This window comes from Physcomitrium patens, chromosome 4 (genome assembly GCF_059467195.1).
Source record: "Physcomitrium patens ecotype Gransden chromosome 4, ASM5946719v1, whole genome shotgun sequence".
Classification (NCBI taxonomy): domain Eukaryota; kingdom Viridiplantae; phylum Streptophyta; class Bryopsida; order Funariales; family Funariaceae; genus Physcomitrium; species Physcomitrium patens.
In genome coordinates this window covers 21,553,216-21,625,304 of record NC_143413.1, presented here as the reverse complement: position 1 = coordinate 21,625,304, position 72,089 = coordinate 21,553,216, and the positions used below count along the sequence as shown (strand labels likewise).

Here is a 72,089-nt window from a genome sequence, read left to right as displayed (position 1 = left end):
AAGGATTTTGGTAGCAAAGGGAGGAATTAGGGCACCAATATAGATGAATGGAGATGAAAAATAAAAAACTCCATTCCTATTGGTCAAAAATCATGACCAATGGGCTTTGAGGAGGCTGCCCGAGGCCATATTAGGGATTAGGGTTAGTTTCTCGAGGCCATTCGAACTTTGAAGGCTAGGGTCAGAAGGTTTAGGTTTTTGGTTAAGGTTTTGGTACAAGTTTTATGTCATTTGGGGTTTTTATGAAGAAGTTATAGGCGCTCAAAGTTAAGGTGTTAGTTTTGGACCTACTGTCACTCTTTTGGGCATAACGCACGCGTACAGACAGCAATTGAGAATCGGCGACCGGGACTGAAGAGAGCACTTTTTCGGCTATATTTTTCACATACTGTTTACTGGATTTCAAGTTGGGATGAAGGAGTTATTGGATTCTGAAGTCAGCACATGCAATCTAAGGGTAGTAAGTAAACCGATTTACTAGTGTTTGTCTCTTGAGCTATATCTTGAGCAATTTTGTGAGGTTTTGGCTCAAAATTTCAAGGAACGTGTAATTTTATGTTAGTAAACTTTGTGCATAAGTTTTATGACATTTGGAGTTCGGATTTTTGAGATATAAGGAAAATAGTTTTCGGGTGCTTGTAAATTAGGGTTTGGAGTGCCTGCTAGGGTTTCTTAGATGCCAGAAGATCGGAAGTGAATTTCTGGTTGGTTTTTTTTTTTGATACAAGTTAAGGGTAAATTATACCTATCTTGTAAATTTGAAACAAACTGAACGGTTAGATCAATAGTTATGATTTTCTAAAGTTCCAGGCAAGAAAACCCTTCGCGAGAAAAATATGTTTTGAAGGGATTTTGTTATATTTGGAGTTTTATACAAAAATAGAGGAGTTTTGGAAGCCAAGAAAAGAATCATATTAAGGTTTAAGGTACACTCTCTACAGCTAGATACCTAGTGTATTCCCAGATAGCAAATCATGCCATACAACAACGTATTACAACTCCACTTGGAAATGAGGCCTTTTGTTGTTTGCCTTTAATACCACCTTTACAAGCAAGTGTCATAGCATTGTGGCTTATATGAAAAAGATCTAAGCCATTTACCATGGATTGAAGCTCCTTCATGCTCTTGGCATTCAAATAACTAATGCGCCAATACCAAATACCAAACTTATCTTGATCTTGAAGAAATTCATCAAATGTTGCGACTTCAACTCCATTCACCTTCTTATACTTGATGAAGTAGAGGTTACCATCTCTAAAGCCCCTTGTAATATGATTTCCTTTCAATGTCTTCACAAAACATCCATTCTTATCAAATTACACTTTACAACCATGTAAAACAAGTTTATTCACGGAGAGGAGGTTTTTCTTCATCTTTGGTATATATAAGACGTCTTTCAATCTGATCCTCTTGGTTTGGCCTTTCACAACAATTTCTATAACAATGGAGCCCTTTCTAATAGCTTGTACTATGCCATTGTCTCCCATGAGGATATTTGCTGTTGAAATCTCTTCATAAGTGTCAAATGAACACTTGTATGGAGTCATGTGCTTGGTGGCACCAGAATCAATGATCTACTTGGACATGGCACCCTTGGAAGTGCATTTACTTACCATGAATGCATAATCATCACCTCCATATTCATCACGAGCATTGTTTACACTTTCTCTATCTCTTTTTTTAGCCTTGTAGAAATTTCGAGCAAAGTAACTTGGTTTTCCACAAATGAAGTAAGTTCTCACATTGCCACGTTGGTTGGGATGACTCTCCTTGCCTTGCCTTGAAAAGACAGCCAAATCCTCACTTTGGGGCTCTTTTTCTTTTCTCTTGGTCACTTCATGGACAAGTCTTGCCGTTACATAATCCATTGTGAGTTCTTTTACTTTGATGGATTTTGATGCCACAATGAGGTAGTTGTAGGACTCGAGAAGGCTCATAAGCAAGGTCATGATAATATCACTCTCTTCTAAAAGTTTGTCAACAATAGCAAGTTAATTAGCAAGGGCCTTTACCTTGTTGACATGAGCCATGAGGTCTTCACCTTCTTCTATCTTGTAAGTGAAGAATTTCCTCCTTATAAAGATGATATTGGACAAGTTCTTGCTCTCATATATATTGCAAAGAGTCTTCCATACTTTTGTTGGTCCTTTGCAAGAGATGATGTGAGAAAATTTGGCTTCATCTAAATTAGTGGCAATCATGCCAAAAACCACAAAATCAAAGACACTATCAAGGTCTTTATATAATGTCTTAATCACTCAATTCTAGAAGTTAAGAACCTTCAAATTGATGTAAGAGATCTATAAGGCCCAAATCAGAACCTCCACAAGTCAAAACACTAGATTAGAACATAGAATCGCTAACATCAGTAAACACTATAAGATCTATTCCACACAAGAACAACAACCAGCAAATGACTTCAACTTATTTGAATAGCACAACAAAGTGTATGTGGACCCATAACCTATTGAAAAAATACAATGAATAAGACACATGTAAGTAAAAATTAGCAAGGTTAGACACAAGAGAAGTGTAGAATGAGATACCTCTCACTTCCAACATCCTTTACTTATAGGTAGAGGTTACATCCATTTTGACTAGTATTCAGTTTACTTTCATCCAATTAAATCCTAGATTCCTCTTAACCTAGCTGCCACTTTAAACCCTAGCTACCACCTAAAATCCTAACCACTACCTATAATCCTAATCGCCACCTATAACCTTAGCCGCCACCTTGGTAACTTTTCTTAATCCTTTTGCTGCCCTTTGACCATTAGCAACTTATCTAAGATAATATCTTTTACCTTCTAACTTATCCTCTATTTATTTTAACAATAATGATACCAAATAATCCATGGTAACAAAAGATAATATTGAAGAAGATCCATGCAAGTATTGAGGCATTAATATTCAAGTGTATCACAGCCATGTAAAGTTGCTTCGAGAATTGATTTACAAAGATGGCAACCATGGTGTGATTATGAGGCATTTGCAATAAATACATAATAAGATCTATAGTCATGTACTCTCAATATGCCATAGATAACAATATTGATTACAATTATCTAAGAGATATTACATTTCATATTTTATTACATTAACATGGCTTACAAGAATACCTAAAAGATCAAACATCATGATCCAAACCTGTCCAAATTCATATCCTTGAAATCCATTCTGGAGTCTTGTCTCACCTTAGATGTCCAAATATTGGGATATCATGTTCCTCTTGAAGTATGCTCATCTAAAGTATAACATTGTCAGGTACATAAATCCGCTTTTTGAAATAGAACAAGCTATTACTAAAACTATAATTTTGATTTTATATATTATTTACTTTCAATCAATTGCTAATCATCTTGAAATAAGCATCCCAATGTGTAGCTTCTTTTTATTTTGCTTCTTTGATTAGATTTGAAATGATACTACTAATAGTAGTGACTTCTACCTTATCTCTTGATTTGGCCTTCAAGTTTGATCTTTGTAATAAGTTGTCTAATACAACATATTATTACCCTTGCTTATACTCAAGCTAGATATTAAAAAATTATAATTGTTCTTCTCAACAATGATATTGTGATTTCATATTTTTCACATACAAATTATGTAGCAATAATCAATGGTCAATCTAAAAAAATTACTAGCTTTTCTAACAAATAGTGTTGCTACACTTTTATGGTGTGTACAATTGTTAATTGTTCTCAATCATGTGTAGAATAATTGTGCTCTATCCTTCTGAGCTTACGTGATTCATATGCCATAGGTTAAAGGCCCCTATCAAAGTCTTATTGAAGGATAGCTCCTATACAAAAGTTAAAAGCATCAATGTTAAGTATACAATGAAGGTTAAGATCATATAGTTGCAATATTTGGGTAGTAATAAGTGCCTCTTTCAACCTATCAAAGGTTCTTTGCTGCTCCAATTTCCATTCAAGTAGAGCATCCTTTTCTAACACATTTGTTAATGAGATAGCAATGTGTACAAATCACCAAACAAAACAGCAATAATATCCATTAAAGCCTAAAAATAAGAAAACTTGAAAAGTATCTTTAGAGGTTGGCCAATCTCCTATTACTTTCATCTTATCCTTCTCTATGCACATGTCTTTAGATGGCACCACATGCTCCAAAAAAGTGACTTTTGACTTCCAAAGTTTACATTCCAATTGCTTGTAATAGAAACAACTATCTTGTAGTCCACATAGTACTTCTTGTAGGTGTTACTCATCCTTCTCAAGGATTTTAATATATACAAGGATATCATCAATGAAGACAATTACATACTTATCTAAAAGGTCCCAAAACAATCTATTTATGTGACTTATAAAAGAAGTTGGTGCATTGGTGAGCCCAAAAGGTAAAACAAGCTATTCAAAATATCCATAGCACATACAAAATGCCATCTTTTTGTATCCTCTCTTGCAATAGATATCAACCAATAGCCACTCCAAAGATCCAATTTGCTAAAGTTGGTTGCACCTTGAAGTTGATCAAAAAGATCATTTATTTGTAGAAGTGGATATGCATTCTTAACACTCTATTTATTGAAGCCTCAATAGTTAATGCAGAGTTGAAGTCTACCATCCTTCTTGGATGTAAAGAATACAAGTAGTCTCTATTATAATATACTTTCTCAAATAAGATCCTTTTTCAATAGTTAATCTAATGTCTTCTACAGCTTTTTAAGTTTATTTGGTGCTAAGCAATAAATTGGCCAACTTAATAGTTTGGTTCTAGACAATAGTTCTATTTGAAAGGAGGCACCTCAATTAAGAAGCACGCCACTACGTACGTCAGTTGGAAAGACATTCCAATATTTCTATATGAGTTGCCCTGCTTGTTTTATTCTTTTGGTTGTCTTTTCTACCATTGATGCAAGATTTGGAACCACCATATATATTAGTTGCTTATGGTGTATTTGCTTCTTCATAAAGGTCATCTCTACGAGTAAGTCTTTAGTTACAGATTATATTTTTTTTTCTTTTAATGTGAAAGTACAAAGAATTACCTTATCTCCACCTTCTTTGAAGGTGATTGTCTTTGCTATCCAATCAACTTGCTTATTTTTCACCTTTAGCCATAGCATAACAAAGATAATATCATAACTTAGCTTTGTTACTTTGAACCTCTCTCTTAAGACATAGATGTTTGTCAATTTCAAGGTTTCTTCTTTATATGTCTTATTCAATACATTCTCTTGGTTATTTATAAGGTATATACTTCCTCCCTTGATTATCTTAATTTTAATTCCAAATCGATTGGCAATTTCAATCGAGATGCAATTTTTTGTAGAGCTACAATCTACAAGCACTTGACATAGTTGTTTTCTTAGAAGTCTCATTAGATGCATAAATTGACTCATTTTATAGTTATTTGAGGCTATATCATTTTTCTCTAAGATATAGTAGTTATTCCCAATACAGGTCCTTGGTGCCTTTATTGGAGAGCTTTTTTTCCCTACTGTGTCTCATTATCGACTTGATGAGTCTCAAGATTGTGAACTTGCCTTGTTTTGTTGGCACTTAAATTTTGAATTTTTAGACAACCTCTGATCTGATAGCGTGGCTCTTGACAATAGAAATACAATCTCTTTTATACCAATATTTTTCATCTTTACAATGTCAATGATCCTTATAAGGCATTAATTTCTAATAGCATTGATTATTGTGACATAGCATTAGAAAGCAGCATAGGACTTTGTGCTATAGGTTGTGCTCTATAATTTTTGAAATCCATAGTATTAATTATCTCTAAAATCCTAATTGCTTCTTCAAATATTTATAGATCCCTTTGTTCTACCTCTTGCTACATCCCAAGTTTCAAATCTCATAGAAACCAAATCATCATCTCTATCTTTGAAACATTGCCAATTTGGAGAGTTAGTGACTTGAATTGAAAGATATAATCTTACATCAACTTAGATTGTGTAAGATTTGTCAATTGATCGCATATTATCTTCTCCACATTGATGAATTAAAATTGATTTTTAAACTTGGTCTAAAATTCCTCCCAATTACAAAATCCACCTTGAGCTTTATAGCTTTGAACTTGATATTGCTACCAAATGGTTGCCGTATCTCTCAAATAGCTAGCTACATATATAATTCCTTGAGTAGTATTTTTCTTAAATAGTTGGAGGTATTGTCACATATTGAAGAGCCATTGACAAACATCATCTTACTTTGAAGTCCTAGAATATGTACTAGGCTTACTCAATTTCACTCTAGCAAATGTCGACTTTCTTATTCTAAAAGCTGCTATTTACTCTTGCAAAGTAGCTATTTGGCTTAAGATGTGTTGTATATGAGCATCCATCTAGGATTGCTCCACCATATCTTCTATACTATAATTTCTTGTTGGACTCCACTATTATAATATCTTTTCACCTTCTAGTTGACTTTTTAAAAGTAGCTAATGGTAGCTTCAATATAATATCCAATGTAACCACAACAACTGATCTCAAACTAAATGATGACTATCAACATACTACCAAAGAATAGTCTAATACATACTTTGATAGCAATAAAATAGAACCGATCTATCTCAAAAGTCTAAGATCTTTCTAATCCACAACAACATAAAACCTCATCTCAAAGTACGACAAAATAGAACAGAACTAAAGTAAACAAAACTAAACAAAATTAGACACGAAAGACAAAATTGTGCAAATGGAAATAGAATAGAACATTTATTATTGCTTTAGTACTAAGCTTCAAAAATGTCTTCGCTTATTAAGTACTAAAACAAAGTATATAATCATTTCTAAAACTAGAAAAGAAATGATTTGGTTGAAGAATGTTTTGAAAGAATTGAGCAAAGGCTAGCTTATAATGTTGTTTTTAGAAGCATTTAAAGTACAATTTATCTCAAAAATCTAATATTGTATTCAAAGACGGCATATTCAATTGATATATCATTTTATACATGAACTTATAGGTGATAGATGTTGTCTTTAAAGAAGATCTTATGATTGAAAAATCTAGTAGATATGATTACTAAAGTTGTCATTATTAAGAATTTAATGTTATGCAAAATCTCAATTGGCTTCTACAATTATTGATGAAATAGCATAGAACTAAGATTATTTTTTAGGCTATAAAAAGATAAGATTACAAGAGAGTTGTTTTTTATAATAATTTCCAAGTGAGAAATTTTTATCGTATGGAGCTTAATTGATATATGCAATAAATATAGGAGAACTAAATGGGAGTAACAATCTTTCCTACTACAATCCTATTAATTGGTCAATAGGCAAGATTAAGAAACAACATTCTTTACAAGGATTTTCAGGGACAAAGCTATAAGAAAAAATTCATTTAAACTTTGTATGTACCACAGTTTTATTTATATTTACAATATTTTATGTAAAATCCTAATCTTTCAAATTATGAGTCTTTTTCTCTAATTTGTTTAATTAATTTTCTCCTTAATATCCTTCTTATTCTACTAGGTAGGTCAATTCTTAAAACTATTTTATAAAAGCAAGATCAATAGAACTATCTTCTACAAGCATGAACTAAAGAAACTTTTTAATTAATTTTGAATGTGTTTTGGACATACATGTTACTTTTAAAATGGTTATTATTTTACAAACAGAATGATTAAGGTAACATAATATTCCATTTTGAAATGTAAAACTACAATTTAAAACACACTATTTAACAACCAAATTCTACCAATTTAATCTTATGTTCTTTGGTGATTCTTCCTGGAGGCAATATCCAACTAAATATAAACTTGATATTAGTTTATAACTTAAATAAAACATGTTAATAATTTTTTTAAATCCTCCAATCAAGTATTCTATGACTTGGCCTTAGTCGGTTTTGGAAGCAAATAATGAATTGTTTATCAACAGAACGATCTGGGACATGGTATATGAACACATGCAGAAAGTACTAGCGCACACGTCGCAGACCTATGCTTAAGGGTTCAAGACCCACAGAGGTACTAGCTCATCCTTCAATATATTCCCTTCACAATTTTTATTGTTGCTTCATTTCAGCATGTGGAAAGCCTTTCTTTACAATTGCAAAAGAAGCTTAAAGGAAAAAACCATTACGATTGTCTAGGTCTATCAAGCGGTCAGTTCTGACGTTCGTCTAATATGACCGGGACAAGCACAGGGATTTCGCACAGTCAGCTGAGCATTGCAATTTTCACAAGCAGGAATGAGAAAACATAGCTAACCTTTTAAACAACTTGAGGATGTTTACGAACTACACTCTTTCAGAAGCTTGGATGCTAGCTGCTGAATGACTTTCCATGCGGCATCAACGTGTCGCAACTCCGTGCGAGATGCACCGACGGTGAACCTGATAGTGTAGCGACCTCCAAGAACCTGTACTATCGTCCCATCATCAGTTTCTTCATCAAACTGGCACGTTCTGAATAGTTTCGAGTATCTAACATCAGATGCATAATAAAGGATGATCAAAGTAAGTAAAATGAAGTATACCGTGTTGGTGATCAAAATATTTCCATCACTGTTTAAGGCATCTACCAACTTTGCACTCAAAGAACAGCTGTTGTCTGCATCATTAGCCGGAGATTTGAGCCGGAAGCAAACTAGTGAAAATACTCTTGGCGCAACGACCTGAAATTTTATGAACAATCTCGAAATAAGCAAGGGGAGAGGAGATATAAACAGTAGAAAAAAATGACGGCAATGTAATGCACATCTTCACAATAGGCGTTGTAGTTCGAAGAGGCAGCCTTCAGGTGAAACGCTCCCCATCTTGAAACCTAGGCTGGGTATGTCTAAGTCAGAAACGCCTGGAGAAAAACAAACACGGCTGTGCAGTGCCCTTTCCAATGTTTCCACTCACATACCCACCATCCTAATCCCAAAGTAGGTCACATAAAGATCCAAAATCTATGTTGATTAAGAATTGAGGAGAACCTCGAATCTGGAATCGGTACGAAGAAGTTCTTCAAAGTGCTTTGCTAGATTGCAATGGTTGGTGATATAGGATCGCAACCCATTGCTTCCGTACATGCGCAGTACCATCCACAGCTTCAGTGATCTGCATCCACAATGAACAATTGCAATTCACATCGATTATTCTTTACAAGAGAATGCAGGTCACAATCAGCGACAACCCACTGCAGAGAGCTTATAATAATGCAGTACCGTATGAATTGGATTTAGAGTGACAGACTACATAATTTTCTTTGTTAGTCAAGGAAAGTGTAAACAATAAGTGATACAGAAAAGGACTTTGAAAGAAGGACCTGAATCTTCGCCCCAAAGGAATCTGCCAGTCCTTGTAATCGACTACCAAGTTATTATCAGACTGTTTGTTACGCAGAAACACTGGGTTTGTCGAAAGAGCATCTACCAGCAATGATGGATTCTGCACATCCGTGTTTCAGGAGAATAAATTAATTAAATCAAAATAAGAAAAGAAACAAATCCAAGGCTGAAAAGATCGTACAAAAAGAGTATGAGAGACGAAAGCGCAACACAATGTAATTAAGATTTGAGTCGCACCTTCACCCATAATGTAGAACAATCGAAGTTGGTTAGCAGCCACTTGTGCGGATTCATGTCAAATGAGTCAGCTTTCTCTACACCATTCAGATATGGTCGAAATTCTGGACAGATGCATGCATTTCCTGCATATGCTCCATCCACATGAAACCACATCCCGTACTCCTGCAGAATAAAGATCGATTAAGCATTCCACTCGATCATACTACTCACACTCAGAGAGGTCAAGCTGCTTGATTGCTGGCACAAATAAACCGATTTCCTCACCTGAGCAAGATCTCCAAGTTCTGACAGAGGGTCTACAGCTGCTGACGAAGTGCTTCCGATCTACATGTAAAAATTCGGTCAGAAATGTTAGAGTTGAACAGAGTTCAAAAATTATCATACATCTGACAACCTTATATGAATATATATTTCCTAATCATACACTCAACAGACTGCATGCTCGTACCCAAGTGATTTTTGAGACTAAATAAGTGCACAAGATGGAGGGTGGGGGGTAAAGTATGCGTAATAGGGCGGAAAATTTTCAGTAAAGAAGACAACAAAATATTGCCTGAGATAGGCAAACAATCTACTCAACCATATCTGTGTTAAAAATAAACCGGACTCCCAGCAACCAAAATGTTGAACAAATGTATAATTGGGGAGGAATTTATCAGGTTTTACCACTCCACAGAGAAAGAAAGGCACAAGTCCAGCTTTAACATCGTTTGCAAGAGTATTTGCAAGCACTTTTGAAGACATGGCATAGTTCGTTGAAACGTCTGTTGGAATTAGCCGGAGATTTTCTATACTGATACCTGCGATCTGAATGTCAAAAGAGAACCGTCAGGAAGAAGAAGAGGAAGAAGAAGAAGAAGGTTAAAAACAGAGGCGTAGCGTTTAAGGTTTATAGGTTTTTCTCACCTGGCTAGCCTTATTAACGCATGAGTGTGCTTGGTCCGACGTGTAAGCTACTAATTTTGCTAAAGCTTCAAATTCTGAGATCCCTTGCTCTTTGGTTAGTTTCTCCACTGCACGCTTCCTAGCTGCTAACATGACCACTAACACAGCTTCGCTTGCTGTGCCTTGTATCACACCCCCACCTTTACCTGCATTCCTGAAAACCATACTAAGCAGACTCCTCGACCAAAACCTTGATGATTAGAAAGTAAATACATAAGGACTTAAATTTGTGAAGAGATGAAGTTACCAGAAGAGAGAAACTCATTTGGGAGCTTCAAGAGCTTCCCAAGCCAGTCCATAACTATTATCTCCAGCTCTGTTGCAGCTGGGGATGTAATCCAGCTGAAGCCAATAATGTTGAAGCCCCCACTAAGCATCTCGCCCAGAAAACCTGCGGTGCTTCCATTCGAGGGATAATAGCCATAGAAGTTCGGACTCTGCCAATGTGTGACCCCAGGAACAATTTTGCTCTGCACATCTGCAGCCGACGAAGGAAGACGATCTTGAGCTTGGTAAACCAATTGGTCAGCATCACAAACGCACCAGTTCCGTTTGGTCCGTGCACTCATAATTCACGTTGTGCGAAAATCGAATTGTGCTTAGATCCACAGGTTTCCTACCAATCACTTACCGGCTAAAATATCATCAAGTGATTCTGGCTCATCTGGAGCGTTTTCCGGAAGCAATTTCTGCAAATAACCTGGCTGAAAGTGTGACATCACAACCAAGTGGGGGCAATGCTCAGCACGACCTGTGTCGGAATACACGAAGAATCGATAGCAAGTGTCGACAGAATGTAGACCAAAGAGACATAGCTGAATTTGTCATAGCCAGTGATGTGCAGACCTCGACTTGACTCTGAACAGGAAAGTTTTCGATATCACGGTGGTAATCAGCGATGAAATCCACCATCCGGTGGGCATGCTTCCGGAATTCCTCTGGGTCGAAGGGCTTGGTAAGAGACGATCGGGATCCAGCTTCACTTCCCCTACAAGACACAGAAGATCTCGTAAAATAAATACAAGGAAACAATGAAACTGAGCGACTTCATTGAATGGGACTGGGAGTAGCGATTACAGCGAGGTGGATAGCGATGCAAATAAAGAATGGATGCCGTCCAGCAAACACGCTACGATGTTCACTTTTCTAATTTCGCAACATTATTCGAATTGCCCCATCCAATCTTTACCCGCCATTTTTGAAATTTCTAACAAGCAGTCCACGAATTCATAGACACATTTTTTTTAAACAGCCCCAAAATTCTACGGAAGATAATCAAACGAGGTTGCGTCTGTCCACCAAACCCATACCCATCGTCGCCAAATGTAACGACCATTTTAAACAGAACCAACGGCCGCATTACAAGACCCATTATCCCCCTTAGTGAATTTGTGTACGATATCCAGAGCGGAAAACCCACACGCCGAGATCAAAGAAGCTGGGGAGGATTGCAAATAAATTGATGCTTACATTTTGTGCAGAGGAAGCTATCGCGCACTCTCCCACTCCGATCGCGCTTCTCCTCACACCACTAATGAGAGGGCCACAGCACTGACCATACAACAACGAAGCCAAAAATTCTAACGATAGGACTTGCGCCTTACATCCTTGTTGTCAGCATGGCCCAGCTAAAAGCGGTGGCGGCAGTAGAAGCAGCATTAGAGGCAGGAATCAAGCTACTGAATGCATGTTTGTTGAAAGCAAGTTGATCAAGAAAAATTCCCCAGCAGCAGCAAGAGCAGGAGCGTTGTGGAGCTCGCTTCCTTTTCGTGGGGCCTTTACGAACTGTCATAGAACCAATTTTTCACTAGCATTGGATAAGGTTTCTTTCCAATTCGTTTTCTTTTTCTTTTTCATACTTTTTAGGTTTAGATATTGTCTGAATTTCTAGGGGACAGTACCCAGCAGCTAATTCTTATTGTGAGGTGAGCTGAATCAGGGTCTTTTTGCTTTTCAGGTTTGCTTTTCCCCACCACTATAGATTCTCTTATTGTATCGTTTCATTTTGTGCTTTTGGGTTTGATTGTTTAGTTGGGATTTTAGTATTCAAAACACATTTGGCATTTCTTTAGGTTAATGATACAAAGACTGTTTTGTATCAAATGAAGGTAATATGTATTATCTTTTTATCAATAACTTTAAAAAAAAAATGCATCTTATTAATGTATAAATAATTTAGGTGCTACATATCAAATGAAGATTGCATGTTTTTAATATATAATCTAAAAAACTAAAAATAAAAGAGAAATAAAATAAATAAATAAATAAATAACCAAAAACAAAAATATAGTTGTAATGATAGGAAAAGAGCATATCCAAAAAAAAATTCTAAGAATGGAATGTTTGTTAACCTTAGAATTATATTTATTACATATCTAATAAAACAAAAGTTTCTATATTCTTCAGGAGGTGTAATTTTAGTAAAATCTTGTATATAAATTATTATAAAAAGAAAGAAAAAGATAGTAAAAAAAAGAGTTAAAACAAGAAGAAAAGAAAAAGAAGAAAGATTTTATTTTTAATATTTTAAATAGATTTCTATATTATTATTTCTTTAATATTTTTTAAAAGTTATATATATATATATATATATATATATATACACATATACATATATTCAAGATTGATTTTTAATTTTTTTATTTATTTTTCTTTTTTTCTTTTTTTGTAATTTCTATAAGATTTTTTTTGAATTTGATTAAAATTTGATTAACATTGTTAAGATTTAATTGAAGTTTGTTTTAGGTTCTATTAGAATTATTAAGACCTCATTGTTGCTATTTTATCTTCTATAGTCAAGTGCTTGGTGCATACTTGAGCAAACTTTACATAATATAACAATGCCTATAAAAGAAGTAAATAATAGAAATTCTTGAAATTTAAGATTGCATCATTTTCAATACCATGATAGATTTAGTCAAGTTGGATTCATAGATGCATTCTTATTTGAAAGTGCTTTCTTTTGGTTTGCACTTTTAATGGGAAAAAATTAACTCTTTTATGATTTGAATTTATTCTTGGAAGTGTTTAGAATTTCATTTGGAAAAAGTGATCTAAAAAGAGTAGTATAGGTAAAACTCCTATCTCTACAACAAAGATCATATTCAACTACTATATATATTGTTGAATTTCAAAACCTTGCATGCAATAAAGATTAGAATGATAAAGATCTCATCAATCAATTTTGATATAGGTTGCAAGATAATGTCAAAGATTTATTGTTAACAATGTCAAAAGCAAATTCATTAAAATAATTTAAACCATTGCATGTAATAGTTAATTTTTTGAAAGATACTAAGAATAAAGATTTAATTAAAAAGTACAAGTCAACTTATAATGACAATTCCTAATTTTTCAAAAAATTATTTATCAAAGCACAAAATATATGAAAATTAATGCAATATGTTTTAAATCTTTTAATATAGAAGAAAAAACTAGTCATTGTTGAGTAGGATTATACTTATATTGTGGAGAATCTAAATACACTACTCAATATTATCTAAAAAAATAATACAATGACAAAATTAGAAGCATGGTTGCAAAAATAAATGATATATTATAATATAAATTTTTCCAACTAGAATAAGGATTTTTGTTGTGATGTAATATAACTATATAGTAAAATTATAATCAAAATTGAACTTCTAATTAATAATTAATTATCTTGGTTCAATAATAATTTGAGGTATCTAAACATGGCTTTTATTAAAGCCTTTTAGGCTATTTTCTTATCTTAATAGTTATTAGATTGAAGGTTAGTTAGTAATTTTACCTTCTAGGCTGTAGAGACTCTTTTATTACCTTAGAAAGACCATAAATTGATAAAATCAAGTTAGAAGAAGTAAATAATTAGTATAGTTGATACTAGGATTAAGTTGAGGATACATTTGGACTAAAAAATCCTTAGGATAGGTTAGATTGTTACTCAAAGGTTGACCATTTGTGAGATAGGATCAAAATCTGACCTCTAGCCACTAAAACAATTTTTTAGGGAAAAATACGGTTTCATTCAAAGATCGAAGATTAGGATTTGAGAGCTAGGTTGGAGCTTGTTCCAAAGACGTAAGGTTGGTATTGGTAGGATTTGTTGGGACTTAGAAATTATTGTTGAAAATCAGGGTTTGTATTAGCAACTTGGGATTTATGAAATAAAATTAAGGCTAGCACCCTTGGCTAATTTGAAAATTGGTGTCACATCTTTAATTCAAATTTTGACTGTACTTGGTTAATTAGGTTTTTCAAGTGTATGTAAAATTTTGTGATAATCCAACGGTGTAATTGAGAGATATTTGGATTTTGGTACAAGAATATACCATAAGTTGGGAGTTTTGGATTAGGTAGGGTTTTTGTGATATCTACAGATCTACTAGTTGGATTAAAATAAATTTTTGCATGGTATTGGAAGACTTGAAGATCAAGCTATACACCAATTTTGAATTGAAGTTAACAATTGGAGAAGGAAAAATCACTACTGAAACTTCTGCATCACCTTTCAAGTTGGCTACTAAGTAACATTAGTGTAGTTTTTTGAGGTTTTCTCACAATCTGTAAATAGGATTTGGCTGAAACTTCTTGAGCGTATAGATGACTTACATTGCCAATTGCATGCAAAATTTCACATCATATGGATTGTCAAATTAGAAGTTACAGCTTGTGAAAGCTCACTGATAAGAATTAGGGCTTATAAAAAAAATCTAAATTGCTTAAATATGAAAGTAAAAAGGTAATTGAGATGTATGTATGATTGATGCTATTAAGAAGAATATTTTTTAGTACTTTTGAATTAAAATTTGGATTATATTTTTCTTGTATAAATGAAACTTATTAGAATTTGTTGAATACTTATGAAACATAACTTCACCTTCTATGGCTAGATGCCTAATACATTCCCTAACAAGACAACAAGTAATACAACAATATGTAGTAGGAATTTTATACAACATACAATAAAAGTAGTATTTCTTTTTCAAATTCCACACCTTATTTTAAAATAGATGCTTATTTAAGATCTATAAATCATAAAACCTTTGTTTTATTAGATTCAAGAACTTCAACTTGTTTTATAGACAAAGAATTTGTTAAATAATAAGAAATATCATTAGTCCAAAAAATTAAGTTCAAATATGTAAAAATCATAGATGGTTGTTTGTTATCTTTTGAAGATGTTATCTGTCAAGGACATGAATCTTGAGGAAGGAAAATCCTTAATATAGTCATGTATCACTAAAAGAAATTAAAAAGTCACTCAAAGATGATATAATATTGTACTAGAATGGCTATTGCCAAAAACAAGAAGACTAAAAAAGTCTTGGAATAAGACCAAATACTAAAAAAGCATTAAAAAGAGTGAAGAAGATTTCACTCTTACCTCCATATATACTCTTAATTAAGAGCTATGTGGCAATGTCTTATAAGTCCTCGAAAACTTGTTGACTTTAGAAGACATGTATCTCAACTTGCAAGACAAGTTTTCTATATGTGCACTACATAGTTAACTTGTTCGACAAGCTATCAACATAAGATTAACTTGTTAATCAAGTTTCTAACCTATCAATCAACTACAAACATATATAAAGTTAAAGCAACATCTACGAAGCTTCTAAGAAGCTTTTTTAAAAGGTCTTATGAAATTAACCTACTTTTATCTACTCCTATCTAATTATATAGGTATTTACTAGAATATTTATGTATGTCTATGATATTATCTATAAAACTATTATTTTAGATGTAATAATTAATAGACGTAATAACTTAGTAATATTTATTATTATTATAATTTTTTTAATCAAGTTATTTTAGATTTATTGTTGTTAAAAAAATATAATCTTCAAATAGATTAAATCTCTTGTAATCTTGATTTTTTAATAGCATAATATAGGCCTTTTTTATCTAAATAAATAATCAAAAGTCCAAATTTATATTTGTATGTACAAAAGCTTTCATGCATGCTACCAAAAAAAGGTCACTTTTTGTCACTTATACCACATTCATTTTTAATAGAAGAAAGTCTTTAAGTTGCATTCAAAGTCAATATCAAGATTATTAAGAAGTGTTTAAGAAACTACGTATAGATTTTTTTTCAAGGGTATTATCTTTATGATTGCCTAGTCTTGACAAGACACCTCTAGTCTCTAGCTCATCTTTCTAATATTGTTCTTGTACTCACTTGATTAATCTAGTTCTTATCGATTCTTCTTGAGCTTCTTGTTTAGATTTTCAATCAGTATTCTAAATTCGTGATAGTTTGTCGAGACTACACTCATCTTTCATATCAGAGCTAGTTCTTTTTTATTAGAGTGTGGATTATCCCATTACTTGAAGGTACTGGAATTTTAGAGATTATGGATTACCTTCTTCTAAACTGATATTTCTTCTATTATAATATTGGAGTCTTATCTTTCTTGGAGAGAGTGGATTATCTCTCTTCTTGAAGGTTTTAAGGCGTTTTAGAAGTTACAGAGTATCCTCCTCTAAACCAATACTGCCTTCTTTAAGAGTCATTTCTTTCCTTCTCTTAGAATGGCCGGAGGTCAAGATATTAGTATGGCTGAAAGTTCGGAGTCCAAGTTGGACGCCATTATGAAGTCTTACTATGTTATCACAGAGAACTGTAGAGATTGAAGGAATCATTGCAAGACTTCATAATGATGGAGCATTCGGGATGGCACAATCAAGGATTCACCAACCTCAAACTTCAATACCAAAAGAAGTAGCTTTGCCTCTAGTTCAACAAAGACTATTGGTCTTACAACAGAAGGAGCCCCAAATTAGCCTTTCAGACAAGTTTGATGGTATGTGTTCTAAGTTTCGAGGTTTTGTCAATCAAATTAGATTGATAACATCTTTACAGCCTGAATGCTATCTGACGGAGGAGTCACGTATTGGACTAGTTGGAACTTTGCTCATGGGACAAGCTCTATCATGGTTTGCTCCTTTGTTTGAGAAAAGATCGTCAATTTTGAACAACTTCGAAACTTTTTTGGAGGAGTTTGCAAAAGTATTTGGAGAACATGACAAAGTGCAATGGGCTACAACAAAGATCTAATCGCTATGACAACAGGCATGCTCTGTATCAATCTACGCATCAAATTTTAAACAATTAGCATACGACATCAACTGGGACGAGGAAGCATTGATGAGTCAATTTTATTAGAGCTTCAGGGATAACGTGAAGGATTTGTTATTATCTCTTTTCAATCCGCGAATGCTCAACAAAGCTATTAGCCAAGCTGTGAAGTGCAATAACCGCCTATTCCAACATCACCCAGACCAACATTCAAGACAACATACAGCTCACCATACTCCAACTATGTCAACAAATAGCTTGAATTCACATTCAAAGGTAGAAGACATGCAAATTGATGCAATACGTATCAAATCTCTAATTCTAGAAAAAAAAAAAAAAAAAAAAAAAATTGTGTATGGAAGAAAGACTATTCTTGTATTGCGGTGAAGAAGGCCACAGAGTTGGAAACTGCCTCAAGAAGCAAAATTTACACATTATCAGGACCAGAGGTACGTTTACTCAAGAAAACAAAGATGCCCAACCATAATAGGGACTGTGCGGCTGGACAATTCAATACCACAATAATAATCAGGTTATCCTCTTTTTACACAGCCTGCCCATTGTTTTACCATTTCTCTATCTTTTGGCCCTCAGAAAATAAAAACCTTAGTGTTATTAGATTTAAGAGCATTTGCTCACTTTTTAGATAAAGAATTTGCTAATCATCATAAGATTCTTCTAGTACAAAAATCTAAACCCGTTCATATAGAAGTAATAGATGGACGACTTTTATTATCTAGTAGTATCACCCATGAATCAGAACCTATAGATGTGACATTTAAAGACCATAGTAGTTATATTATTTTTAATATTACTAAAATTCCATCTAATCTTATTATTCTTAGTCTTTCTTGGTTAAAAATGCATAATCCATCTATAGATTGGAGGTTATGAAGGATGATATTTCCTATAGAACATTCCAAGAGTAAGCCTGTTAAAAGATCCCAAATCAAGAAATCCTTATTTATTGGAGCAAGAACATTTGTAACATCGTCCAAGGAAGGCACACCATTTTTCATTTATGCGACTCCAATTACCAGAGAGATGATTTTGACAACAAATATACCAAAGCAATATAAAGATTTTAAAGAGGTGTTTCAAAAGAAGAATGCCGACATGCTATTGGAGCATCGACCATACGATTGTACCATGGACTTTCAAGAAGAAGGACAACCATTTTTTGGCCCAATCTATAATTTGTCGCAAACGGAGTTAGAGGAGTTGCAGAAGAACATTGACAAGAATCTAATCAAAAACTTCATTCATCATTCAAAGTCGCCAATTGCAACACCAATCTTATTTGTGAAGAAGAAAGGTGGCTCGTTGCAGATATGCGTGGATTATTGAGGTGTCAACAAAGAGACAAAGAAGAATCATTATCCATTACCCTTGATATCAAGTCTTCTAGAGCAACTTCGGCAAGCAAGAATCTTTACAAAGATTGATCTAAGGGAAGCTTACAACCTCGTGCAAATCAAGGAAGGAGACGAATGGAAGATAGCTTTCCGTACAAGGTATGATCATTTTGAATATAATGTCATGCCTTTCGGTCTTATCAATGCTCCAACGGTCTTTCAATACAAGATGAATGACATCTTTTAGAAAGACCTTGAAGATTTTATTGTCATCTATCTAGATGATATTTTGATATTTTCTAAGAATGTAGAAGAGTATGAGAAACACGTTTGTCTGGTCCTTGAAAAACTTTGCGAGTGAGGACTTTACACCAAGTTCGAGAAGTGCTTGTTTAACCAAATTGAGATGGAATTTTTGGGATTCATTGCAACTACGGAAGGCTTGAAGATAGGCCCTAAGAAGGTGGAAGCAATTGTATAATGGGAAGTTCCAAAGATGATGAGAGATGTACAATGTTTTCTTGGCTTTGTTAACTTCTATCGAATCTTCATCAAGAATTATTCTCAAGTTGCTGCTCCACTTACTCAGTTGACATGTAAAGACAAGTTCAAATGGAGACCTCTAGTGGAAAAAGTATTTCAAGAACTTAAGATAGCATTTACTATGGCTCCAATCTTGGTACATCTAGACTTTACAAAGGTCTTCTATTTAGAGACCGATGCTTTAGATTTTGCTATGAAAGTTGTACTTTTGTAAATAAGCACAAATAAGAAGCTTCATCCAGTTGCATTCTACTCTCGAAATTTTTCTACTGGCGAGATCAACTATAAGATCTATGATAAAGAATTTCTTCTGATAGTGGATTCTTTCCAAGAGTGGTATCACTTTCTTGAAAGAGCTACGCATCTAGTGAACATATACATGGATCACAAGGATTTGAAGTACTTCATATCGGCTCGGGTTATGAATCGTTATCAAGCTCAATGGAATATGTTGCTATCCAAGTTTGACTTTATTATTATTTATTGACCTGGGAAGCAACAAGGACTATCCGATGCATTATCAAGGAGATCGTATCTAATGCCAAAGGTTGGAGAAGCAACATTTGATCAACAGTATACAATATTGTTGAAGTCGAAATAATTCAAGCTTTGCTCTGCTATAGTACCAATTGATATTAACTTCTTCAACCAGATACATACTATGACTATTAGAAATTCTATAGCCTTCGATATCATGCAATATGTCAATAATGATAAGTTTAAGGTGGAAGGAGATCTTTTATACTTTGAGGAGTGGTTGTATATTCCAAAGGGACTAGCATGACTCCGAGTTCTCCAATCTCAACACGACTTTCCAGCTGCAAGATATTTTGGATTCAATAAGACCTTGGAACTTATTTCTTGAGATTTTTGGTGGCGTCAAATGTGGAAGAATGTCAAGGATTTTGTCCTCTCTTGCGATATTTGTTTAAGATCCAAGAATCCTCGACATTGTCCTTATGGTCTTTTTCAACCATTGTCTATTCCACATTGGCCATGGTCTTCAATTTTTATAGACTTCATTACGGATCTGCCACCATCGAATTCATTTGACATCATCTTTGTTGTAGTAGATCGGCTTATAAAGATGGCACACTTTGTCCCTTGCAAGAAAACATCATCAAGCAAAGACACAATAAGGCTCTTCCTTGATAATGTATATTGATATCATGGTTTACAAGACGATATTATGTTGGATCGAGGAATCTAATTCGTATCAAAGTTTTGGAGATCTCTCTTTGAAATATTGAAGGTAGAGATCAAGCTTTCTTCGGCTTTCCATCCTTAAACTGACGGCCAAACGAAACGAGTGAATCAAACTTTAGAGTAGTATTTATGATGCAGCATCAGCTATCAACAAAATGATTGGATTGTATATCTATTGTTAGCCGAGTTTATATATAACAAAACACTTCATGTGTCGATTCAACAAACACCATTCTTTTCTAACTATGGGTATCATCTGAAGCTTGATTTATTGAGTTCGTCAATCAATAACAACCCGACAGCTAAATGATTTGTGAAACAACTATCAGAGCTTCAAACTATGTTAAAGCTTCAATTGCAAACAGCCTAAGAAGCTTACAAGGCGTCTATAGACAAATTTCGGAATCAGGTACCTACTTTCAAAATTGGAGATAAAGTATGGCTACTTTGATGCAATATCAAAACTAAGCAGCCATGTGATAAGTTGGACTATCGGAGATTGGAACCATTTATCATCCAAAAGCAAATCAATCCAATGGCGTACCATTTGGGATTATCGGCTGCTATAAAGATACACCTAGTCTTTCATGTTTCTTTGTTGGAGCCTTATCGAGAGTCATCTTTTCTTGGAAGAATGCAATGAGCACCACCTAATATTGAAATTGAAAACCACGAGGAATATAACGTGAAAAAGGTACTAGATTTGTGGCATAAGTAGCAGAAATTAGAGTACCTAGTGCATTAGAGCAACTATGATATCAATGAGCACATATGAGAACCAACGGAAAATCTTATCAATGCGTCACAAAAGATACATGAGTTTCATTGACGCTATCTTCAAAAACCTAAGTCCTTTCGATGAAAGTTTTTCAGTGAAGTCCATTCTCTTAGAAGCCTCTTAATCATTGGCCTTACAAAGAAGAGGGAGAAGGAATCTCTAAAAGACATAGTTGGAGACTATAAATCTATAACTTGAGTCTATTCTTCCATGTTTAGTGCTTGTTTTTTTAGTCTAATATGGATAGCCAAAAGATAGATACCATATCAGTCATGTCTTCTCAAGTGAGGTGAACAAGAGCTCTCAAGGGGATCCTCAATCTCGACAACACACCTCTTGGAGCTCTAGCTCACTTCTCTAGTGTTGTTCTTGTACTCATCTGATTAATCTAGTTCTTGTTGATTCTTCTTGAGCTTCTTGTTTGGATTTCGAATCAGTATTCTAAATTCATGAAAATAATAATAGATCTACAAGAAATATATAATTTGATACACATCAAAAAAGAAAATGATTTGAAGATTATATTTTTGAATCATGTATAGATATTTTAAATATAATATCATATCTTTTCAACTCTTAAATACATTTGCTACTTTCCAACATTTAATAAATGATATTTTTTTAAAAAAATATAGATGTTTTTTAAAAAAATGTAGATATTTTTATTCTCTATTATCTAAAAAAAATTCAATCTATTCAAAGTATACAAAAAAAACATGAAATTCATATCCATTATGTATTATAAAAATTTAGAGATATAAAACTATAAGCTAAGATGGAAATGTGTATATTTTATACAAATAAAGTTGACTTCTTAAGATATATTATTTCAAATGATGGCCTTATGATGGATCCTAAAAATAATTTAAATTTTCATGGATTAAAAGATTTTAAGAACAATATGATATATGTAATATTTTTGGAATTTATTAATTATTATCAAATATTTATGAATATTTTTTAAAAAAATTATCTCTATCTATATATTTGATTTAGAAAAAAATAAATAAATAAATTAAAATTAAAATTAAAATTAAGTAGAATAAAGAAGCTAAAGAATTATTTGAAGTTTTGAAGAAAACTTATATTTTTGGACCAAGCTTTTATTTCATTGACTTTTTTAAGACATTTTTTATGAAAAAATATATATCAAACTTTGTCTAAGGTGTGATATTGTCACAAATAGCAGTAGATGACAAATTTCAAGAAAATTTTTAGTAATTAAAGTTAATTATAAGATCTATGACAAAGAAATTCTTACAATTGTGGATTTATTTTAAAAATAGTGCCATTATCTAGAAATCATTTTGATTCTAGTAATTATTTATATAAAACACAAGAATATCAAATATTTCACGTCAACTCATATTTTAAATTTTTGCTAAATCCATTAGAGCATGTCTTTATTAAGATATGAATTCAAAATTATTTTTTAACCAAAAAAATTACAAGATTTGTTAGACTTTCTTTCTATATATTTTTATTTTTTACCAAAAGAAAGAAATGAGGCTTTTGATTAACAATAAATAATTCTTATAAAGAAAAAGTAATTTTATCTTTAAGAAATAAAATCACTATTAATTATGAATTTAACTTATCTAAAGCAAGTTCAATAAAGTATGTCATTAAATATTCATGTTTATGATATTAAAGATAATCTATCTAAATCTCATGATACTTCTAATTTTAAATTCAAGAATATACTCTATTTTTGGAAACATTTATTGCTAATCTTATTAACAGATCTTAATTGGTGGAAGTATTAAAAATATAGTTTTAATTATTTAAATACTAAAATATTAGGATTAAAGAATATTTTTTATTATTTGAGTATTTTTCAGAATTTTTAAATTTTTATAGAATAAAAAAAACTTATTAGAAAACAAATTATAAAAATAAAATATTCATAAGACTTGAAGGCAATTAGCTTAATAGATTCAATAGTTTTTTTACTATTAAATATCAATATTTAGTTATTGAGACTAATATCTATATTAGCCTTTTATTTACATATATTACTTATAAAAACTCTATAAAATTAGTTATTAATTAGAAGAAGCAAGAAAAAAAATCTTATATATTTTTTTAATTATTTATGTTAAAAATTAAAAAATTAATTGATTTTATTACTATCAAAAATATTTAAGATAAGAATAGCTTCAAATTGATACCAATATTATAAAAAAAATTATAGAAATTTTAAGAATTTATTTAGAATTTATGTAGAATTTATTTAGAATTTTTTAGGAATTTTTTGAAAATATTTCAAGACTTTGGTAAATTAAGTTTTATCACCTTAAGAGCTATTATGAAGAAATAGAGTAATATTTGAATACCTCATGAAATTTCTAAGCTAATAAGGTGATTTTAAATACTATGATAAATTCAAAAATGAAAAAAAAAAAAAAAAAAAAAAAAAAAAAATCTATTAGTGGAAAATAAGACAACCAGTAGCTAGTATAGTTCTTATATCATAGATACATATATTTACTTCTATAGTTAGCTAGATAATATAAATAAGTAAAATTAAGTAAAAATAGATTAAATTGATAATATCTGATAAGAAATATTTTTAGAAGTTTTTTAGATGTGGTTAAAACTTTATATGCATCCAAAAGTGATTGATAGATTGAACATTTGGCTAATAAGTTAACCATATTTCATACATAGTAGTATGTAGTATAAGCTAACTATGTGGCCCTTATACAAAAAATTTGCCTTGTAAGTAAAGATATGTGTTTTACAAATTAGACATGTATTAAAAGTCCTATAGAATATTGCTATGTAGTTTTTAATTAGATAGTATATATAGGGAGAAGAATAAAGCTTTCATCACTCTTGGCAACTCCTTTCTTGCTTTTAGTCTAATTTCAAGGGTCTCTAGTTTTTTCATTCTTTTAGCAATAGCCATTCCAAATTTTTTTTAAATATGCATATTTCTTTATTTCTATTTTGTAATATTTTTTTAAAAAAAGTCTCACTTGTTTACTTGCATTCATCAAATTCTTATCCTTAACTTCTTGTTGGAAAAGAATGCATAAATTCCATATGAATTGTAGCATCTTCATTTTAGGTAGGAAGATAAGTTTAAAGCCTTGAGACTTCTCTAAGACATCCATATATACTATATGTGAGCCCTAATAAGGTTCAAATCCTTAATATATAATAAATTATCATTGAAATAAAATATTATCACTTAATTTTTTAATTATTTACTACTTTTTTTTGAACCTTTATAATTTACTCAATATTAAATTAAATTTATATATTTTTTATGTCATTAAAAAGATAATAAAATCAAATAATTAAAAATAAAATTTTTAATTTATTTTTTCATTTTTTATTAGATATAAATCTAATAAATAAATTATGACTAAATTTTTAAAATTTTAATTATTTGATTATATTTTTATTTTATTTTATAATTATTATTATTATTATTATTATTTTATGTCTTATCTTATTATATCAATTATAAAAAATTATGAATTAAGGCCATCTTATAATTTGAGTTGAAAGGTGAATTTTATCCTCATATTTACATGTTCCAAAAGATAAAACACAACTATATGCTCTTCAAGCTTATCCTAATTTTTCAAGTGCAAGATATTTAAGATTTAAGAAGACCTTGGAGTTAATATCTAAAGAATTTAAATAGATCCAAATATAAAAGATAATTTAAAACTTTATACAATCATGTAATATTATTTTGAGATTAAAAATTCTCTATCATCAACATTCTTCAACTTTTACATATACCAAAATATGTATGATCTTTTGCTTCTATATATTTCATTATAGATTTTTGAACTTGAAGTTTTTATAATTCTAAATTTATAATAGTGAATTATTTCACTAAAAAGGCATATTTTTTTACCATGCATAAAAACAAACACAAGTAAAAAAATACAACTAATTTTTTTTAGCAATATAAATTACTATCATGGATTGCTAAGAGATATTGTATTCAATAGAAAGATTCAATTTGGATCTAGGTTTTAGAGAATCTTTTTTAAGATATTGAAGGATATTTAAAAAAATTAGCTTTTTGTCTTAAAAACTAATTTATAAATAAAACAAGTGAATTAAGTTTTGAAGCAATATTTGAAATATACCATCAATTACCATCAAGATGTTAAATAATTCTTTTTTCATAGGCAAAGTTTGCCTATAATAACATACTATGTTTTTCTACTTATTAGAAGTCTTTTATAATAATTATGATTATCAACCATAATTAAATAATTTGAATTCAAAGATAAAAAAATTATTATAAAGAAAATAAGATTTAGTAAAGATTGCATTCTATCTTTTCACCTTGATTGTGGTTTTTTTATATTTGTGGAATTAAGAAGATAAAAAATCAACAACCATTAGATTAAACTTACTAACTATTATTTGTTGAATTATCAAACAATGCATTGAGATTGTTATAGCCTTTAAGACAATATAATAGAGATGAAAACTCTTAAAAATAACATGATTTTTTAAATAGATAGTGAAATACAATGTATTTAGTATCTCAACTTCAAAAACAACTTTGGATGTTAGATGATATTATTGGAGGTGGAAACCACCTTTGATGGTATTATAAATATTTTATTTAAAAAAAGTTAAAAATACCTCAACAATGATCAAATATTAGGGTGGTCTTCATGTCTTAATATGAAGCACTATCAATGATTAACAAGACCCATCAACTATCTTCAAAGAGAACAAAGATTAGAGTATGTGACAAATATAATTAATTATATTTTAGACTTATTTAATAAATAATCACTAATCCTTATAGAATTTGTCTTTAGAAAGAGTTAGAAAAGAAAAGAAGTAATGTTATGGGTATTATTAATTACTTAAATAATTAGTATTAGGTAAAATAAATAAATATAATTAGATTAAATTATATTTTATGAATAAGCTTTATAGATGTAAATTTGACTTTATATGTGTTTATAAGTGATTAGTAGGTTGAAAACTTGACAAACATTTATTCATATGATACATATGTTCTAATATTATATTATATTTGAAAAAATATTTTTTCTTTTGTAATGATACAAGAGTATATTAAAGATTTTATTTTTTATAATTCATATCATTGACATTAAAATAATCTTCTTATATGCTCTTTTCATATGTGATGTGTTTATCACTATTTCTACAAAATTTTACATACTATGTTTTTTATAAGATTTGATTTAGCTAGTATATATATAAGTTGTAACACTTTGATTGTTTATATATAAAAAGTAGTCCTAGATACAATTAAGTAATTATAATAAAATATTTTGATATCTTTTTCAATCACTTTGAGTTGGTTTGTAATCATAGCAAATGTTATAGAATGGCATGTGGTTGATGACAGGTTGTAGTGATAATAGCAAAATTGTGATACTATTAATAATATTTTTTTAATAAATTTTAAAAAATAATTAAAATATTTTTATTTCATAATAATATTTTATAGAGTAGATAGAATAAATATTACTTAATAGTTATTATTTAAAAAATAAAGTTGATTTAAAATTTAAAAAAATTATTTGAAGATTTAAAGAATATTTACTTATATATTTAAAAACTTTATTGATTATATATATATATATATATATATATATACAATTTAATAGAATAAATTTTTAAAATTTTAAAGATTTTGTATTGAAGGAATTAAAATTATGACTTTTTGAGATAAATTTAATGATTTTAGAGGATTTCAATAGTTATTGAAGTAAATGATGTTAATTGATTGTATTAATAAAATATTGAAGTCTTATAAGATTTTTTGAGAATTTTAAAGATAAATTAAATTTATTGCCAGTAAAACCATTTGATGTATTGAAATAAATATATATATATATATATATATATATATATATATATAAAAAGATATTACAGTTCTATTAGAATTTAATATTAAAAAAATCATTTTTCTAAAATACCAAAATATTCACAAGCTACAAAAAAAAAGTTCAAAAAAATTGAAGAGAAATATAATAATAATATTTAAAGAATTTCTTGTATTTTTTATTGATACTATAAATTTCATCTTATATAGACTATATTTTTATTTTTTTATTGGAAAGAATATTTATAACCTTAATTAAATTATTTTAAATTACAAAGAACATATTAATAAAATTATGAATTATCATTCTAATATTACTAAAATTTGGTACGTTCTTTATTTTGCTAACTTTTATATTAATAATTTAAAATAGAATACATGTTTTAACTAAAAATAATATAGAAATAATTTTTTAAAAGTTATTTATAAAAAAAATGTTGTACTAAAATTAAGATGTTTTAAGAATAATTCTTTTTTGGATTAAAAAGCACATTGACTTGTAGTATTATTAGAATTTAAGATCTTTCTTTGATTCTAATATTCTCATGTATTTTATCCATGACCAATCTCATTATAATATTTTAAAAACCTATTAAAATATTTATATATAATGTAAATAAGATAAATTTTATTTAAATTATTTAATCTAATTAATTATATTATTAATATTATAACATAATAATTAAATTAAATATATTTTTTTACATAAAAAAATATATGATTAAAAAATATTAAATAAATATATCTATATATATATATATATATATCATTATGCATATATAATATAATTAATTAAATTATTTTTATATTTTAAATTGAGAATTCATAAAATTATATCATTGATATATAAATACTTACTGCTTTAACACCAAAAGATAATTACTACCAACTATATATATTCAATTTTTACTATTGCATAGAATATAAAATCTTAGAAAATTAAAAATTAAATTTTCAAACATAAAATTTTCTTAAAATGCATTAAATTGTAAACATTAACTATCTTTTAATATTTTTTATAGTAGTTTGCATAATATTTGCATAGTATTTGTATATTTAGTTGCTCATTTATTAGTACTTAATATTAAAAAAATTATATTGTATGGAATTTGTATATATAATGATACAAAAATAAGTATAACAAATTCAATAATATAATACAATCAATGAAATTTGAGATTGTTAGGTTATTTATTAGACTTATCAAATATAAATAAAAATATTTATAAAAAAAATATCAAAAATATCTCATTTTTTTAAAGAAGAAAAATTTTAAATGATAATTAAATATAATATATCTTATTTAATAATATTTTTTATTTTATTTTTATTTTTAAAAATATAATATAATTTTTTTATAATCTTTTTAAAATTATTGTAAGTAGTAAAAAATACAATAATTATTTTAAAACTATATAATATTATAAAAACTATGTATTTATTTTAAAATAAGAACAAATATCCTTATGAAAGTATTTGAATTATTAGAATTATCTCCAAATTAAATATTTGGAATTATCTTTAATAATTACATAAATAATATGTAATTAATTTGTAAAATTATAATTATTTTATATCATTACTAAAAATTTTAGCACTTATTTTTTATGAATAAAAATTTAATAACCATTTTTTAATAAAAAAAAGATAATTATTATTATAAATTTGATATCTTTGCTATGTAATTTAATTTTTTTCTATTAACTTGAAATTTAACAAGTCTTTATAATCAAAAGCCATCAATTGATATTTATAAACTATCTCATGGGACTAAAAGTGAAAAATAAAATAAAATAAAATAAAACAAAAAAAAAAAAAAACAAATTTAGAGTATTCTAATGTTTATGATTTCTATAAAGGATCATACATCTCTCTTATAAGATAGCTCAAGGAGATAAACAACCAAGACAAAACAGCGATCTCATTGGCTGCATACATCCCTGTTTGTTTTTATCAAAGAAGTTAACATTGTCTGAAGTTCATAGGGCCTTTTATTGTTGATTATATCAAAAGATTGCGTTTTTCTAGATTGTTGGTAATAGCATTGGAGCGGCAAGAAAGGAATTATTAAGCACGGCAAAAGGGCGATAATGCTCATAATATTGTGACTTATTTTCAAGCTCAAGCGTAAAAGTTACTTGATTCATAATTTTGATTTGTTGCATACTGAGAATTTCACCTATGATTGCCTATGATGCGTGCAGAAGAGAGTGGTACCTCGATTAGAAGAGAGTAATACTTGCAATTTATATTTTTGATCTATTAAACTAATGTGCTTCAATTGCGGTATGACAGATTTTTTGCATTGTTTTGCATTGCTTTGCATTATTCATTGCGTTGTGCTTTTTCACTAAGTTTATAGCTTGAAACTGTTGTTTGAGAGGATTGGATGTATGTGCAGATTGAGCTGTTGAATTTCAGGGGACAGCAATATTTATCCGCATATTGATTTTTGCTGGATTTAGTAGTGCGAGAACGTCACAAAGACCACTGCATTCTTAAGCAAAACTACTCAAACTCCTACTGTTCACATTCCCTAGCTAAACGCGTATGAGATTAGCTTATTAAGAATCCACAGCTTTTCATATACAAAGCTGAAGTATTGCTACAACGTCACAAGGAATTGTTGCTGCAAATTGTGCCCTTGCTTGCTTCATGATTGTTGTTGGCATGTATATTTTTACTGTGGAAAATCGCAATTACATCGTACGCTACAACTATTTGAAAGGTAAATTGGCGAATAGTGTAGGCTATGCGTTTGCTTTGAATTGATGTTGTTTGTTCATCACTTCTGCAGGTAGAATTCCTCTACCTATATCATAATTCCAAACAATTCGTTTTCACCTGTACATAATCGTAGGGATGATACTGCTGCCTTTGACAATGGCTTGACTGCAGCACAGATGAATTATGAAATTGAAAACATTTAGAAGTATGTATTACTTGAAAAGGAGACCACAGCTACAATTTCTACTCCGCACAATTAACTTCACAATTTTTCATTGTTGTTCTTTGCTCAGGGATTTATTGTTGTCATTATTGTTGCTTTGCACATTTTATTATTAAGTGATTGCACTGGAATAGTTGGAAGTAGTTAAATTTGATTCAAAGTGCTCAATTGTTGTTTACTTGAAAGGATGTGGGAAGAATAAGTGCATACAAGGAAAAAAAACAGTATATGCACATGTATATTAATGCATGACAAGATTGTGCTATGATGACAATTTGGATGTCACTCTTGCGCCTTTGGAGAGTTGATGAAAATTTAATTGCTATTTACAGAGGACAGTAGGTTGTAACACCATGATTTAGTCAATTAAAATTTAATTGAGTATATATTGTCATTAAAAGTCTGATTAAGATGTCACAGAAAGAATACTAGGCAGTAGCACTAGGATTCAATTGATTTATAAAGGTCGGCAAGATGTAGTAACCATAATGTTTTCACTTTTTCAATTTGTAAATTTTTGTTCTAAGTTGATATTGTTCATACTTAAATTGATTTTGTATAGGTTGCCTCATGTCTCTGTCCTGCTCATCAGTTTAGGTGTTGTGCTTTCGATTTCATGTGTACCACAAGTAACAAAGGAACAACTTGCAGCTCTCTTCATCAATAGATAAAGCAGTGAAGTGAAGGATAAAAGTATTTGATAAGGCTGAGAAGTTGATACAAATACAAAATAGATTGAAAAATATCCTTGTTAAAAATTTGATTTTTAAATGTGTTATTTGAACATGGAATGAATCCAAACTTATATTTATGAAATATCTTTATTAAATAATAAAGATAGTACATTTATCAAATATCAAGTATCAAATATCAAGTATATATAAAATTTTAATGTATCAAATATTTTAAGTATTAAATATCAAATATCAAAAATCAAGTATAAAAAATTAAGTATCAAATATCAATTATAATATAATCAAATATCATATCAATTATATATCAAATATTAAGTATAAAATATCAATTATAATACTATCAAGTATCAATATCAATTATCAACATCAATTATCAATATTAATATCAAGTATCAAATATCAAATATCAAAATCAATTATCAATATCAAGTATCAAATATAAATTTTAATTTTAATTTTTAATATTAAATATTAATATCAAATATCAATATTAAAAATAATTCTATATTCAAGATTTTTGAAACTAGAATATTTAAAAATCTTTAAATTTCTTGTCTTTTGACAATATCCATCCTAGTTTCTTTTGAATATACATACTTTCTTATTTCTATTTTTTTTTATCTTCTTTTGAAAAAAGTCTCACTTATTTATTTACCTTTATTAAGTTTTTTTCCTTGACAAATTGATGAATATGCACTTATAATATCAAAGCTTTATCTATTCTTAATTAAGAGTGAATTACAACTTTTTTTTTATAAGACATAAGTATATTAGAAGTTAAAAATAATCCACTTCTAAATTGATATTTTTCTTGGAATTTCTTTTGTTCTCTAAGCCTCTCTTCTATTTCAGTTAAGAGATATTAGACATCTTCTTTTCTATTGTGTATTAATAATAAAGTTGGTTAAAATAAAGAATACAATCATACAAATGTAAGAGTAATTGAAATAATTAATTCTTGCTATACATCAACTCAATTTACTATTACATGGAGCAACAAGATTGGCAAGAAATAAAGATATATAGATAATTGGAGCTGCTTCAATATCTACACCAAATCAAGCTATTCTTCCTATAGTGGAACATCATTCAACTATTAGAGAACCAAGAATTACCTTGTTCAAGAAGTTTGATGGCACAAGATCAAAGTTTCAAGGATTTATAAATCAAGTACAATTAGTGATTGAACTTCAATTCCAAAGCTATTCAATTCTAATATCAAGTTAGGTTTATAGATATATTTTTTTTATATTCAATGTTATTATGGTTTTTATCTTTTTTTTTGAATAATATGATCTAATATTGGATAATTTGAAGGCTTTTTTAGTAAAGTTTTGATCCATATATAGGAAACATGATGTAATTTGTATTACAACTAACAAGATCTATATTTTATAATAAGGCAATTAATCTATAACATTATATGCTTTATAATTTTGATAACTTGCAACTAATATTAAGTGAAATCATGTTGCATTTATTAGTCAATTTTTTTATGGATTATAATAAAAAAAAATAAAGAAATTGATGCTTAACTTATCTAGTCTTCAAACATTAAGTCAAGTAATTGGCTTTGTTATAAAGTATGAAAATCAGCTTTTTAAATATTGATCTGAGAGTTGTATAAGTAAGCCTCAATAATATTGTAATTTAATGGTAATATCAATGTTTTCTTAACATATACATTTGAAAATGAAAGATGTATAAATTGATGTAATATGTATCAAATCTCTCATTGAGCAAGAAAAGATTTGTCATTGTTAGAAAGAATTATATTTATATTAAAGAGAACCTAAGTACACTGCTCAACATTATCTAAAGAAGAAATATAACCATACAATAAAAAGTATGGCTATCAAAAAAGACAATATGTCAAAACACAAGTTTGTCCAACTACAATAGAAACAATGTAGCTAGAACTTTGTATAATATCTAGCAAAGGTCTTATTCTTTCTTTGGAAATCTTTTTTTTTAGAATAGGTATTAATTTAGGACCTAAACATCACAAAGTCTCTACCTTGTTAGATTCAATAATCTTATCTTGTTTCTTAGATGAAGATTTTATTTAAAGATATAACATATCCTTACAAGAAAAAAATAAAGATGTTCATGTAGAAGTAATAGATGGTCGTTTGTTGTCTTCTAGAGATATTATTCATAAAATCTTTTTTTATAGAAGTAGCATCTAATGGTGATAGTAATTTGATAATATTTAATATTATTAGATCTTTATATAATCTAGTCATTTTAAGTTTATTATAGCTATAAAAGTATAATCTTTGAATAGATTGGATTTTTTGTAGTCTTAATTTTTTTAAGAGTAGAACTAGGAGTGTTATTAATCAAGTACAAAGTCATAAGTTTAGTGCCACCAAACTCATATTTATAGGTATAAGAGCTTTTTTGTATGCTGCAAAAGAAGAATTACCTTTTGTTATCTATGTCACATTTGTTTTTAATAGTAGAAAGACTTCAAGTCGTATTCTAAGCCAATATCAAGAATATCAAGTTTTTTTTGAGAAAAAAAAATATAAATATTCTTCTAAAATATTATTCCTATGACTACTTAATTGACCTTTAAGAGAGAGCTTAGTTACCATTTGAATCAATCTACAATTTATCACAAAATAAATTAACTGAATTCAAAGAATATATTAAAGAAAATTTAGTTAAAAATTTTATATGCTATTCTAAATTTCTAGAAAAAGATTTAATCTTATTTGTAATAAAAAAATAAAAAAAAAATAAAAAAAAAATCAAATCATTACAAATGTGTATTAATTATGAAAGACTCAATAAGATTACCATTAAGAATAGATACCTTCTACCTTAAATATCTAAACTTTTTGATCAATTGAATTAAGCCAAGATAAATACAAAAATAAATCTAGAAAGAATATAAAATTTAAGATACATCAAAGAAAGAGATGAATAGAAGCTTATATTTTGAACCAAATATGGACATTTTAAATACAATATCATGCCTTTTGAACTCACAAATATACTAATAGCTTTTTAACATTTAATGAATATTTGTTTTAGAGAATTTTTTTAAAAAAATATTATTTATTATTTAAATGGCATCTTAATCTATTCCAAGAATACATAAGAATATGAACTTCATTTTAATCATGTCTTAAAAAAATTAAGAAATGCAAGATCTATGCCAAGTTAAAAATATATATATATTTTATACTACTCAAGTTGAGTTCTTACAATATATCATTTCAAATGATGGAATCATGATAAATCCTAAAAAAAACTCAAATTATTATAGATTGGAAGATTTCAAAAATAATAAAAGATATTCAATTTTTTTTATAATTTTTTAATTATTATTGAATCTTCATCAAGACTTTCTCTCAAGCTGTAGCTTTATTAATATGTTTGACTTGTAAAGACAAATTTGAGTGGGATCAAGAAGCAAAATTAATATTTAAAGCTTTGAAGATAATTTTTTTTTTATACTAATCTTATATTGCATCAACTTCTCCAAGCCATTTTTTATGGAAGCAAATACATTGGACTTTATTTTGAATGTTATATTGTCACAAATGTGAGTAGTTGATAAATTTCATCTAATAGATTTTCATTCAAAAATAATTTCATCAATGAAGATCAACTATATGATCCATAAGAAAGAAATTTTTATAATTATAGATTTATTTGAAGAATGGTATCATTATCTAAAAGTTGCTTTTAGTTTAATTAATGTATATATGGATTATAAGAACCTTGAGTATTTTATGTCAGTATATGTTTTGAATTATTGCCTAACCTGTTGGAACATATCTTTTTCAAGATTTAAATTCAAGATGACTTATTGGCCAAAAATGTAATAAGATTTGTTAGATTTTATTTTTAGATAATCTTATCTTGTATCAAAAGAAAGAAATGTAGCTTTTTATCAATAATAGATAATTCTTTTGAAGCTAAAGTAATTTCATCTTTGAGAAAGAAAAATCAATACTAACTATTGAATTAATTTTTTTTAAGAATATTCAATTAAGTGTGTCCTTTGATCTTCTCATCAATGATATTAAGAAAAATTCTTCAAAATCTCATGATACTTCTAAGTTTAAATTCAAAAATAATCTACTCTATATCAAAGATTGATTATATATTCTAAAAGGTGAAGCACATTGACATGTTCTTCAAGCTTATTATGACTTTTCAACAATATGACATTTTGGATATAACAAGATTTTAGACCTAATATCTTGAGATTTTTAGTGGCTTCTAGTAAAAAGTAGTTAAAGATTTTATACAACCATAAGATCAAAGACTTCTTAACATCAATTTTATAGACTTTTTTAGCCATTATCTATTCTAAAATAATCATTGTTCTTTATTTTTAAAGATTTTATCATAGATCTTTTAATTTTAGGTTCTTACGAGTCTATATTTGTAATAGTAGATCATTTCATTAAGATGGTATATTTTGTATCATATTTAAAATCTATCATAAGTAAAAAAACAATTAAGTTTTTTCTTGACAACATCTATCGCTAATAGAAATTATTCAAAGATATTATATCAAATGAAAAGCCTTAATTTGAATCATGATTTTAAAACTTCTTTTTAAGATTCTAAAAGTCGACATAAAACTATCTTTAACTTTTCATCCTCAAAACAATAGATAAAAAAAGTGTGTAAATAAAGTTTTGAAGTAGTATTTGTAATCTAATATCAATTATAATCAAAATGATTAGACAATTTTTTTATCATTGATAAAGTTTTTTTATAATAATATGATATATTTTTTTATTTAATAAAATAAAATATTAATTATATTTATCATCCATGTCTTAATACTTTTGACTTTTTAAAAGTTGATATTTCTATAGTAGAAGATTTTGCAAATCGTTTATTTAAGCTACATACAATAATAAAGGCATAATTAAAAGAGAATCAAAGTCGAAAAATGATCAATGCAGATACTTATGACAAGAAAAAATCTCAATTCTATGTTGGCGATAAAGTATGATTATTATATTATACTATCAAAATTAGTTGCTTTAGTCACAAGTTGAATTATCAAAGACTTGGACCATTTCTTATTTGTAAAAAAATTAATCCAGTTGCACATTGATTATACCTATAAGAACCTATAAAGATCCATCATTTGATCCAAATATCTCTCCTTGAGCCATATAAGATAGTGAATATCTCAGAAAGAAGACAAATTCCATCTTTTTTTATAGAAGTAGATAATAATTAAGAATTTGATATCAAAGAAGTCATAAAATGAAGGCGATGCCAAAATAGGTTCAAATATTTTGTTCTTTGGTGTAGATATAATATTAGTGAATGAACAAGGGAGTTAACAAAAAATCTTACAAATGTAGCATAGAAGGTTAAATCTTTTTCATCAATAATATCTATCAAAATCAAAATAAAGAATAAAAAATATATATATATATATATATATATATATATATCCTAATAATTATATATGTAATTAAATAAAAATAGGTAAAAGTAAATATATTTTATAATATTTTCTAAAAAAACTTCTTAAAAGCTTCATAGATGTTGTTTTTACTTTACATATATTTGTAATTGATTGATAGATTAGAAACTTAATCAATAAGTTAATCACATATAATAGCTTATAAAATAAGCTAACTATGTGTCATACATATAAAAAACTTGCCTTACAAGTTAAGATACATGTCTTACAAAGTCAACATGTTTTGGAGGTCCTATAGGATATCACTATATAGTTCTTAGTTAAGACCATATATGGAGGCAAGAGTGAAGTCTTCTTCACTCTTGTTAATACTTTTTTAGTCTTTAGTCTTATTTCAAGTCTTTTTAGACTTCTTATTTTTAGTAATAGCCATTCTAGTTTGATACTATATCATCTTTGAGTGTTTTTTTAATCTTTTTAAGTGACATAAGAATATATTGATATTTTAATTCTTTGAGATTCATATCCTTAATAATTTGATAAGAATGCTAATTCATTATTCTTATCTTATTTTAGAAATGAGTAAATTATTCTACTTCTATTATTGTATTTTGAAGGTTGTAAATTATCCACCTTTAAATAAATTGTTTAGATTTTTAACATGAATTTTTTATCTTTAAAAATAGTAGATTATTTTACTTTATAGATATTTTTATTCAATATTAGAAGTTTCAAATTACCTTCATCTAATTTGACTTGTGAATTTATTAAGTAGTCTAAAATGAAAGGAAAAATCATGGATGCTATACTTGGTAGAAGTAAGAATAGATTTTCAACTATTGTAGATCTTCATAAACTTATCAATATTTTTAGAGTAGAAATTTTATATATCACCATCACCAACCATGGAAATACTAATCCTACACTTATAGAAGAAGTTGAGATTTTACATTAAAAAGTTGTGTAGTTGAAGGAAATAAATAGATTGACTATATAATCAAATCCAAAAAGTTTTGTTTTTATAACTATAAGAGAGACAAGGATTAATATACCCTAGAAGTTTGATAGAATAAGATCAAAATTTTAAGGATTTTACAATAAGTCAAGTTCTACTTGAGATTGCATTCCTTCCAATACTTTGATGGATTTATTCAAGTTAGATTCATAATCACACTTGTATCTAAAAATACTCTCTCTTCGTTTATATTTTTGATGGAAAAAGTTTCACGAATCCTTTATTATTTGAATTCATTCTTAAAAAAGTTTATAGCTATATTTGAAGAAAGTGATTGAAAAAGAGTATTAGAAAATAAACTCTTATCTTCATGACAAGAATCACAATCAGCTATCATATATATTGCTAAATATCAAAATCTCACTTGTAATGTGGATTGAAATAAAAAAGTCTTTATAAATCAATTTCAATATAGATTGAAGGATAATGTCAAAGATTTGTTATTAGCAATGTTAAAAATAAAATATTCAAATAATTTTTTACTTAAGCCATTACATGTGACAATCCATTATTTAAAGGGTATCAAGAACAAAGACTTCATTAGAGATGAATAAGGCAAGTAATGACAACATTTCTTAAGTTTTCAAAATTTTATTTGTAAAGGTTGGAATTAATGTAAATTGATATGGTACATTTTAAATCCCTCACTAAGCAAGAAGAGACTTCATATTGTCAAGAAGATTTGTACTTATATTATAGAGAAGCTAAGCACATTGATTAATATTTTCTAAAAAAATTATACAATCATAAAATGATGAGCATGATTGCTAAAAAAGATAATGTGATGAAAAACAAGTTTTCTGATTACAATAAGGACCATGTAGTTGGAATCATATGTAACACTTAGTAAGGGTCATATTTTTTCCTCAAAACCCTCATCTTCTTTTATAATAAATATATGTTTACGACCTAAAAATCTCAAAGTCTTTGTATTATTAGATTCAAGATCCTCAGCCTATTTTATAGACAAAGATTTTGTCAAGAAATAAGAAATATTTTTAGTCAAGAAAACTAAATTTATACATATAGAAATTATAGATGGTCATTTGTTGTCTTCTAAAGACATTATTCATGAAATTTTTCTTTTAGATATTGTAATTAAAGCTCATAATAGTTTAGTGATATTTAACATAATAAGATCTCTTTCCAATTTAGTTATTTTAGCATTATAGTAGTTAAAAAATATAACTCTCAGAAAGATTGGATTTCTTATAATTTTAATTTTTTTCATAATTTTATCTAAAATCTTAATAATAAAATAAAAATAGATAAGTCTAGTACATCCAAATTTTTACTAATATATGCAAGAACTTTCATATATATGGCAAAAGAAAGGCCATCTTTTGCTATATATGCTACATCCATTTTTAATAGTAGAAAATCATGAAGTACTATTCTTGATTAGTATTAAGATTTCTAAGACGTTTTTGAAAAAAAATACAAATATTTTTCTAGAGCATCAATCCTACAATCATACAATTGATCTATAAGAAAGAATTCAATCACTATTTAGACCAATCTATAGCTTATCACAAAATAAGTTAGTTGTACTAAAATAATATATTGACAAGAACTTAACTAAGAACTTCATATGTTATTTGAAATTTCTAGCAAAAGCTTCTATCTTATTTGAGAAGAAAAAAGATGGATCTGTATGGATGTATATAGACTATCAAAGACTTAACAAGATCACTATTAAGAATAGATATCTCCTACCTTTGATTTTAGGACTTTTTCACTAACTCAATTAATCAAAGATCTACTCAAAAATAGATCTACAAAAAGCATACAATCTGATCTATATTAAAGAAGGAGATGAATGAAAGACTATTTTTTAAATTAATTATGGATATTTTGAATATAATAACATACCTTTTAGAGTCACAAATGCATCAATTTCTTTTTAATATCTCATGAATGATGTCTTTCATGAGTTTCTTGATGATTTTATTGTTTTTTATTTAGACAACATTCTAATCTAAGAAAATACAAAAACATAAATTTCATATTTGTCGTTTGTAACAAAAACTTAAAGATGCAAGATTATATGTAAAGATGAAAAAGTGTATATTTTATACTACTCAAGTTGATTTCTTAAGATACATTATTTTCAACAAAAGTTTAATAATAGATCTTAAAAAGATCTAAAGTATTATGGATTGAAAGGTTCCAAAAATAGTCAAAGATATGTAATATTTTTTAAAATTTGTTAATTATTATCAAATCTTTACTAAGAAATTTTCTTAAATTCCAGCTCCTCTTACATATCTAATATGTAAAGACAAAATTGAGTAGAATAAAGAAGCAGAAATAGCTTTTCAAGCCTTAAAGACAACATTTATTTTTGCATCAATTTTGTATTGTGTTGATTTTTTTAAGGCATTCTTTATAGAGAAAAATACATCAAATTTTGCTATAGGTGTTTTTTTATCATAAATAGAAATAGAAGATAAGTTCCATCCATTTGATTTTCATTCTAAAAAATTTTCAATAGCTGAGATTAACTATAAGATATATAATAAAGAGCTTTTTACAATTATATGTTCATTTTAAGAATGGCATTATTATCTAAAAGATGTTTTTAGTCCAATTATTATATATACAAATCACAAGAATCTTGAATACTTCATATTGGCAAGTATTTTGAATTGTTGCCAAGTTTTTTAGAATATGTCTTTTTTAAGATTCTATTTCAAGATTACATATAGACCTAGAAAACAACAAATTTTATATGATGTCCTTTCTAGACATTCTTATCTTCTACCAAAAGAAAGAAATGCAACTTTTAATTTATAAAGAATAATTTTTTTTAAGCCAGAGCATTTTCATCTTTGAGCAATAAAATCAATATTGACTGTTGATTCAACTTTTGTCAAGAAAATTCAATCAACTATGTCTTTTGATCTTCTTATTTATAATATCAAGAATAATTATTTTAAATATCTTGATACTTCTAAATTTGATTTAAAAAATAATCTATTCTACTTCAAAGAATAATTATATATTCTAGAAGACAAAATATCATTACATATTTTTTAAGCCCATCATGACTTTCTAATAGCTAGATATTTTGGATACAATAAGACTTTTGAGCTAATATCTAGAGATTTTTGGTGGCTTCAAATATAAAAGGTAGTCAAAGACTTTGTACAATCATGTGATATTTGTTCAAAATCCAAAACTCATTGTCATCAACATTATAGACTTCTCCAACCATTACATATTTTAAAACAACCATGGTCTTCTATTTCTATGAATCTTTTAATTTTAAATTTTTATGATTCTATATTTGTGATAGTAGATCATTTTATCAAGATGATATATTTTGTATCATGTACAAAATCTATCATAAGTAAAGAAATAGCTAAGCTTTTTCTTGACAACATTTAACACTATCATGGATTATCCAAGGATATTATATCAGATAGGGGATTCAATTTATATCAAGTTTTTAGAAAATCCTTTTTAATATATTAAAAGTAGAAATAAAACCCTCTTTTTCTTTTCATTTACAAACTAATAGGCAAACAAAATGAATAAAATAAGTTCTAGAGTAGTATTTGAGGTGCACCATTAATTATCATCAAGATGATTTAACAACTCTTTTGCTATTATCAAAGTTTATATACAATAATTTGGTACATTCTTCTATTTAACAAATATCTTTTTTTTTGCCAATTATGATTATCATCCACGACTTGATATTTTTGACATTTTAAAATTTGATAATCCTACAGCAAAAGATTTGGCAAATTATTTCTTAAAGCTACATGTAAATATGAAGGCATGATTAAAAGAAGCTCAAGAATGACAAAAGATCAATCCGGATGTCTATTGCAAGAAACAACCACAATTCAATGTAAGTAACAAGGTATGGCTACTTTGTTGCAATATTAATATTACTTGTCTTTGTAACAAGTTGGACTATCATATACTTAGACCTTTTCTATTAGTGAACAATTCAATCCTATTACTTATTGATTATATTTATTGGAGTCTATAAAGATCCATCTCATATTCTATATATCTCTTCTCGAGCCATATAAAATAATGAATATCTCAAAAAGAAGATAAAGGCTATATTTTTTTATAGAAATAAATAATAATCAAGAGTTTAAAGTAGAAGAAGTTTTAGATTCAAGGCAATGTCAAAATAGGTCAGAGTATCTTGTTCAATGGTGAAGATATAATATTACTAAATATATATGAGAGCTAGTAAAGAATCTTGCAAAAGGAACAAAGAACATTGAAGTTTTTCATCGATGACATCCATCAAAACTAAGATAAAGAATAGTAAATCTTTGCTATAATAGAAATAAGATCCAGAAAAAATAGAATTCTATTTTCTACTCTTCTTTGATACTTTTGTATATTTTTCATACTAAAAAGATGAAGAACCAATAACCAATAGATTTAGTTTAAGAACTCTCACTTGTTGATTTATTAGACAAAACATTGTGATTGTTACAATCTTTCAGAAGATATAATTGAGATAAAGAACTTAATGAATGACATATTCTTCTTCAAATAGATGGCGAGATCAAATTCTAGAGTTTTATTGCACACTACAATTTGCAATACAACATTGATAAGAAAGAAAGAACTTACATTGTTGCTGCATGAACACTACAAGAAAGAGAGGGATTGGCAATAGCAACTCCAAATTCATTGTTGACATTCATGTGATGTAATATGGCTAATAAGTGAAAGAATGAAGAAAATATTATATTATAGAAGATCTTATTTCTAAATATTATAGTAATTATCTTAGAAATATAGATAATAGTGAAAAGATAGTAAAATTAAAAGTATAAATATTATTTTTTTACAAAGTGGACTTCTATTTATTTTGTAGGACTGTAAATAAGAAAAAATAAGATATATAAAAAAAAATGATATAATCATGTATAGGAAGAAATTAGAAATTGATTTTAATAAAAATTATCTCATGAAAATAAGAATTGATACTTAGAAAGGACTAATTGGCAATTAGGATTGAAATCATATTCCAAGATACAAAACTGCACATCTGGAATGACTCCAAGATTCTTTTGTAAATCAAAGAGTGGAATTTGAAAGAATACTTTTTTAAAAAAAAATTAAACATTTATTTTGAGTAATTTGAGTTTGTAATGACTTTATAAGAACTTTGCAAAGTTAAGGTTGTTTTGGTGAATTTGGTTTTATGAAATAAAATAAAATGAAATTATATTTCCAAAACTTTTGTAAGTTTGGTAGTAAATCTATAGGTGAAAATTTGTGGATTTGTGATAATAGTTTTTTTTATTGCATGCTATACATTGGAGCATAATCAAATAGTTAGATTAAAGGTTATTAAAGTTTAAGTGGACTAGAATCTAAAAATTAGAATTTTGAAGGTCAATGAGGGTTTTTAAGATTTTTAGCAAGTTGCCAATTGGATTGTAGTGAAATTTATGTGTGTGGATAATAGACTTTATTTTTAATGTATATGTGAATTTTGAAAGATATTTAATTATAAAATTAAGAGATTTTGGCTCAAGGAGATTATCATTAAGATTAGAAAATGAGGCCAGCCAATATATGAACAAATTTTAGGATTTATCTTCTTCTAAGTAAGTTTGATCTTCTTAAAAATATTTGTACTTATTGCGAGCTTAATTATTGACAGGTGTGCAAAATTTGAGTTGGAATCAATTGATTGATTGTTAGTTATGGAAGTTTTAATTTGCCATAGGATTTGTTTAGGATCTGTATAGGATTTATCAAAGATTTTATTAGAATTTGTCTAATATTTGTCTAAAATTTGATTAGAATTCAATTAGAATTTACTTAGAATTTTTTATTAATAATTTATTTAAAAAATTAATTAAACTTGATTAATATTTTATTATATTTATTAAGCTTTAATTGTAATTTACATAAGATTCTATTAGAGTTATTAAGACTTGTTATAATTTTTTTTTATCTTCTACAGCCAAAAGTTTGATGTATTTTCAAGCGAGACTTCACATAATACGACAATGTGCTACTACTATTGGAACTAAATACTACATTGCCGTAATATCACATTAATGGAAGAGATTTTGCATTTAGTATCTTTATTGCTACTAGATGAAAAAGAGGATCTCTTTTCAATTTTTGGATGAAGCAAGCCAAAGTAGAGGACTTTATAAGGATCATTGCAAGGATTTTGCAAGAATATTGAATTTCAAAAAGTCAAGACCAATATTAAAAATAAGCAAGATCACAAGATGATATGTTTGAATTTAAATTAAATAAAAATTATTTGGATGAAATTAGGATTTGAATGGATGAATTTAATCAAAATTAGATGAAAATTTGTAGATGATTATTGATTGAAGTGGATGAATTTTTATTTTTAAATGAAAAATTATTTGTGGATAAAAATTTATTCTTGAATGAAATTTTAATCTTAGATGATTTTTTTATTAAAAAATAAAATAAAATAAATATATAATAAAATAAAATAAAATAATAAAAATCAATTTCTTTTTAAGTATATATATTTTGAATTATTTTATGTTACTTTATGGTTGTTATGGATATGTAAGTGTGAATTTTAACTACTTAGAGAACTTAAAGGTATTTTAGTAAAAAATAAAATGGCATCATATTTAATCAATCACAAGTTACTTAATAATTGTGAACTAAAATAAATCACCTTCTAGACGAATTATTTTAACCCACAATTGGAGAGTATTGTAATTGTTGGACACAAATTGAATAATAACCATAAAATATTATAATTATTAGATAATCAACTTGTTGTGAATTAAGATAGACTTTCTAATAGTAGGGATTTATTTTAGTTTACAATCCTTTACAAGAAATAATATAAGAAAAATTGGTTCTATTAACATTGACTACAATCAAATTAAAAGTCTTCTTCTTACTAAGTATTTATTCCTTATTCTCATTTGTATCAACATATATGCTTGGAGGCTCTTCATTTTCATCTATAATATACTTCTTTATAAATAAACTAGTATTTACTCTCTCAAAATACTCTCAACTTGACTTCTAAAAATTTTCATTATTTTGTAAAGAACATAAACATTACAAATGAGATTTTCCACTCTTAGATCACTTCTATATGACAAATCATCTCTTAGCACCATAAGAGGCCTTTTATATACTTTAAGGTACTTTAGCACCTTTATCCACAAAATAAGTCTTCCAAAGATCTAACTTAGGAAGAAAACATAATACAAGCATTTTAAAACATGTCTTTTACATCTAAAACAAACACCAAATTTAAATTATACTTAATCATAAGTATGTGCAAACTTGTATCTAATTCTAGATCTAAATTTGAAAATTAGAAGATTCCAAATTCTAACATCAATAACAGTAAGATGATCTATTCTTTACAAAAACAAAGACTCTAAATAACTTCAAAAGTTACAAACAAATGTCTATGGGCCTATAAAAAAAATTAAAAAAAAATTAAAAAAAAGAAGAAGATAAGAAGTCTTAGTATTTAACATTAATAAGGTTATACACAAAGAAAAGTGTGGAGTAGGATGACTCTCACTTCTACCACCATTTACTTATAGGAAGGAGATTACATCTAATGAAGATAAATCTCATCTACAATTATCTTCATCCCAATTTGCTTAATCCAACCAAATCCTAAATCCTTCTCAATTTAGCCACCACCCAAAATCTTAAGTGTCATCCTAATAACTTGATCTAAGCATTTGTTGCTTTTTGACTATTAACAACTTATCAAGATTAAACTATGAATGATAATAAATCCTAAGTTTGCTAATCCTCAACAAAAAGTATTTTAAAAAATAAAAAATTTAGTCTTTATAATCAATGAAATTAGTAAATAGTTTAAAATATAGAGAATAATCTTATTATTACCTTCAATCAAGAAAATTATAAATTTTAATTAAAATACAAGAAAAAAATAGAAATAAATTTTTTAAAATAAATTGCAATAAGATTTTAAAATATAAAAAAAATGTAAAATAAAACAAAATATTTTTTGATAGAATTGTTTTTACAAAATTATTTTACAATTCTTATATTTTATTAATTGATATTTTAAAAACCAAAGTTAGAGGAGTGATAAACAATAATAGTAGGAGGACTTCAACAAACACAGAGCTACAAGAGGCAACAATATGAGGCAATAATAGGAGGAACAATAGAAAATTAAATTAAGAGGAGCAATGGTAGAAAGATTTATTTAATTATATTCTTATTATTCGTCAAAATTTTAAACTAGGGATTAAATAGCCCTAATCAATATCTTTTTCTTGTTTAATCAAACCACAATGCAACCTCAACTATTGTAAAATACAGTATCTTGCTGGGACTCCCAAGATGTCCATCTATTGAACGAACTATCTCTTTCTTTGTGGGACATTATGTCTAGAAAAAAATAACAAAGTGTGTATAGTCACACCGTATCACATTTGACACAATCCACCATTTCTGAATTCAATTATAAATTTCATCAGCTTCATTCAATTGCATTGCTGCTCACTATGAGCACATGATTCTAACTTCTTGATCTTCACCGATGGGGACAAGGTGTTCAAAACGCCGACCTAAAGGACCCATCTTTTCCAACAAAAAAAGGTGATATTGCACCGTCACTTTGGGTACCAAATCCCAACCCTACCAATTCAAAGAGCACCATCCTCTAACAAAAGATTCGTGTTTTTAGTAACTTCCTTTCATTGTGAGTGATGAAATGCGGTGATCAGTTCGAGAGAAGGAAATCGGAACCTTCATTGAATGCAGAAGAGGAGCTCCTCCAATTGGGTGTCCACTGGTGCAACAAGCTTCCGAGAATGCTCCGAACATCTGAAGGAACGAAGTTATGTGATGTGATAGCTCTTCGATATGCCCTCTACCAGCCCCAGGGCTGATATAATCCTGGTCGCGGAAGAACTGTCCTCCTTCTCGGAATTCGAGAAGTTAATTGACAAGGAAAGCTAGAGGAAAGGGAACACTACAGCTTCAGAAACAAGTTTGCGCTTTCACAGCCTAATGCTGTACAGTCCAGAGTCCACAAACATTGCAATATCGTCCAATTCATCACCCTGCGCACATGACACCGAGATGCAGCCATTACCAGGCACAGACTCGGATCTCCTTGAAACAGCGGGTGCATACGACTAACACACTGATCGCTACAGAAATAAAATTGCTGTAATCGAGGACGTCTCTAATTTCTGTGGCCAGCCCCGAAGTCCACATGCAAGGATACTGCAATTTCGTAGGAAGAAATTACTGTAGATGCAACCGATCTGAGAAGCACCTCGATCACCTCAAAAACCCAAAACATTGAACGCAGTCCCAAGATTTGCTCTGACCCATCGTGCCTCACACGCCAGCACTGCAGGCTCCACACAAGCGACATGCCCGTCGACAGCGACGATTCTGCAGCACAGATGACGTGATGGGGGTCATAAATGCATCCTGACAATAGGGTGAGACACGCCCACTGCGCTTGGATTTTTGGCTCGAGTATAGCCTGCACTCGCTTTCAGGGTAGCGAAGCTGTGTTACACACCATAACCACATGAATTCCCGAATCCGAGTCAAAGGTTTCCTCACCGTGAAATCATGATTCAACACAAGGTCGATAAGCAAACCATTTTGTAAAATCCCAATTGGGATATTCCAATCTTCAGTCCATCTTATCTGCAGACGTTTAGCGTGTATCGGAAAACTATGTTTGCTGATATTAAAGTAGAAAAAGTACTCTGTGCACTTCTTTATAATTTACTACTTATGTAAAACTCGAAACCGTGTCCCATCCAGTTAGAAGCCAAAAGAGGGGTGTATCTGGGCATTCATTAAATCGAAATTAGGTTGTTTGAACATAAAGATTTAAACTTCCTTTTAGCACGTATAAGTGGAGGTTAATTCTTCCAATCGTGTCGATGTTGGTCTTAAGCACGTCAACGTAACTGGTTTGAGTTTTAGAACATGATCGATGTCGACAACGACATACCAAACGTTGCAGGAAGTATGAGGTTCCCGAACGAGTCTGACTATCTGATCTCTAGGCTTTCGACAGCGGACTCGATCTCACCGATTCCTTCAAAGTTTGAAAAGCTTGATACTAGAACCAATTGTTACCGTCAACATTGTTGCAGCGAGAAGATTCCCCTCTTCGAACATGATATGAACGTATTGGAATTATTACGACGAAGAGCACCATTTAGGGGAAAGACCCTGCGAACATTGACATTCAGACTGATAAGATAAATCGGTGATGATCCGACGAGGGTGGCCGGTGTGTGATAAAGGATTGAGAAGACGGAGCCAGTGCATGTGGAAAGGGGTCGTCGGAAGTGAGGGGTTTGACTGCATGGAGTCCGACAGAATTAACGATGGTCTCATTTGTAACAGCAGATGGAAGACTCCGTCAGAAATGTGGGTTGATGTTTGGTGGCAGTAACCAGTTAGTTGCTGCCTCCCAATTAAGTAAACCTTCCCCAATGCTTCTCTATCGATCCCTCGAAGCACTCAGCTAGGTCCTTTTCCAGCTCCTGCTACTCTGCAAATCCCTCCCCCCTGCATCGCCCTTGCCATCTGCTGCTGGGTTGCGTTGCTTCACATTGCTGGTGGTTTTTATTGCGCGGATGGTAGTGATATCGTTTGGTCCAAGTTGGCAGGGGGGAGGTGGCGGTATCTATTGGAGAGTCGGGAATGTTATTCCATGGAGAAGCAGCAGAGGGTGAGAAGTGGAAGAGAAGGGGGTGGTAGAAGAAATGGATCAGGTGTGACTGGCTTAGGAAGGGTGGTCATGGTGGTGCGGAATACGAGCAGAGTGAACTCGGCAGCGGGGGTGACGACGATCATCACATTGGGCTGGTGGTCGTCAGTTTAAGGGCTTTGAAGTGGTGTCGATTTCGGGTGCCGGAACTGAATAACAAAGAAAGGAGAGTTGTTTGGACTGCTCGAGTTTGAGAGCTATGGAGGGCAAGCCTCGGGGACGATGTTTTTGCTGCAACAGGGTGTTCTTAATGTTGGTTCTGCTTGTCTTAGTTAGTTTTCTTATGCAGTTTGCTTCCGCGGACGACATCGAGCATGACGATGCGATGGCCCCGTCGCAGCCTGGCTGCTCCAACAGCTTCGTTCTTGTAAGTCGGCTCCTCTTGTGCTCGATTCATCCGTATGTGTTTTTTGTTTTTGTTTTGTTTTGTTTTGTTTTGTTTTTTTTTCCTCCTTTCTCTTTATGTCTTCGCCTCTTTTTTAATTTCTAACTAGCAGTTCGTAGCCATTGTTCAGCTTGATTCGCAATGTTGCGCAAGTTAGTGATCACTCCACGAAGCATTAAATTGTGTTCAAGACTGCCGATTAGTTAGATATTATACACACACATTCTCTCCCTTCTTGGACTGCTTTGAAGTCCACGACTGACATTGTCGCGGGCAACAATTCGTATGCGGTTTGCAATGTACAAAAGTTATTCACCGAATCTTGAGTGCGTGGTAGGGAAAACACAATGTTCCATCCACAGGATAAAAATACCACGCTTACATACCATGTTTCAGCCCCGCCCATAACAATTCTTCTACACAGAACGAGGGGAATCGCTCCTTTACCCATGTTCCTAAGCTACAGAGAGAATCCTATGTAACTTGCAGTTTGCCATCAATAAACTGAACATATGAAATAAGAGGATATAAGAATCTGCTTTGTCGAAACAGTCGGCATAACACCGCCTCTGGAATGCAAGAGAAGGCTATGTAAATTGTGCAAGAGTGTAGAGGAGGAACAAGAAACTGACTGTGAATTGGGTGTGCAGGTTAAAGTTAGGAACTGGATTGCAGGACTAGAGGAACCAGAGGTTGTGGGTGTGGGCGCAAAATTCGGCGAGCTTATCACCGACTTTGAACAAGATCATAGTGCCCCACTGGCAAAGCTAGATCCTGAGGATGCCTGCACAGATTCTATCAAACCAGTGAGTTCTGATGACCTTGGCGTGAGTGGAATTTATTTAGATAGTCTTAGAGGTTTTTATTATATGATAGCTTGCAATAGTGAATGCAAAGAGTTCTCACCACAGCTCCATAATAGAAATTCGATACAGGAAACAATGCATTGGATTCTGTTGATAACATTTCGCGTCGTTGCCCGTCGTGTGATCATGAGTAATCTTGCTGCTCAGCGGATGTTTATTGTCTGATGCCTTCGCAGCTTCAGGGATACACAGCCCTGGTTAGACGTGGAAATTGCGAATTCACAACCAAAGCGAGGGTGGCGCAGAAGGCTGGAGCGGTTGCACTTCTTGTTGTGAACGATAAACAAGGTTCTCTTGTCTAATCCTTTCCCTGTGCATGATCTCCTGACTTGTTTCTTTTACATGATAATATGAACGGTTGTCGCTTCATCAAGAATTCATCTTAGAATTAACTCTCTTTATTATTTTGAAGCTTTAAAATCAAACCTTAGGTCATAAACTTCATCCCCCATTACCTTAGAGATGAATTGTCGTGGCTGGATCAACCAAGAGATCAAACGGGGATTATTTAATTACAAAAGGGTTCAGATATGAGCATACGATATAGTATTGGCAGAAAATTTTGTCTGAGCAGCTTTCAATGTGATTGCAGAGCTTTACAAGATGGTATGCTCTGAAAACAGTACTTTTACAGATATCACCATTCCATCTGTCATGTTACCAAAGGCAGCTGGAAACAATCTGGAGGATGCTCTAAATCTTGGAAAAGAAGGTACTAATACATCCTCGGTGAGCTTGGTTATAAGAGTTAAACCAGTGCTTGATTCTTGTACTGATTTGAACACTGAATTCATGACAAAGTTGAGGCTCAATCATGGCGTCGTCTACATGTTTGGATTAGTGATTATTTGGACTCTTTTGATGTGTTTCCTGGAGACGTATGTCATCTCTGTTTCTGGTTGTTTTCAGTGAGAGTGGTGATGTATTCTCCAAGAAGAACACTAGTCGACATAGCAGAGGTGTTTTTATGGTTGATGGCTGTGGGCACCATTTTGAGTGCCTCATTTTGGTCGGCCTGGACTGCGAAGGAAGCTGCTCAAGAGCACAACCGTCTCATGAAGGTATTGAGCTATTCAGTTCATTATCATATTACGTTCTGCGCAACATAAACTTGTTTAGCATAACAAGCTGATGGTGTTCATGATGCGGTTTTCGAATATGGGAGTATTTTGATCACAGAGGCTGCGAGTATAGTATCAGAACATTTGCATACCAGAAGACGATGTCATTGTTTTTTTCTGTTAAGTTTATAATTTGTGTAGCTTTTCGCCTTAAGCTTAATCCTAGCACAACTTTGTCTCTCAGCAAGAACGACCAGAGGTTCCAGCTGAGGATACGACAGCAATACATGATGCTGAGAAGTACTCGAAGGATACAATTGATATCAATGAGTTCTCGGCGGTGCTATTTGTGTTGTTGGCCTCAGCTATCTTGATGCTTCTCTACTTCTACATGTCGGATTGGTTTATACGGGTGTTGGTTATCCTGTTCTGTATCGGTGGCTTCGAGGTAAGGAGATAAAACGACTTGGCTTGCCATGTTCCTTGGTTTGCTCTGTCACGGTTGACAAAATCTGCTGGATGAAGCCTTCTGTTCAGATACCAGCCGAATTGTTGTGCACGAGATGCGTTTCAGAAACCATTATTCAGCTATTCTTTAACCTTTAACAACATGTGATGTCAATTTTATTTCAGGGTTTGCAGACCTGTCTTGTATCCCTTCTGTACAGGTACTCGATGCCCCTCACATTGTTTTCAAACGTTCCATGTTTATTTCAGAAGATTGTTCTTTAAGGCATTATTTCTACCTCATACGCGCAAATGACGAATATGAAACCTTTGATGATCTTTTAATCAGGCAATGACGCGTGATTATTTCACAGGTGGTTTCCGAAAGCAGGGACTTTCTTCATCAAAGTACCTCTTATTGGAGCAGTATCAGTCCTTGCTCTATGCCTGTCACCCTTTTGCCTCACGTTTTCTGTTGGTTGGGGCTACTTCCGTCTTAGTTCATACGCCTGGATAGGCCAGGACATTCTTGTGAGTGGATAAAATCCTCTTATACCCAATACAACATTTTGGTTGTCTTTTTGACAGCACGTGATGTCAAAAAGACGGGATTTCAGATGGGAGCTACACAAGAAGAATTTATAGCTGTCTCCGCAGGACTGTATTAGTGTTCGGTGGTTTATCAATTAAAAAGCATTGAGGATTTTACTTATAGTTCACATCTCATTTACTGCAGTACCTTGTGTACTATCTTCTGGAGGATTTCAAGAAAACATTTTGACTTAAAATAGGGTCTTAGTTTGACATGTTCTGGAAAGAAGATGCTCTGATCAAGTGTTTGCTCGCGTTATCTCTCATGCAGGGAGTTGCACTTATTCTTACAGTTCTTCAGATTGTTCATCTCCCAAATATCAAGGTATGCTATTTAATTTAAATAGAACTCTCGATCTTCTTCCACGGACAAATATAGTATACCACTCAAAGGCGAACAGTCAAAGGGACAGCACGTGTACCTCAATTACGATTGTAAACTGATCTGTGCATCATGTGGGCTTTCGCTTGTTTACACAGGTCTCTACAATATTGCTGAGCTGTGCATTTCTTTATGACGTTTTCTGGGTGTTCATCTCGCCGAAAATTTTTCACGAGAGTGTGATGATAGTGGTATGTCACTTAACTCCTCTATTGTCATTGTGTCAGTAGGCTTAACCGAGTTAACCCATAAGACGTGGACGGCCATGGAAACTCTCACGAATCTTACAGTATGTATCGGAATATGGTGGTGACACAAAGAATCGTATGATTCGAGGCGTAAGTTCCATGAGATTCTGTTCTCTCATATGCAGTCTTAGGTTCATGTGGGCCATTTATTTGTCATAGGTAGCACGGGGAGACAAAGGTGACGGCGAAGGCATACCAATGCTTTTAAAGGTCCCAAGGTTGTATGACCCTTGGGGTGGTTACAGTATTATTGGCTTTGGTGACATTCTCCTGCCAGGGTTGCTGATTTCTTTCTGCCTACGGTACTTGGAATCTAACATCACAGAGTTTGACCATAATTTGATGCTTCACCTTTCTCTTTGCGTTCAATTATGGCCGCTAGAAACATATTAGCAGAGAGGTGTGCCAAAGATCCACTTCGTCTTTTCTGCTGAAAAGATGGGTGTAACCTCTACCTTGCTTAATACTTGATTTCCGACTCGAACCTGACCTGTGTCGTACTTAATGCAGTGTGAGGCATAGCGATTGTGCGCAGTGTGGAAGATGTGTTGTGTGAACATTGTGAATAATTCACAAATCCTCGATCATTGTTACTGATGAATGCTATTGGTGGCAGGTATGACTGGATTGCAAGAAAGAGTTTGCTCCGGGGCTACTTTCTGTGGGCCACAGTTGGTTATGGACTAGGTACGAAACAGATGTTCCGTTTTGGTTCCTGATTGTCGACACTTTTAGTTCACAATGTAGTTTTCTAATGACCGAATTCTCGTACGCATGTTCTCAGTACCTATTCTATCTTTGATCTCGCAGGCTTGTTTCTGACATACGTAGCTCTCAACGCTATGAACGGCAGCGGACAGCCTGCACTTCTATACATCGTGCCGTGTACTCTCGGTATATGAAGCTTGCTTACCATACATGAATCTGCTATATTCTTGCAGCTTTTTTTTAGTTTACTTCAATATTTATATACACATCTATATATATCTATATATATACACACACATCGTTCTTTTGCAGACACCACTGATCAGGTCAAGATTACTGTTGGAGTTTAGGCTGTATCTTTCAAGTATATAACTAGACCCATTTGTGTGAACAGGCACGGTGCTATTACTTGGGTGGTGGCGAGGTGAACTGAAATCGTTGTGGTTTAAAGGAGATTCTCTGTATCATTTTTCATCAGAGGCGGCATAAGTGCGTGGCTTCTGTAGCAGCAGCCCACTAGATCTGTGGAACCCACTAATTGATTGGACCCAGATTCTAAGCCTTCAACTGTCAGCATCCTTCCTCAGCATCTGCTTAGAGTTGATCCAGTGCAGGAAATATCATTATAGAAGAGCCTGGTAGCAATAGTAAATTTTTGTCACCCAGCAAAGCCTAGAAACCGTTCCCGAGTGCTCATTCAGCTGAAGTGTGGATTTGAATCACTGATATGAATGCTTGATGTGCAGTATATTTTTTCTACACGGAGTCTAGTGTATTTGCATGATTTGAAATGATACACAATTATAATTTTTCTTTTTTGTGGGTGTGAAGTACATGAGCAATTTTGCATTCAGCTTACTTAAAAATATTGATGCTCTTTACTGAAATTTGTGCAAGACTTTTATTTTGGTTTATGCAGGTGTTTCGCATTTTTGTAGAATGACCAATAGTATGTTTATCATTTTATATAATTTGGACATATGTGTATATATTTATATGGGGGAATATCAAATTAATCCACCTAAACTTTGAATCAACTTTTCTCCTGTGATTCAATTTTTGTGATTATTTTTCTAATTTGGAAACATAAAACCTATGTACTAATTAATTTGATTTTTCCTTGATTTCTTGGCAAATTTGAAGGTGTAACAACCATGTTTTATGGCATGAGGAAATGAAGAGAGGGAGGAGTGAGGAGGGAGATAGATGGTATTTGGTGAGGATGTGCCTCAACAATGTGTACTAGAATTGTGAATCCAAGAGTGCTTCAAAACCAAAGCAAGCAGAAGGCAATAGCAAGCACAAGGCAATAGCAAGCACAAGGCAATGCAAGAAAGATTACAAATTCCTTACTCTTAAGGAGGATCTTGGATTAATTTCTATTGTTGTAGTCACAAAGATTAAATTATAGAAGTAAGTTGATTTGATTTATGATTTAGAGAGGTTGATTTAATATTCTCTCATATATATATATATATATATATATATATAATCTTAAATCATTTTAAAAATTCATGTAAAAAAATAAATATAATTTATCATATTTAAAATAAATAATCAGGTAATAAATTATATCATTAAAATAATTTTTATTATATTTTTTAAAAAAGAAAAATATATATATAATATTTTTAGAATTAAAATATTATTAAACAAAATGATTAAAATAGTTTATTTGAACTAAGAAAGGATTTGTTAGATTCTAACACTATATCACAATAAAATGTCTTAATTAAACAAAAAATTAATAAATAAGAAAAGAATAAAAAAATTGATTAAAAGAACTTATAAATTATAAATGAACCATTTAAGCTCTTTAAGCTTGTAATTAATTTGAATATTAAATATTATAGGTAAAATTATTGACATCAATCTATTTTTAGAAATGTAAGATGTAAATAGCACAAAATAGTATTAAAAACAAGATCAGTATTATATGAATATAAATATTTTTAAAAAATTTTAAAAAATTAAACATTTTATTTTTATATTATTTTATCTTATATATCTATTAAATAAAACTATATATATATATATATATATATATATATAGTTTTTAAATTTCAAAGAATTACAACAAAAATAATATATCAAAATAAATGCCAAAAATCTAGATAAAAGATGGATTTATTACAAAAAAAAGTTTTTTTTAATTAAAAAATAATATAAATATTATAGAATTACAATGTGAAATACAAAAAATAATAAAAATTGATATATAAACTAAGAACTAGTGCTTTAAAATATTTAAGTATGCATAAACATAAACATAATTCTAATCATATTTTATAGTAATAAAATCTTATATAAATAAGAATTCAATATTTTTACAGGAATATAATCATCTTTTAACAAGTTCAAAAAGAAAAAATGAAGAAATATTTTTAAAAAAAGCACAAATAACCATATACCTCAAATATATAACTATATAAGATGACAAATATTTTTTGGTTCTATTTTTTTTTTAATTTTATATTAATTACATTTAAACATTTGCAAAGAAAATTTAGGCAAGTTGCTGCATAGTTTGATGTTGGTGTAAGAAACATACTTAGAGAAGTTCCAAAGAATGTTAAAAAATTTATACAACTCTTTTATATTGTAGTGTACTTAAAATTTAGGTAAATGCTTTAAAAAAAATATTATATTTTTTATTGAATAATAATAATAATAATAATAATAATAATTTTAAAAAATTGCATAATAAAAATAAAAAAGTATTAACTTGGAAATTAACACAAGAAGAAAGATATATCTAAAGTATATTAAATAAAAGAAATAATACAAATATACTATCAACCACCTAGGACTTGAATCTAATACTAAGATGGCTTTCAAAAAAGATGTTAATCTTATTACTAATAGTAATTATATTCTTTCAAAACAATACATGAGCTAAAAGAGTACAAGTGTAGTTAATGTTTGTAAATAGTGCAAAAGATCTATATATATATATATATATATATATATATATATAAGTCACACTAATTATATTTTTATTTAGATAAAATAAGCACAAGTTTCTAAATACTAATTAATCTATTGACAAGAAAAAGAAGATCTTATAAAATAAAGAAGACATTGGTAGTATGACTCATTCAAATTAATTTAAAATATTTTTTTTTAATCAAGTATACAAATTTAGGTAATATTGGTATTAAGTGTATGATTTTTTACTATCAGATATTATTGTTTTAAATCCCACCATAGAGGTTGATGACTTTTAAGATATTATACTAGATAGAATTTTTTTTGACAAAAATTACTATAATAAAACAAGGTCTTTATAGCATACTTAGAATTCAACAATTTTTTCCTAGCACAACATGTAAATCTCACAACTCTCTAATTTGTAAAGATAGAAAGATAGAAATAGACTTTGAAGACACAAACTGGATTTTAGAAAAGAAAGAAAATAAATAATAAATAAATAAATTTAGAAATAAATTGTAAATCTATACTTGCACCTTATAATAAAATTACTTAGATCCATGGAATTTTGGAACTTAATCAAAATAGACTAGAAAATAAGAAATCCAAAAAACTTAGCTTAGCATCAATAGAATTAATATCATTTTAGCATATTCATCTCAAAGTTATACTCAACTTAAAATATATGTTTAGAATATTATTATCCATAATAAACTATCAAAGGCATCAAGAACCAATCTTACTTAATAACTTATAGGATAACCATGTAGATACAATTGCTTATCTAAAAACAGCTTATTTCAATATTGAAATAAATTATATTATCATAGCATTAGCCTATTGCAATCCAATGACTATTTGATGAAACAACTACAAAATTAGAAATTTGGTACAAGTTCCATATACCTTTGATCCATTATCATTCTTACTAACAACATTAATAAGTAGCAAATTAATATTATAGGAAACAATGATAATTGTTACAAGAGGTTTCAATTATTCCTCTTTTAAAGTTAATACAAAAATAAGTATAGAGGATATCTTGGCAATACTATTTTTCTATACAAAATTTTGTAAAAATATTGAACAACTTGCCAAAATAAAGGCAAAGTATGTAGGAATTGGTATGGTGATCACCATCAAGTGTCTACTTTACAAATTCTCAATCACTCACCACTACCCAAATCAATTTCTGCTATTGAGTTCTATACTATATCAAAAATTACCATTGATTGAGGCACTTTAAAGCACTTATGTACATAACTTCATCCATCTAAGACCAATCATAACAAGACAAAGGTAACCAAATTCATAGAAGAAAAATTATAAAGTAAGAATTTTGTAGACTTATAGATATTCTTAACAATCAAATTAGTAATTATATTGAAACAAGGAGTGACTTGTGTGGAAGGATGCACAAGGTCTTTCTAGTATACAACTAAGTCAGGGTTTAGGACCTTTATTTCAAACACTTATTTCTTCAAATTATTATAATTGTTTATTTCTGAAAGTCTTCAAGCTTTGTCCTCTTTATTGAATTTGGTCTCAAGCAAAATTACTATAATAATGAATATAGATTTGATTCTATGATTCAATCATAATGAATTAGAAAAACTATTAACAAAGTGGCAACAAACAAAGCTTTAAGTTCTAATAATGCAGACATAGAATTTTTCAAAATCTAATAAGATATTATAAATAAAGATTATATTCAAATAATAAACAAAACTATCTAAAATGGTTATTTTTTCTAAATAATTATTTTTGATTCTATCATTCTTCTTTACAAAGGTTAGAATAAAATCTTACTTGGTAATTGAAAATTGATTACATTTTTAAACACTTTTTATAAAATATATGCAAAAGTACTTCAAAATAAATTATAATTTTTTTACAAAAGTAATCTGTGCCAACTAAACAATAGCCTTGGACAATGTCTTAGTTAATTAAGAAGTACACAACTAAGCAAAAACCTTAAAATAACCTCATCTTCTCTTTAAAATCAACTTTTTAAAGGCATACAACAAAATATCATAGAAATTCATCTTTCAAGCTATACTTTCACAACAAATTTATCCTCCTAATAAAAATCTCTTTTTTGGATGTATTTAAAATAGTTGAATTTAATAACAATCATACAAATATATTTCTTATAGACAAACATATCCATTAGTTCCTTATCTTTTCATCATAGTTAAAAATATCCTAAATTTTATTATCCAAGATGTTAGTCAAACTAAAAAAATGTTTTGAATAGACATTTTACAGCACACAAATCAAAAAGTTATATGCCAATATATTGATGACTCGACTAAAACTATCAAAATCAACAAAGTCAATGTCAACAATCTTATCCATATTCTCAACTAATTTAATCTAGCTTTAGGACGGAAGATTAATTAGTCAAAATCAATAGCTTACTGGCAATACAAGAAGACTATACAACCAACGAGGACCTATGAGTTTCAATAAACTTGGGCATAATCCAATAACTTTAGCAAACTCTTAAGTACCTCTTTTGTCCTATCCCTTCAATCCGTAGATGTGGATCAATTCTTATTTGATAGAATGAAATACAAACTTGAATACTGGTGCTCAACAAATCTTAATGTAGCCAAAGAAATGATCATTGTTTATCACTCTCAACTTTATACTTCTTCCTAACACTTTAGGCAGGATCATGTGAAGCAAGTTGTAAAACCAAATCTATCATGATAAACTTTCCATCTAGATGTAGTGTTTCCCTACATGTTGTCCAAAGCTGACATGTTATTTCAGGAGTCTAGACTTATGTGTTGACAATAGTTGATTATATTATTAATCTCAAGAATGGGGTCAAATTTGTACTCTCCTGAAAAGATCAAGAGTATTATGATGCTGGATAACACATGAGTGCGTGTTCAATCAACATAATTCTATTTGAATACCCATAAAATTATGTACCCTTGAGGGACCACGTACTATAATCATTCAGGATGTAATAGTTAATGCAATTCTAAGAAATAGCCAATGCATCACAACTTGGTTGAACTCCTGAAGCATGAAGATGAGTTCAGTAACAATACTCATTGAACCTCATTACATTAGCTAAAGGAGTCCTAATGACTGATTGACCTTAGTCAAACTGGTGATTCGGTGATTCTGTGGTGGTTTGTAAACAAAAGTTGTACATGACGAATCATGAATCAAGCTCTGCAGGTTGAAATTGTTGAAACTTACATATCTTCAGAGTATACCATTGTAATGTGCTTCTTCAAGGATCCATTCCGAGAATACTATAAAACAGTCACTCAGGAGTTCATGATTGGACACAGAAGAAAAGCCTGATTACACTCGCCCTCTCAAACGAATTATAGAAAAACAAAAGAAGCTTGTGCATCATCGAACGAACATGTGAGAATTTCAGCTACATTGAGTCGTGTTGTCGTTTTATACTACGCAACAATGAAGCAAAATGTAATATACACTTCAAAGATTGTGTGAAAAACTTTAAACAAAAAGATGATTAAAAACCCAAACGGTGCTCCGGGAAATCTTAAGACAATTCAGCTCCACTCAGTAACATGTTCCTCTCTTCGTCCATAGAAGAAATATGTGAACAAAAGAGTATCAAAATTTCTTGAGAGTCGACAAGCAATCGCCTACACGGTTGACAAGGCAAGTCGCATGCCAGCGTTTAGACTACATGACAAGCCAGTACCATATTAAACATGAGAATTTAAGCCTTAACTGCGAATTTTCTCATCGGAAAGTAAGCTTCTTTCTTCTTCTGCTTCTCGGTCTTCATCGAAGACTGCATGAACGTTAACATTGTATCAGAACAAACACAATTAGCTGGTAGGAGTATGATCGATACACCACGAACAGGTAATGAAGTAGAAAAAATCTGAACACGGTTGTGGCCATATACAAATCATAACCTAATTTCAGGTCGTAGTCATCCTCGGGTTGGGAACATACCTGATGCTTTGTCAACCTCCTCCGAATAGCACGAGTTTTCTTTGGGCGCAAATCAATCGGAAGGTACTTCTTCTTGCTGTAAGCTTCACGAAGGCTAGCCTTTTGAGTCTGAGAGATGACGGTCAAAACCTGTGCAATCGACAGCCTAACCACTTTGCTGCAGGAACAAGAACATGACGTCAATCGTGAGGACAATAACTTCTAAAAGGCGGCGACAAGAACCCCGAACTAGAGAAGACTCGAATTAAGAAATCGAAAGCTCTTACATGGTACGAGTATGAATCATGGCAGAAAGGTAGAACTAAAACATGTTAGATATCATGAGCGTGTGACACAATAAAAACGCCCCGCTCACAGAATAAAATGCCATATCAATTTATGTTGATTGGATATCCGGCGCGCCTGTTTAGTAAAGGTCTATATAATAGTACTAACAAGTGAAGTGGAAATTAAGCGAAAGGTAGATAAGTCAACCAGCGCAATTACTCTCCTGTGAAAAAATCAATCAGGGGCGAGGGGGGGGCAGGAGCAAATTACATCTTAGACAGCTTGTTGGGAGCGCCTCCAGTAACCTTGGCAACCCTCAAGGCAGCGAGCTCGGCCTTCAGCTCCTTCAACTGTGATTATGCACCCGTGCAATCCACCAAATCAGTGCATTAGGACAACAGTGTTATTTCAAAAGTCAAACGAGGTTTTAAGGCAACCATTAGTATAATTTCAAATCCATGCGATTAGGACGTCTAGTAGACAAGCCTGGACAAAATGCCTAACCCACGATTGAGAGAACCCTACAAACTACTGGCAAGCAAGAAACCACACCTGGCTGAGCAGTTCATTTTTACTCTTGGCGCGGAGCTCATGCACTTTGATCTTGGCTGCAATAAATAACACAAATAATAAAAGGCAAATAAAAATTTTCTCAAGGTAAGGCATTTGTATCGACCTAATGATTGAAGAACTACACTCAGGGTACCCAAAACACTCGCGTGCGCAAACATACACAGAAGGTAAAACATAGATCGAAAATATGAAACGGAGAGTGAGCGACGATTACCCATCGCAGAAACTGGTGGCGAACCCTACGCGCGGAAGACGAGTAACGGCAAAGGAGGCGATCTCATCAAGCTGAGGAAGATTGTAAAAGAACCCTATCAGTTTCAGCCGGTACCACAAGTAGCAAGAGACGTCGGCCCCGAAACCCTAATCCGAGGACCCCGTTCACACCGCGAATTTATTCGTACGAAAAAGTGGTACCATTCGTCTTTCATTCCATAATGCAGATCGTCATCTCATTTTTCGTTCGTCCTTTCGTCATAAAAGTGACTTCAGATGATATTTGTCGTTCCCAAGTGATGAGAAATCACTTGTAAACTATGGGTCAAACTGAAAAGTGGATGAAATAAGGTGGTGATAACTCTTGCAACACATTTTCTTCAATTTTATTTTTACTGAATTTCATTATCTGTTTTAAGTACTGTTAGATTGATAGTCTTTGGAGTGATGAATTTTTTTCTTTTTAAATAATAGTGTAATTTTTTTATTTTTTTATTTTTTTGTGAAAGAGTACTATGATATTGAATATAGATTTATTAAGATATTTATAAAAAATACTGATATACTATATAAAAATAATGTGTATGTATATGTGTATATATATAGTATTGAACTTAATAGACATTGGTTATATCGCTTAATCAAAAAAAAATCTTTGAATATTAATTTCTTTTAGTATAGTAAAAGCATTGTTTTTTCAGATAGATTTTTAATTTAAAAAATAAAATAAATAAATAAATAAATAAAAATTTTAATCTTAATTTTAGCTAAAATATATATAGTCTTTAAAAAATTATAAATTTGTGTAAGTTGAATATAGATATATATTAAACTATACAATTATTAATAGAAGTAATAGTAACAACTAGTAAGGGCATCAGACCCTTTGTTATGTATTAAGGATATAATTAACAAAGACCAATAGGAAGAATAATACCATGTGAATTTTTTGAAAAAATCAATTTCACTATATAAATATAATAATCTAAATTGAAATTTAAAAGACTTTCTATCAAGCAAAGTTCAGTTTAATGTTTTTAATTTAAGAGTATTCTATTTGTTTGCCATTACATAAGCATCTTATATATATTTCATAGGAACAATATAAATATTCCAAATTTTGATATTAGGCAAAGAAAAAATATTTGATTTATGCTTAAGATGTTAAAAATAATATTTGATAGATATAATTTTCTATCTTTTAGTAAAAAATATTTTGATAAATTAAAATTCGAAATCAATTTAAAGATGCAAATTGTAAAATAGGAAGATTTAAATCATTGAAAATTGAATAGATTGTCAACAAAATTTTACAACATTTGATACATTTCCAATACTTTTGATAATCAACAATATTTTCATACATCTTTTCAATCAAACCACTCATATTTTTGACATTGTAATTTTATTTAGAATATAAATTATATTTTTTTCTTTATCAACATTTATAAGTTTATATCATTATTCGATACAAAATATATATTATAAAGTTCTATATTATTACCTTCTTTTAATCTATAGGATTGCCATAATTATTTTTTACAATAAAATTTAATTATCTAATAGTGATTCATTATAAAAAATATTTTATAATTATACTTATAATTTATATTATTATATTATTATATTATTTTGTATTAATAATAAAATTAAACAAAAAATCACTACTCAAAAAGAATAATCAACATCATTTATATGTCATGGGCATACTCATGTAAACTAATAATTATATATACAAATAGGTGGAAATAAGTAAAAGTAGGTAAAAATAAGTTAATTCTATAGTATTTAATATGGAAGCTTCCTAGAAGCTTCATAGATGCTACTTTAACTTCATAGGTGTCTTTAATTGACTTTTTGGATTAGAAACGTGGTCAACAAGTTGGCCATGTGCCACACATATTGTTAGCTTGAAGATCAAGCTAATTATGTGGCCCACATGTAGAAAAACTTGCCTTGTAAGTCAAGGCATGTGTCCTACAAAGTCAACACATATTGAAGGTCATATAGAACGTCGCCACATAGCCCCTAGTTAGATAGTATATATAGAGACAAGAGTGAAGGCTTCCTCACTCTTGTCAACTCCTTTCTTGCTTCCAGTCTAGTTTCAAGGGTCTCTAGTTTTCTTGTCTTTTGGCAATAGCCATTCCAATTTCTCTTTCAATATACATACTTGTTTATTTATATTTTGTTACCTTTCTTTGCATGAAGGCTCACTTCTCTGAATTATTTTTTCATCGAATTCTTATCCTTGACAAATTGACAAGAGTACACCTACAATATCAAAGATTTGTCTATTCTTGATTAAGAGTGGATTACCCCCTTTTTCTTGATAAGATATAAGCATATTAGAAGTTATGGATTACCCTCTTCTAAACTGATATTGTCCTTAGTATTTTCTTTGTTCTCAAGTCCTATCTTCTACTTGTCTTGAGCGATATTAGACATCTTCTCTTTTCTAAGTGTTATCATAGCAGAACTTATTGAAATGAAGAGTGCAATGGCACAAATGTAAGAGCAATTGAGGGACTTAATGCTTACGATGCATCAACTCAATTTACCACCACAAGGAGCAACAAGATTGTGAGGAAGTGAAGATATAGAAATCATTGGAGCTGCTTCAACATCTGCACCAAACCATGTCCTTTCCCCTATGGTGGAACGCCCTTTCAATATTAGAGAACTATGAATTATCCTATCCGAGAAGTTTGATGGCACCAGATCTAAGTTTTGAGGATTTATCAATCAAGTGTAACTTGTGATTGAACTTTAATCCCAAAGCTATCCAACTCTAGGATCACAAGTTAGATTCATTAGTACGCTTCTTTCAGATTCAGCACTATCATGATTTTCATCTTTTCTTGAATGATGAGATCCAATATTGGATAATTTAGTAGCTTTTTTAGTAGAATTTTGATCTATGGATAGAGAACATGATGCAATTCGTGTTGCAACCAATAAGATCTGTAGTTTATGAAAAGACAATCGATCAGTAATGTTGTACGCTTAACAATTTTGACAACTTCCAACTGATATTAAGTGGGATGATGTTGCACTTATTAGCCAATCTCTCTATGGATTATAATATGAGATAAAAAAATTATTGCTCAACTTACTTGATCCTCAAACATTGAGTCAAGCAATTGACTTTGTTATGAAGTGCGACAATCATCTTTTTGGATTTCGATCTGAGAACCGTACAAGTGGACCTCAACGTTACTATAATTCAATGGCAACACCAACACCTCTTCAATACATACATTCGGAAGTAGAGGATATGCAATTTGATGCAGTACGTTTCAAACTTCTTACTGAGCAAGAAAAGACTCATCGTCGTAAAGAAGGATTATATTTATATTGTGGAGAACCAAAGCATAGAGCTCAACATTATCCAAAAAAATGACGCAATCATAAAATGAGGAGTATGGCTATGAAAGAAGCCAATATGTCGAAAAACGAGTTTGTCCAGCTACAATAGGGATCGTGCGGCTGGAACTTTATACAACATCTAGTAAAGGTCCTATTCTCTCCTCAGAGCCCTCTTCTTGTTTTACATTAAATGTTATTTTACGACCTAAATATTACAAAGCCTTTGCCTTCTTAGATTGAGGAGCCTCGGCCCGTTTCTTACATGAAGAATTTACTAAAAGACATAGCATAACTTTATTAAAGAAAACTAAACCTGTTCATGTAGAAGTCATAGATAGTCGTCCATTGTCTTCTAGAGATATTATTCAAGAAACCCTTCCTATAGAAGTAATAATCAATAGTCATAATCGCTTTGTAGTATTTAATATCATTACATCTCCTTCTAATCCAGTCATTTTAGGTTTATTGTGGTTAGAAAAATACAACCCTCAAATAGATTGGATTTCCCAAACTCTTACTTTCTCTAAAAGTATAACTAACAGTGTAGTTAATCAAGTAGAGAGTCATAAGTCCAGTTCAATTAAATCCGTATTTGTAGGTGCAAAAGCTTTCTTGCATGTTGCTATGAAAGAATCACCATATATTATTTATGCCACACCTGTTTCTCTTGGTGGTAACACTTCAAGTGGTATTCCAAGCCAATATCGAGAATTTCAAGATGTATTCCAAAAAAAGAATGCGGATACACTTCCGGAACATCGTCCCTATGATTGCTCAATTGACCTTCAAGAAAGAGCACAACTGCCACACAAACCAATCTACAGTTTATCACAAAATGAGTTGACTGATCTCAAGGAGTATATTGAAGAAAATCTAGCCAAGAATTTCATACGCCATTCTAAATCTCCGGCAAGAGCTCCAATTCTATTTGTGAAGAAAAAAGATGGATCATTGCGGATGTGTGTTGATTATTGAAGACTCAACAAGATTACCATCAAGAATAGGTATCCACTACCTTTAATATCTGAACTTCTTGATCAATTGAATTAAGCTAAGATCTATACAAAAATAGATCTCTAGGGAACATACAATCTAATATGCATGAAAGAAGGAGATCAATGGAAGACTTTGTTTCGAACTAGGTATGGACATTTTGAATACAACGTCATGTCTTTTGGACTTACAAATGCACCAACAGCTTTTCAACATCTAATGAATGATGTTTTTCGAGAGTTTTTGGATGATTTTGTGGTCTGTTATCTAGACGACATCTTGATCTATTCTAAAAATCCAAAAGAACATGAACTTCATGTTCGTTATTTGTTACAAATTAAGAGATGCTAGACTCTATGCCAAGATAGAAAAGTGTGTATTCTACACTACTCAAGTCGATTTTTTAGGTTATATCATTTCAAATGATGGACTTATGATGGATCCTAAGAAAGTTCAAACTATTATAGATTGGAAGATCCCAAAAACGATAAGAGATGTCGAATGCTTTTTAGAATTTGTCAATTACTATCGGATCTTCATCAAGGACTTCTCTCGAGTTGCAACTCCACTTACACGTTTGACTTATAAAGACAAACTCCAATGGAATCAAGAAGCGAAAGTTGCTTTTGAATCTTTGAAGACAGCGTTTGTTTCTGCACCAATCTTGTACTGTGTTGATTTTTCCAAAGCATTTTTTATGGAACCAGATGCATCAGACTTTACTCTAGATGCGATTTTATTACAAATGGGAACAGATGACAAACTTCATCCAGTAGCCTTTCATTCAAGAAAATTCTCAGGAGCAGAAATCAATTATGAGATCCATGACAAAGAACTTCTTGTAATTGTGGATTCTTTTTAAGAATGGCATCATTATCTAGAAGGTGCTTTGAGTCCAATCATCGTATATACAGATCACAAGAACCTCGAGTATTTTATGTCAACATGTGTATTAAATCGTCGTCAAGCTTGTTGGAGCATGTCTTTATCAAGATTTGAGTTCATCATCACTTATCGACCAAGAAAACAACAAGGTTTGTCTGATGCCTTATCTAGACATTCTTATCTTGCACCAAAAGAAGGAGATGCAGCTTTTGAGCAACAAAGAATGGTTCTCTTGAAGTTGGAGTAATTTCATCTTCGAGCAATAAAATCAACATTGACTGTTAATTTAACTTTCTTTAAGCAAGTCTAGTTAAGTATGTCTTCAGACCTTCTTGTTCATGATATCAAGAATAATTCTTCTAAATCTCATGATTCTTCTAAATTTAAATTCAAGAATAACCTATTCTATTTTGAAGGATGCCTATATGTTCCAGAAGGAGAAGCACGTTTACATATTCTTCAAGCTCGTCACGACTTCCCAGCAGCAGGACATTTTGGATATAATAAGACTTTGGAGCTGATATCTAGGGACTTTTGGTGGCCTCAAATGTGGAAGGCAGTCAAAGATTTTGTACAATCATGTGATGTTTCCTCAAGATCAAAAACTCCTCGTCATCGACCTTTTAGACTTCTTACGCCATTATCCATTCCAGAACAACCATGGTCTTCTGTTTCTATGGACTTCATCATGGATCTTCCAATCTCAGGTTCTTATGATTTTATATTCGTGATAGTAGATCGTTTTACCAAGATGGCATATTTTGGACCATGTACAAAATCTATCACATGTGAAGAAACAGCTAAGCTCTTTCTTGACAATATCTATCGTTATCATGGATTAATCAAGGATATTATATCAGATAGGGGAACTCAGTTTGTATCAAGATTTTGGCGAACTCTTTTCAAGATTCTAAAAGTGGATATAAAACTATCTTCAGCATTCCATTCTTAAACTGATGGATAAGCGGAGCATGTTAATCAAGTTTTGAAACAATATTTAAGATGTATCATTAACTACCAACAAGATGATTGGACAATTCTTTTTCCATTGGCAGAGTTTGCTTACAATAACACCATACATTTTTCTACAAAATAAACACCTTTCTTTGTAAATTTTGGTTATCATCCACAACTTGATATTTTGACTTTTCAAATGTTGATAATCGTGCTGCAAAAGATTTGGCGATTCATTCAAAGCTACATGCAACGATGAAGGCGTAGTTAAAAGAGGCTCAAGAACAACAAAAGGTCGATGTGGATGTCTATCGAAAGGAACAACCACCATTCTTCTTAGGTGATAAGGTATGGCTACTTTGTCAAAATATCAAGATCATTCATCCTTGTATTAAGTTGGACTATCGAAGACTTGAACTATTTTCTATTTCTGCACAAATCAATCCAGTTGCATATCGTTTATATCTATCGAAGTCAATGAAAATCCATCCAGTATTCCACGTGTCTCTTCTTGAACCATACAAGACAATGGACATACCAAGAAGATGACAAGCTCTACCTCCTCCTATAGAAATGGACAATAATGAAGAGTTTAAAGTAGAAGAAGTCTTAGATTCAAGGCGACGCCAAAATAAATTGGAATATCTTGTCCATTGGCATGGATATGATATTAATGAACGCACATGGGAGCCAATAAAGAATCTTACAAATGCAGCAAAGGCGATGGAGGCTTTTTATTGAGTATATCTATCAAAATCAAGATGGAAATCTTCTTTATAAAAGAAAAAACATTTAGGCAAGATAACATTCTACTTTCAATCCTTATTCATAGCTTCTTTGTAGTTGTAACGCTCAGGAGATGGAGATACAACAACCAACGGATTCGGCTCAAGAGCCTTCATCTGTTGACCTACTACATGAGACATTACGATTGTCACAACCTTCAAGACAATACAATCGAGATGAAGATCTTCAAGAACGACATATTCTTCTTCGAATAGATGGCAAGATACAATGCGTTTGGTATCACGATTTGAAAAGGGACTTCTGATGTTTGGTGATTTTACTAGAGGTAGGAACAACTCTTGATGGTGTTCCAAATGTTCTATTTGAAGGAAGTTATGAAGGCCTCAACAATGATCAAATAACTGAGTGGTCTTCCCCCCATGGTATGGGACACTACCGATGGTTGAGAGGCCGTATCAATCATCTTTGAAGAGAACAAAGATCAGAGTATGTGGCGAATACAATTCGTTGCATTATAGATTTCTTCAACATATGATGACTGCTCGTCGTAGAACTCGTCCCTAGAAAGGGAGGTAATGTCATGGACATACTCATGTAAGCTAATAATTACATATACAAATAGGTGGAAGTAAGTAAAAGTATATAAAAGTAAGTTAATTCTATAGTATTTAATATGGAAGCTTCCTAGAAGCTTCATAGATGCTACTTTGACTTTATAGGTATCTTTAATTGACTTTTTGGATTAGAAACGTGGTCAACAAGTTGGCCATGTGCCACACATGTTGTTAGCTTGAAGATCAAACTAATTATGTGGCCCACACATAGAAAAACTTGCCTTGTAAGTCAAGGCATGTGTCCTATAAAGTCAACACATATTGGAGGTCCTATAGAACGTCGTCACATAGCCCCTATTTAGATAATATATATAGAGACAAGAGTGAAGGCTTCCTCACTCTTGTCAACTCCTTTCTTGCTTCCAGTCTAGTTTCAAGGGTTTCTAGTTTTCTTGTCTTTTGGCAATAGCCATTCCAGTTTCTCTTTCAATATACATACTTGTTTATTTATATTTTGTTACCTTTCTTTGAATGAAGGCTCACTTGACTGAATTGCTTTTTCATCGAATTCTTGTCCTTGACATTACATCACATAGCATCATATGTATTCATCTTTGTAAGTCATTAGTGTCTTATCTCATACCAAGATTATAAAAGCTCTAAGCAATCTTTTTGTGGTTGATTGTTTTATAATAAAAATAATTATTATAGTTATTTAAGTTGTACAGAATATATTAAAATCAATAGATAGTCATTGTATTTATTAGTAGTAAGATAAAAATATCTAATGATGTAATTATTATTCTACTATTCATGCTTTTGTATAAGAAATAAGCATAAGATATAATTTTATAAAATGTCTAGAACTAGTAGCATGCCCACCACTTTAGTAATAATTTTTGTTTATTACACATGTATTCAAAAATACATGGCCTTTAGCCTAGTGCTATTCTATCTTGAGTTGGATTGTATTCACTACCATCATACTTTCTGCACTAGTTCAAAATTGTCTAATATGATGACTACTTGAGCTTGAAGTAGTCCAATTTTATAGATTGAGTTCAAGTTATGACTCTATTTTAAATGGTTGCACTCAAAGTGTCTCTCTTATCTATTTCTTCCTACTATTTTTTAATATTTAGTTAACCTTATGCCATTGAATTTGTTTGTTCTAACAAGTAGTATATTCCAATTTGTTTTTTGCTTTTGAAAATAAGCTAAAAACATTCATAGAAGGAGATTTTTTTTGTAATAAAAGGACCATTAATAAAAATAAATTTTATTCCAAGTTTTTTCTACTTCTATAAATAATAGCTTTGTTATCATTAACTTTTTTATTTTTTATTAATCAAGTGAATTCTATTAAATATTTATTTCAATTACTTAGTATTACTATGTAGTAGTTGTAGTATTTAATAATAATAGTAGTGGTAGTAATGCTAAGTAGTAGTAGTAGTAGTAGTAGTAGTATTACTTCCTTCATTTTTTTTATGGATCAAAGATAATTCTTTAAAATAATATTTTCTAAGAATATCCTATATTTGTTTTACAACTCTTATATATATATATATATATATATATATATATATATATATATAACCATTAATTTTAATTAATTTAACTTTCTAATAATTCATTCATATTTTTGTAATGGACAAAATAGACCAAATATTAATCTAAGAGGTGAGTTTGCAATTATTGGAAAATAGAGCTTCTTTGCTAAAACTTCAAACTTAAATTGCTTAAAATATAAATTTTGTATCATTTAAATATTAAAAATCTTATTTTAAAAAAATATATTTTTATTTTAAACTTTATGCTTATTTATAAATAAAATTATAAAATCATGATCTTTGTAGATATATTTGTAAAGCTATTTGACAATAGACATTATAAGCATTCTAATTATGCAATAGTCATTATAATTATATTTTAGTGATTCATTTAGATATAGAACAATCTAAAAATGAATTAGGCATAATCTAAAATTAAATATTAAAAATATATATAAACATGCATAATAATTTATTTAGAATATTTGTAATTGATTATTCATATTTTTAATTCAACTTTTTGATGCTTGAATGCTCAAGAAACAACATTTAGATAGTTTTTAGGCATTTAGAACTTTCATAAACTTGCTATAAATTTTAGGTAGTATAAATTGCTTATAAAAATTATTAATTTTCTTGATTTTTCATTAATTTAAATAAGACTTATAGCATCTTGGTATGTTTGGTATATATAAAAACGACTATTTATAAATGAATATTGCTACAAAAATATATCTTTTGACATGTACCAAATCTCTATTATTTTAAAGATTAATAAAAATAAATTAAACAATATATAATCAAATCTCTATTATTTTGAAGAATAGACAATTAATCCTTAGTACAAATTTACACAATTATTTTGAAAATTTTATTATAATAGCTTTAAGTAGCTCTCAACAATTTTTACATATCAATTAACAACATATTGTTAAAAAAAAAAGGGCATGTACTGCAATAAACACATTCTTCTATTGACTCTAAAAATATATATATACAAGTGATATGATGTAAATTTCATGGATATTACATGTGTTTTTTACTATTATTCTCCTTATTTCTCTTAGTATTATTTTTATCATCAGATCTTGTATAATACAATCTTAGATGTAAATGTTTTTTGTTATAACTCAATAGCAACATGAATTGCTTGTCCATAGAAACTTATTTCTTACAAATTATTATATATGTATCAATCATCTTAGCTTATAGGAAATAAAATCCATATAATAGTTTCAACATATACAAGTTAATATTTGCTAAAAGTAATAAATTCATGAATTAAATTAATTCTTAAAAAAAATCTACAACAAAAATTTAAGATTTAACTTAATTTTCCATGGTATTAGAATAAGAAATGTTTCTCTCTCTTTCTATATACATATATATCAAGCTTTTATTTTTTGTGATTTAGACATGCACCTCTAGTGTTACTACATTGACATTGTTACCATAGATTATTGCTATTATAACTATAGGAGCTACTGTTATTTATTGCTATAATAAATCACAATGAATTATAATGCGAATAACTTCATAATTTATTTTAAATTAATAAAATAAACAAAAACAAATATACATGTATGTGCAAAAACAAAAGTACACACACATGTGTGTAAATATATATATATATATATATATATATATATATGTTCATACATAAATTGCATAAAAATATGAAATGAAATATGATTATTGTCTTTAAAAACAAAGAAATTAAAAAAAGAAAAAATGCTAAATATTTAACAAAAAATCTAAATAATATATTTTGATACAAATTCATCTTTTTAAGTTGAAGATTCTTGATCCAGTTGAAAAATCAATAGTGCACACCAATAGTTTACTTCAACATTTCACTCCTGAAACAAAGCAAGTAGCCTCCTTGCTGGTCATTCAGTAAAGAAAAAACCAGCCAACGTTTCAAAAAACATTTCGCATAAAATGCAGACATGCTCAGGAATTGAGAGACTCCAAAACGACCTGGCAATTTGTACACGTGTTGAGCTCCGAATAATTCCATCCGTCCAGCCTGGACTCAACCACGTCACGTCTCCCTCCCGTTCCGGGCAGATGACCCGTCCCGTGCCCGGCACCAGGATCATGACCCAACTTGCAAAGAACAAAATCGCTTTGCGTGACGCTAGTGGCGGCATGGGCCCTTCCAAGTCCTTCGGCAGGTCCAGGTCTGGCATCCCCAGCGCTGCTCACCCCTCCCCCCCGTATACGACAAGTCGTTTCACCACGCTTGGGAACAGAGGCCCCGTTCCCCATGAGAAGAACCGCTTTTGTTATGTTTGTTCCCACTCGTTGTACCACGCAGTACCAGTGAGAACGCTGGAGCAAGGAA

At 30.1% G+C, this 72,089-nt stretch overlaps 3 protein-coding genes across 4 annotated transcripts; 1 reads left to right on the top strand and 2 right to left on the bottom strand.

Annotated features, from left to right (window-relative positions):
• Positions 1–7,959: 7,959 nt before the first annotated feature.
• LOC112280879 (tryptophan decarboxylase 2) lies at positions 7,960–12,222 on the bottom strand. 2 transcript variants are annotated; one of them, XM_024516789.2, is made up of 12 exons: positions 11,913–12,222; positions 11,289–11,430; positions 11,074–11,146; positions 10,690–10,920; positions 10,404–10,588; positions 10,164–10,304; positions 9,762–9,821; positions 9,495–9,659; positions 9,236–9,357; positions 8,904–9,027; positions 8,460–8,597; positions 7,960–8,342 (listed from the first exon to the last, which is right to left on the bottom strand). In XM_024516789.2, coding segments are annotated over exons 1-12 (1,512 nt in total). In that variant the 5' UTR covers positions 11,915–12,222; the 3' UTR covers positions 7,960–8,213. The 2 variants fall into 2 exon arrangements, with proteins under 2 accessions (XP_024372557.1, XP_024372556.1); XM_024516788.2 differs by lacking the exon at positions 11,913–12,222 and adding an exon at positions 11,753–11,895.
• A 35,198-nt stretch (positions 12,223–47,420) lies between these two features.
• LOC112281763 (signal peptide peptidase-like 2) lies at positions 47,421–53,502 on the top strand. Its single transcript, XM_024518636.3, has 14 exons — positions 47,421–48,422; positions 49,091–49,246; positions 49,483–49,594; positions 49,899–50,018; positions 50,216–50,367; positions 50,612–50,815; positions 51,001–51,035; positions 51,189–51,345; positions 51,677–51,730; positions 51,886–51,978; positions 52,195–52,337; positions 52,652–52,722; positions 52,846–52,929; positions 53,138–53,502. Exons 1-14 carry the CDS (start codon positions 48,255–48,257, stop codon positions 53,230–53,232), a joined length of 1,644 nt encoding a protein of 547 aa, XP_024374404.1. The 5' UTR covers positions 47,421–48,254; the 3' UTR covers positions 53,233–53,502.
• Positions 53,503–59,269: 5,767 nt separating this feature from the next.
• Positions 59,270–60,766, bottom strand: LOC112280881 (large ribosomal subunit protein uL29). Its single transcript, XM_024516793.3, has 5 exons — positions 60,689–60,766; positions 60,454–60,509; positions 60,172–60,251; positions 59,635–59,791; positions 59,270–59,467 (listed from the first exon to the last, which is right to left on the bottom strand). Exons 1-5 carry the CDS (start codon positions 60,690–60,692, stop codon positions 59,393–59,395), a joined length of 372 nt encoding a protein of 123 aa, XP_024372561.1. The 5' UTR covers positions 60,693–60,766; the 3' UTR covers positions 59,270–59,392.
• Positions 60,767–72,089: the final 11,323 nt, after the last annotated feature.

Bases quoted from the DNA above. Each gene is read 5' to 3' on its own strand.
- LOC112280879 (XM_024516788.2), bottom strand. From the start codon at position 11,814: ATGGGTCTTGTAATGCGGCCGTTGGTTCTGTTTAAAATGGTCGTTACA. The intron at 11,431-11,752 runs GTATGGGTTTGG...TGTGTCTTGTAG, and splicing joins GTTACATTTGGCGACGATGG to GGGAAGTGAAGCTGGATCCC. The intron at 11,147-11,288 runs GTCTGCACATCA...TCACACTTTCAG, and splicing joins CTGTTCAGAGTCAAGTCGAG to CCAGGTTATTTGCAGAAATT.
- LOC112281763 (XM_024518636.3), top strand. From the start codon at position 48,255: ATGGAGGGCAAGCCTCGGGGACGATGTTTTTGCTGCAACAGGGTGTTC. The intron at 50,368-50,611 runs GTATTGAGCTAT...TTTGTCTCTCAG, and splicing joins AGCACAACCGTCTCATGAAG to CAAGAACGACCAGAGGTTCC. The intron at 51,346-51,676 runs GTGAGTGGATAA...TCTCTCATGCAG, and splicing joins GGATAGGCCAGGACATTCTT to GGAGTTGCACTTATTCTTAC.
- LOC112280881 (XM_024516793.3), bottom strand. The intron at 59,792-60,171 runs GTAATTTGCTCC...TTGTTCCTGCAG, and splicing joins CCCAACAAGCTGTCTAAGAT to CAAAGTGGTTAGGCTGTCGA. The intron at 59,468-59,634 runs GTATGTTCCCAA...ACGTTCATGCAG, and splicing joins GGAGGTTGACAAAGCATCAG to TCTTCGATGAAGACCGAGAA.